The 72089-nt window shown below is 44.2% G+C and overlaps 1 protein-coding gene and 2 long non-coding RNA genes across 3 annotated transcripts; 1 reads left to right on the forward strand and 2 right to left on the reverse strand.

The window, feature by feature from the left end:
• Positions 1-8214: 8214 nt before the first annotated feature.
• LOC129381109 (uncharacterized) lies at positions 8215-10162 on the reverse strand. The gene is made up of 2 exons (XR_008609341.2): positions 9798-10162; positions 8215-9207 (listed from the first exon to the last, which is right to left on the reverse strand). It is a non-coding gene; the product is annotated as an uncharacterized lncRNA (long non-coding RNA).
• Positions 10163-18983: 8821 nt separating this feature from the next.
• LOC126548360 (nose resistant to fluoxetine protein 6-like) lies at positions 18984-46539 on the reverse strand. Its single transcript, XM_072288748.1, has 10 exons — positions 46259-46539; positions 42335-42426; positions 40892-41068; positions 40315-40408; positions 37815-37901; positions 36699-36864; positions 34455-34537; positions 30679-30801; positions 20532-20652; positions 18984-19001 (listed from the first exon to the last, which is right to left on the reverse strand). The coding sequence occupies exons 1-10, from the start codon at positions 46537-46539 to the stop codon at positions 18984-18986; spliced, it is 1242 nt and encodes a 413-aa protein (XP_072144849.1).
• Positions 46540-51304: 4765 nt separating this feature from the next.
• LOC129381110 (uncharacterized) lies at positions 51305-54962 on the forward strand. Its single transcript, XR_008609342.1, has 2 exons — positions 51305-51413; positions 53686-54962. It is a non-coding gene; the product is annotated as an uncharacterized lncRNA (long non-coding RNA).
• Positions 54963-72089: the final 17127 nt, after the last annotated feature.

The raw sequence follows: 72089 nt of genomic DNA on the forward strand, positions 1-72089 counted from the left end.
ACTCCCCGTACAGCGATTCCCATTCAAGGCGCTTGCCCTCTCTCAAAAGAGATCGGAGATTGACGTGGCAGAGGATTTCTGTGCCAGATTATCCGGCCAACTCACAGCTACCAACATTCCATCGCCTTCGAGTAACTGTCCGCCACCACGTGATCACCGGATGGATCTACCATTCTCAATCCACGAACTTAAGGCAGCATTAGCTTTGTGTAGCCGCACATCAGCGCCAGGACCTGACGGAATTTCCTACCGAGCTCTGTGTCACCTGGGGGAGCGAGCGAGAGGAGTTCTCCTTGAGGTGTACAACGAATCTTGGAGAGATGGCACACTACCAACAACCTGGAAGACAAGTCGCCTTGTTCCACTGCTGAAGCCTGGCAACTCGCCGTTGGAACTCTCATCATATCGCCCGATCGCGTTGGCGAGCTGTGTGGGCAAAGTAATGGAGACGATGGTCCTAGGACGCCTGGAGTGGTACTTGGAGTACCACAACACCTACCCAGATGCCATGGCGGGCTTCCGACGTGGTCGATCATCGATCGATAACGTCGTCGACCTGGTCACCTACATTCAACATGAGAAATGCCGTAAGCGTCTCTGCGCTTCCTTATTCCTCGACGTTAAAGGGGCGTATGACAACGTTACGCATGAAGCCATCCTCTCTGCTCTCGCAGAGGTAGGAGTGGGTGGTCGGATGTTTAAATGGATACGGAGTTATTTATCCATGCGGTCCTTTTTTGTAAGCACCGAAGAAGGCCATACTTGTCTACATTATAGCTACCGCGGCGTCCCCCAGGGCGGTGTACTTAGCCCTGTGTTATTTAATCTAACACTAATTGCTCTCCTTGAGCACGTGCCAACTACAGTCAGGCTATCAATGTACGCGGATGACATCTGCATATGGACGTCTGCAGTAACACGCCTACAGTTGCGAGCGAGAATTCAGAGAGCCGCCACACAAACTGTTCTCTACCTTCGTAATCGAGGCCTGGAAATTTCCTCAGAGAAATGCGCACTAGTGCCATTTACGCGCAAACCCATGGCCAACTACAATGTAATGATAAATGGCCAAATAATACGACGGGTCCGATCGTACAAGTTCCTAGGTGTCATAATCGACAGGGACTTGTCATGGAGCCCACACGTATCATACGTGAAAAAACGGTTGACAGGCATCTGTCACCTCTTCAAGTTTTTCGCTGGCAAGACCTGGGGAATGTCGCCAAGTGCGATGTTGCAACTGTACAGAGTGCTTTTCCTAGGATTTCTGCGATACAGCTTGCCAGCAATAAACAACACAGGTAAAACAAATCTACGCACAATACAAAGTCTTCAGGGTCAAGTGCTCCGGATCTGTCTAGGCCTGCCTCAGAGTGCTTCAACAGACGCTACGATAGCAATCGCTGGAGATCACCTTGTCAGGACCCACATTGAAATTGAAGTACTCAGGACCCATATAAGGCATCTGACCAGGACTCCTCGTCACCACTTGGCCTCCCTAACAGCGGACAGACCACACACATCTTTCAGCCGGATGATAACCGCGCATGATGAATCATTGCCAGCTTGTTTCACCCCGGCTGCGAGACCTTCGATTCCTCCATGGTGCCTCGCTCAGCCAAAAATCAACCTCACAATACCCGGGATCTCGAAAAAAGCTGATCTATCATCGCCAGCCCTTAGACAGCTCACACTACTACATTTGTACGAGAATTACCGTGATTCTACGCATATTTACACTGATGGATCTGTCCTTCCAAGTAGCTCCGCGGCGGCAATCGTCATACCAGCGAAAGCTACAACAATCAAATTTAAGACGACCCACGCGACAACATCGACGGCAGCAGAGCTCGCAGCGCTCTTTACTGCCCTTCATCACATTGGTGATGAACCACCACATAAATGGACAATATTCTGCGATTCGAAGGCGGCACTGCAGTCTCTACTGTCACCTTTACGACGCGGACCACACGAACAACTAATATTCCATATTACAGAGACGTTGCAACATATAAGTGAAGCAGGCCATGAGATAACCTTTCAGTGGCTTCCAAGTCACTGCGGGATTATCGGCAATGAACGGGCGGATCACGCTGCCCGCTCAGCGCATACTGAGGAGCGCCTCGTCCCAATTCCTCATTCTAGAACTGACGCAGCACGGAAGCTCCGCCTACTTGCTCGGCAGTGCACCGCGTCGCAATGGAATGAGCCACATTTAAGAAACACGCGACTGTACTCACTTGATCCAACACTAAGTCTTCGAGCACCATCACAGCTTCGCCGTAGAGACGCCACGCTTTTATATCGACTTTGGTTGGGCGTTGCCTTTACTAAAGCCTATGCATTCCGCATAGGGATGACTGCCAGCCCAACCTGTGACCACTGCGGCCATCAAGAATCAATTGGCCATATTTTGTGTGCCTGCCCGCAGTACAGTACACAGAGGGCATGCCTTCGCCACGAACTTGACCAACTGGACGACCAAGCGCTATCCGAAAAAAGAATTCTACAACATCGAAAGGACCTACCGTCACAGAAGAAGGCCATGCAAGCGCTATTGCGCTTTTTTGCGATCTACCGGCCTGTGTGAACGACTTTAACTGGAACGCCTTTTGTGTGTGTGTGCCTCCATGTGTGCGTGTTTTTTTTCCTTTTTTTGCGTTTTCCTCTCTTTCATCTTTCTATCCCCCATCCCCCATCCCCAGTGTAGGGTAGCAAACCGGAGACTCATATCTGGTTAACCTCCCTGCCTTTCCTCTTCATTCTCTCTCTCTTTTTTGTTCCATAACAATTTACCTTCGCTTACACACATCATCAACATGAACCGTCTACCTCGCTCATTCTCTTTATTTCCTACAACGCCGAAAGAAATAGCCGCTGCTATAATTAACCTAAAAGTGACAAGCCCTGGAATTGATGAGGTCCACACTGCGAACATTACATTGATTGCGCACCCAGTTCCAGGTATACTTTCATTTGTCGTTAATTTCTTATTCAAGACTGGTTCATTTTCTTGTGAACTTAAGCATGACAAAGTCATCCCAGTTCTAAAAAAGGCGATAGCTCATTGTTATATAACAACAGACCAATTTGCATTCTGCCGTTCTTCGGGAAAGTTGTTGACAAACTGATTAAAATACGGCTAACGAAATACGTTCCCAAATTTAATATCCTCTGTTCATACTAGTTTGGTTTTCGCGATGGATATTCCACAGAGCTGGCACTCGTTCACCTAACTGACATACTGAAACAAATAATCCACGAAGGATTTCTCACGGCCTCAGTTTAGCGATCTAACGCAGGCATGTTATAATATAAATCATAACATCCTATTCGCTAAGCTCGAAGCAAATGGCTGTTGCGGTCCTGCCCTTTCACTACTAAAAAGCCGCTTAATAGCAGAGTTCATGTTGTTTCCATTTTGTTTCCAATTTGTTTCCATACTTACTCTCGACAGCGAACTACTAACATCGGTGTGACCCGGGCTTCAATCCTGGGGCCACTTCTGCCTTTGGCTTATATCAATGATATACCTAATTGCCTTTTTTCCACAAAATGCATTATGTACGCTGATGACACCCCTATATTGAGCTTTCATAAAGATATCTCATCACTCGCTAATAAACTAAATGCTCACTTTGAAAACATTCTAAGGTGGTGTAATGTGAGCATGTTATCTATTAATGCAACTAAGACTAAATTAGTTGTGTTCTATACACATCCATTCCACCTACCACTTTTGTACCCCACTGCCTCACTCCAAGTTCATGTTCATCTTTCCTCGGCAATCTATTTGATTGTAAGTATATATATCACAATCATATTGCTGACATAAAAAATAAGATAGCTTACGGTATACGCATCTTAATTAAAACACGCCCTTACTTCACATGTACTACATTACTCTCACTTTATCACTCTTTTGTCCACTCTCACATTACTTATGGTACAATATGATGGGGAAACACCGATAATACTCATATTGCGTCCATCTAGATGATTCTGAACCAACCCATCAGAATAATTTCTTGCAGTTCCCGCTTTTCTAATGTCAAATCCCTCCACACGAGAATACATCCTTACCATTTCTGGGCTCACGAAATAAAACCTAGGTATTTTTTTCTACAGATTTGTGAACAATGAGCTACCATCGATCACATTTTCACCATCTAACCTTGATGATTTATATTACCACCAGATTCGCGCTGAATAACGATTTTCTTTTACCAAGCGAATCCGCACTAACGACGGTAAACAGACTGTATGATTCGCTTCCATTTCAACATGGAGCACTCTTCCACTCACAATGAAAAACGCAAGATCGTTACACCAAATTTAAAAGAGAACTAAAACTGCATTTATTATTTACGAATTAACGAGATGATGCAGGAAACAAATGGGCTGGCAAAATTGTCGGGTTACAAATCCTTTGGTAGTGCCGAAGGGGAGACGAAGGCGCTAACGACGTTGGTAAAGCGAAATCACTCGGTCGTTCAACACGACATGGAAGTTAAGTCAATCGATCACATTCTTTTAGAACTCATACCCATGCGGAAAACGAAGGACAGCCTCTTTGTATTAAATATTTATAGCAGTCCAAAGTGCAGACACCATAAATTTCGATCGCTCTTTAAAAAAACCCTAGCCATAGCGGACAACCGAGCGGTAGTGATCGGAGGCGATTTTAACGCGCAACACGCGGCATGGGGTTACAAAATCGAAACTCAAAAAGGCAGGAACCTATGGCTAGACGCGCAACAGGAAGGCCTGACCCTCGTGACCGACCCATCGGTTCCCACGAGAATAGGTAGCAGCGTTTGCGCGGATACTACGCCAGATTTAACATTCACCAAGAACATGCGGTACGCGCAGTGGACAAATACGCAACACGACTTTGGGAGCGATCACAACATACTAGAAATAACGGTAAGGGCAGGACCGCGCAAGACAAAGGGTAGACCACTTAAGATTGTCGACTGGGACAAATTCAGGAAAATAAGGGAGGAGGCCGATGACACGACACAAGGTATTGAGGAATGGACCGAAAAACTAAAGGAATATGTGGCGGCAGCTACGAAAACGGTCCCGCCGGAGGCGCATTTAGAGAACGTAGACAGTAAGCTTCTACACATGTGGGAAGCTAAGGCAGGGTTGCAACGGAGATGGAAAAAACAAAAACACAACCGGACGCTTCGTAGAAAGATAGCCAAATTGAACAGGGACATAGAAAAGTACGCCCAACAGCTATGCAAACAACAGTGGGAGGAAAAATGCAACAACATGGACAGTCAGATAGGAATGGCAAAAACGTGGAACATCCTTCGACATTTGTTAGACCCGGACGGGACAAAGTCGGCACATAGGCAAAATATAAATCGGCTAATACAAACGTACCGAGGGACAGAGCAGGACTTCCTCAAGGAAATCAAGAAAAGATACATCTCGCAAGCGCTGCCCGTCATACACCCTGACTACACAGGGCAGGTAAATGACGAATTAGACAGCAAAATCGGCGAGTCAGAGGTCAGGGCAGCCCTGCAGAAACTCAATACCAAGTCGGCACCCGGACTAGACGGTGTAACTAATAAAACGCTAAGGAACTTGGACGATGAGTCTATAGCTAAGTTAACCGAATATATTAACGAATGCTGGGAGGCAGGGCAGATTCCGCAGCAATGGAAGACGGCACAAATCGTGTTAATACCTAAAACGGGCAAGCGACTGCAAATTGAGAACTTGAGACCCATATCTCTCACTTCTTGCGTGGGGAAACTCATGGAGCACGTGGTCCTAGCGAGGATAACCACCTACCTCGAAGACTGTGACGCGCTCCCGCCCACGATGATAGGATTCAGGAGAAACCTCTCAGCGCAGGACGCTCTGTTACAACTAAAACATCAGATCATAGACGATTCGGGCAGATCGACAAAGGCAATTCTCGGGTTGGACCTAAAAAAGGCCTTCGATAACGTAACACATGCAACGATACTAGATAGAGTAGGCGAACTAGGACTGGGAAAACGCACGTACGATTATGTACGTAATTTTTTAACTGGTAGAAAGGCAAAGAACACGATAGCGGACCTAGTTTCGGAGCATATCGAGATAGGCAGCGCAGGTACGCCACAGGGCTCGGTCTTATCACCGATGCTATTCAATCTGGCGCTAATCGGGCTGCCAGTCAAGCTGCAAGAAATCGAGGGTCTAAATCATACCTTATACGCAGACGATATCACCCTATGGGTGAGAAACGGAAGTGACGGGCAGATAGAACAAACGCTTCAAACAGCGGTCGAAACAATCGAAAAATATCTAGAGGGGACAGGGCTAACATGCTCGGCAGAGAAATCGGAGCTGTTACTGTACAGACCGACTCGCAGAGGTCGCAGATCAGGCAGCTACAGGGAAGAGCTCACCCATAGAGAGGAGATACAGTTAAAGACGGCCGATGGGAAACCCATACCCAAGGTCGATAGGATCAGGGTATTGGGGCTCCTCATTGAAGCCAAGGGCAACAATGGAGAAACCCTCAGAAGACTGGAGGGAACTGTAGCGCAAATCATGAGGCTAATCAGAAGGATAACAAATAAACATAGCGGGATGAAAGAGGAAAACACGATCAGGTTAATACAGGCCTTCGTAATAAGTAGAATAGTGTACGTAGCACCGTACTTAATATGGCAGGTCGCGGAAAAGATCAAACTAGAATGCCTCATTCGGAAAATATACAAACTTGCCATAGGACTACCGATCAGCACCAGCACGGACAAGTTGCTGCAATTCGGCCTACACAACACTATAGACGAGCTCATTGAAGCGCAACGTACGGCACAATATGAACGCCTCTCAAAGACTAGAGCAGGCAGACACATCCTAGAGAGATTAGACATAGGTTACCACACACAGCATGGTGTCAAGGTGGACATCCCGAGAGATACGAAGGAAAGATTGGTAATACCTCCCTTACCAAAGAACATGCACCCAGAACACAATAAGGACAGAAGAAAGAACAGAGCGAAGCAAATACAGAAGAAATTCGGCAGCGACAAGGACGCAGTGTTCGTAGACGCGGCTCGATACAGTCGCAGACGGGGGTTTACGGTAGCCGTAATCGATAGGGAGAAACGGTGCAAGACGTGCGCGACGATACGCACCACAAGTAACGAGATAGCTGAAGAAGTAGCCATAGCACTCGCAGCAGCTCAGACTAACGCAACCGTGATAGTCAGCGACTCTCAGACGGCAATAAGAAACTACGAATTCTTCTTGCAGGAGGCCAAAATTACAAAAGAAAGATATACATCACCTGGACACCCGCTCACACCCTCGCGGAGGACGGCAACAACGAGGCGGCACACGACGCGGCTCGAGGGCTTACGGACCGAGCCGCAGTCGCAAGTGACGCCCCGACACCCTCCGGACGTGACGGTGCGGTAAATGAGTGGGAGGACAGAATGACAACATATAATGACATTACGAAACATTATAGGTTACAGAGGCGCATATTCCCGTGACCTCACGCAAAATTGACAAAAAAGCAGTCTGTCGCATGGCGGCAGTTACAAACTAGGACGTATCCGAATCCTGCGCTCTCGCAGATCATATATCCGGATGTATATCCTACGGACAAATGCAAAACATGTGAATCGAGGGCCACTCTGGAGCATATATTATGGGAATGCCGAGGGGTAAATAACAATAAAGAAAACGCGGCCTCTAGCAGCAGCCTTCGCACGCGCTGGGAAGCCGCGCTGCTCAGCCCCGCCCTCGAAGATCAACTATGGGCCGTCCAGCGGGCCGAGGATGCCGCCAGGACCCAAGAACTCCTGGCCGTCACCTAGGCGGGGCCTTTGGCCCTCCCCACCAACTCGCAGGGCACACAATAAAGTTCTTTCCTCCTCCTCCTCCTAACGAGAAGGTTTACAGCATCGGTTTTTGTTCGTTTTGTGTGTTTGTTCTGGTAAATAAATTGGTGGTATTTATTCCCATACAACTTTTTTGGCTACCATGAGATATGGTAAACCTTGTTATTATTTGCCAGTGTGTATTTCGTTCTCTTAAAGTTCTTTTCTTGTTGCTTGTCTACTACCTTATTGCATTCTACTGCTTCTCTGAGATGTTAACTATCGTAACTGTTCTTGTACAGAAGTTCCCGTTACAGCCTTTGACTATGGAACCTTCTTCTGTTTATTAAATACTTCTAATAAATTATAATACTGAAACAAAGTGTGTTTATTTTAATCGCATTTGTAAAAAACATGACAACTTATAAGTCTTTGCAGAAATAGTCAAATTAGGAAATGTATTTCCAAGAAATACGGATATACGAGAAGGCCGATAAGGCGGCCTACTCTGAAATCCAGGAACAAGAAGGAACAATGTAGATAAATAAGGCGGCATGCACGAGGACGCATTTAGGCCAGTTTTCTTGCGCGGCGATGTCGTACGGCTCTCAAACAAGCTCTAGTAGAGTCTTCAATTTTAAGTGCGGAGCAAGTTTAAAGAAATTGGAAATAACAAAGGGATTTCTTCAAGCCTTCACCAACGCTTTCAAGAAAAAAAGTTCGAAGGGCACTAAGCGACTGTGAACTGTCGTCGCGCCTTATGGAAGGGCACCTGGTACTTACATATTACGCCTGACGCTTTATTACTTACTAGAGGGGCGTCCCTGTGAGCTTGAGTTTCTGGGACTTTATAGAGCAAGGAAAGTCGTACAGCAGCCCCAGTATGGGTCCGGAAAGAGACACGACTAGTTACTCGCACCCCCTCCCCTTTTGACAAGTACCTATCTGACGTCCTTCGGTTTCTCTATATTGCCTTATACTTTCCGACTACAAATGTTTTCGACTCTCTCGGCATTTCTGAGCTCAACTTGGTGTTCGAGGCGCGGGCTTCCCTCCTCGCCGTTCACAAGTGGTAACAGACGGTGTCCCCGTTGATGATGATGAGGACCTTGCTCTTCTCCGACGCTTCGCCTTGCGGCATGCCGGAATCGCAGCAGACGACGTCGGCGCCTTTCTGCGGACCGACGCGGCCACGTTCCGCGCCGCCCGACGAATTCACGCTCCCGATTTTGGTAGCATGGGATTTGTGGGAGAGCGCACCGAAGACCAGCTTGTCGATCCGCCCGACGGGAGCCTCGCATGCGATGAACAGCAGGTAGCTGAGCGAAAAGCACCACACCAGGGCCGAGAAGAAGAGCGTCACCTGCGCAGGAGAAGCACGATGTCGAATCGACGCTCAAGAGCAGGAAAACGACAGACGTCTGGCACGAATTCGCTCGCCTGTGTGGGCAGCCGTATTTGACGAAAATAACGTACAGCCGAGTTTCAGCGTTATTGCGGTGGCAAAATTTATTCCTACAACGAAGTGAACTATTGCTATCTAGCTATTTTAGCAGATGCGAGCTCTCGGAATATTACATAGTATTCTTTGTCTTTAAAATAGTAATAATAATAATAATAATAATAATAATAATTTTCTATCTTACAATATAAAATTTTCCTTAAATTTCCCGTCAGCTCAAGGTGTGTTTAGTGTATTTCTTACTTAGTTTAATAAACTTCCCGCCCATGTCGTATACACAAGTTCATTGATGCAAGTAGGCTAATAATGTTAAACTTAGAATGCACTGCCGACTGCACCATTGTTGCGGTGTGAGGTCGAGCTGCATGTACTACGCTGAAACCAGTTTACGACAGCTAGACCGTAGAGGAAGAGGCGATGAAAATAAAGGGGGGCGATAGGGTATCCGTTCGGGGAAACGCGAGCACGGGTGACGACGCTTGTTGTCTTACGATGAAGAAGTGAGAGAAGTAGATGCGCTCCCTGGAGATGTGGAAAGTGAGCAGGAAATACGGCGAGTGCACGAGGTAGACTCCGAATGACAGCCGGCTCAGGGGCGCGAAGGCACCCCAGGACAGGAACTCGTTCAGCCAGCCTGCACGTATGGTTATTTATGAAGATAATCTCTTTTAGTTTTTGTTTTGCTTTTTTACAAGAAATTATAAAGTTCGCATTTAGCGCGAGTAGAGGAAAGCGTTAAAAGGCCGTCATAGTTTGCGTCTACAGCGCAGTGACCTTCCTGGTGCAGCTCTATTATTCTGGCCTCAACTATAACGAGCGTGTGTAGCAGCTACTTGTGTGTTTTTTTTTTTTATTTCTATAGAATAGAATAAAAAGCAAGCATGCGCCCCCTGCTGTGTCCACATTTACACGCACTTCAAAACTAGCAGACATGTTAAAAAAGTAACATGTAACCCGCCATGGTTCCTTAGTGGCTATGGTGTTGGGCTGCTGAGCACGAGGTCGCGGGATCGAATCCCGGCCACGGCGGCCGCATTTCAATGGAGGCGAAATGCGAAAACACCCGTGTACTTAGATTTGGGTGCACGTTAGAGAACCCCAGGTGGTCGAAATTTTCGGAGTCCTCCACTACGGCGTCCCTCATAATCAGAAAGTGGTTTTGGCACGTAAAACTCCATAATTCGAAAAAAAAAAACATGCAGGTATTTTTGGTGATGTGTAAGGCGCATTTAGCAAGGGAAGTGTGGAAATGCTCCTTTGTCCCCTAAGAGCTTCCTTACTTGAATCTGTAGCCGCAGTTTGCCGCATCAAATTATTACGTTAATACGTTGCAGTGCAGCTGTCAAGACGGCAAGTTCCGTAATATACGTCTGTTTTTTTTTTTCACACCAACAGTAAACCATCAACATCCTAAGAACGTTATGGGTACACATAACAGCATTTGCATTCTTTCGTTAGGTTCTCATATCATCTAACTCAACTGGGCATAAAGCACAGCTTTTGGATTTATTGGCAGGTTGCTTTATGTACTTGTGGTACAACGAAAGCAGCCACATGAAAAAAAGAGCATCGTTTTGCAAATGTATTTTGCACATAGGCCATTATAAATGCTCTGTAAAATAAAAATAGTGAAATCTTGCGAGACGCAAATCTGCCGAAGCAGCTTCGATAGCTGTTGACACTCCAGGACCGCCTTTCCGAGGAATTGCCGCGGAGAATTAGCTGAAACAATGTGTCTTTGCACTCTAAAAATTTTTATACCCACAAGGGAGTATTGGGAGTATCCCGGCCACGGCGGCCGCATTTCGATGGGGGCGAAATGCGAAAACACCCGTGTACTTAGATTTAGGTGCACGGTAAAGAACCCCAGGTGGTCGAAATTTCCGGAGTCCTCCACTACGGCGTGCCTCATAATCAGAAAGTGGTTTTGGCACGTAAAACCCCATAATCTATCTATCTACCCATTAAACGGGAGGCTGTTAGCCATGGGACAACCGAACACCCTTTATGCGCCTATAAAGGTCGGAACATAAAGGTCTACCCTTCAGAGTGCAGTAACACGGTGTGAATTCGCATCAGCTTTTAGACATCAGTGAACAGCGGACATGTTTACAAGTACTTAAGTCTGCCTACACACGGCTTACTAGTATAACGAATGCTTTGATATTCAAAGACGAGGATGGGCGAGAAGGATAAGTAGATCCAAGGGGCTTGATATTTATTTCTTCAGTTGCAACCACATGAAGAAAACATACAATGAAGCTAGAGAAAGCAGAGGGGACATTGATTGTTATGCTTGGTTGAATTGTAGAAATAATAAGTAAAAAAAAAAATAAGGTGAACTGCTTACCGCAGGTGTGAACCGGACCGACACCTTCCGCTTCACGCGCGCGGTGTTTTACAGATTAGGCAGCCACGACGGCCATCCTCCCGCCCACTTTCTTGGGCATGTGTGTATGCGCAAACATTAGTGCGGGGAGTATTAGGCAGTGGTGCTAATTTGAGCTACTTAGTGAACACTCGTTCTCGCCCTATTTTCGAAAGTTGCACAAAACTCAGCAGAACAGTTTCCCAGTGCCCTCGCGTAGCTCGAAGCGGCATCTATATACAGGGTATTTCGGCGAACACTATCAATTTTCTATAGTATTGTCGGTGGCAGATAGAGCAATTCTAGTCCACGAGCTGGTCTACTCGAAGAGACAGACATTACTTGCAAAAGAATTGTAATGCATAATCAAGTTACTAGCAGAAAATTACTAATTAAGTTTTCACTCATTACATTATGGCGCAAGTTGCGATTTACACATTCTCGCGGGTGAGACTGCATTTCCACTTGGAAAGAATTGTGTGGATGACACCATTTACGGGATATGTGCCGTCAGACTTGCGGTAAAAAATGCCCTGTTGTTCCACTTACTTTCTTAAAAAACGTCATTTTATGCATTTAAACACAAAAGTAACTGGAACTTCAATGCATTTGTCCGCAAAGTTCCGGAATTATTATCCCGAAACTGCTGTCATCCTCAGAATTTGTTCCAGGTGGATCCGCCTTGCTAACTCACCGGCTAGAATTTGCGAATTGCAATATGTGCTATGCGGTTTTTATTAAAAAACTTATTTTTTTCTGTAAGTAATTTCCACCTCTTCGAGTATGCCAGCTCATCGACTAGAATTGGGCTCTCTGCCACAGGCAATTGTTAGAAAGTTTTCAATGTGTACGCTGAAAGCTCCGGTATTACATTTGATGAAAATAAGGGTCAAGTTATGGGTGATGTGGTGGCCAAGTTTAATGCCTGTAGATTATTTACAGCCTTCTCAATTAATTATTTATGCAAGTGTTCCAATGCGTAATACGCGTGCCTTACGAACCACGTAGAAAATTTGACCAATCTGGGAACCATAGCTATCAAGGAGTTTAAGGTTGCTGGAAGTCGAGGACACATTATGGCTGATATGCGTACAAAGCTTATTGTCCCTTAAGGCCTTCACATTTCATTACTTTAGCGAGAGCTCGGACGCGTTATACAGCTGCTATAGGCAATGATTAGCAGTGTCTTGAGAGAACTGAAGCTCGCAACGACTTCACATTTCGCAAAAAAAGTTGAGTACGCTATGTCTAAAGCAGTGACCAAATTTAAAGTGCGTAGGTGTATTACTTCCTTTGTCGTAAATGACCTATTGTACCGGGCGAAAGCATTCAATAATATATTGCGTCCACAGAGAGCGTAATGTGGCAGCGAGATTAAATTTGCAGGTAATGTCAGCCATGTCACGTGGAGACATAATATAAAAGGGGGTGGTTTAATTACAAGCATTGCGAAATATTCAAGCCTCCGCTCATAAGAAACAGAGCCCGTGTTCACAAAATGCTCTTACGCAAGGATTGCTTATAATAGCAATTACCAGCAAAAATGCTGATGGACACATTATTGTCGTAGGCGGCGGCCTACGGCAAATAGCCCTTACGAACGAAAACCTCCCTTCATTCGGCCCCATGCAGCTTTGGTCGAAATCGGGCTGCTATTCTGCAAGGACACACTAGTCTAGGGTGTTTTCTTTTCTTAGCAAAGCGTTTTGCATTTTCTGTACGCAAGAACCCTCTCGCTTCAATCTTGAGCGACCAGTCGCAACTCAAGCAGCTCCTGGTATGCTTGCCTCCTCTGGCCGTCGAGCAGGCAAACGTAATCCACGACACGCACAGCGACCAGAGAATGCGGTCGAAGAAGGCTGCGAACAGCTTCCCGGACTCTGAAGTTGGATTCCGCTGCTGGTACCAACCGATCTTCATGAACAGGCAGCACAAGCCGGCTGCCAGCGACACGCACCAGGCGATGACCTGTAATGCCTGCCGTGATGCCGGCGCAGAAAATTGAGAGAAAGGGCATTAACGAAAAGCGACCCGCAAGGGCAGAGTATGCAAGCCAAATATTGGGGTTTTTCAGTCTCGCAAACGATCCCTTCTCTTACACCATACCTTTCCCGGCGCACATGAGAAAAAAAAAAATCAAGATCGTTCGAGTCGTTTAGCTAAAACCACGCCACCGACGTCGTCTCTTTCGAGGTGCTACTGGCGCACACGTGATGAACAGGCAAGTGGCATGCGCAACTGCTTGCGCGCTCGTATAAGGAAACATTTCTGGACGCACTATTGACTTGAATACAGGCATTGCCAGCTACACACCACTGCGAGAACGAAGTCAAGGTTGTGGAAATGACGCACGGCAACTGCATCCGCTGTTTCAGCGCACGTCTATTCGCTGCAATCACTAAATGGCATTTCAGCGGTCGAGTTGCGGTAAGCTATATGTCGGGCCAAATACTTTCACGTCGGAGTACCTATTACTTTTATTCTAACTAACCTGGCTGACTTATTTGGTGTAATACCTTACTTTGGTCGTTTAATGGAACTTGCGTTTAATGGAACTTGGCACCGTGGAGACCATATTAAAGCGATCGTAAGCGCCTTGACCGCAACTTTGCGTTAAATTACCGTCGAGTAAGAACTCGCGGTCGCTATGCGGCGTCGCAACCATTATTGTGCGCGACCTTCATTTTTACTCAGGTCTTTCACTAATGGTCCTATTTTGCGGTCCCTTTCCAAGGAGCGGATGTGCTTTACGTTCATTGTGAAATTATTGCGTCGTTACAAAGAAAATCCTGCATGGGCATAATTTTTCTCGTGAATGGCACTGCAATATCGCCGTTATCAATATGACGCCGTCTGTACAACAAAACGAAAGCTGAAACAATTGCCGCCTCTTACTTGAATAACCACCTAGTGAACGAATATGCGGCGAATTATTGCGCAATTACATTCCATATCTGTTCAAGTAGGTTGTCCGAAGAGCGCACTTAGTTGTCGAGAGAAGAAACAGAAATTTGCCATTGCAAACCACGTAAACTCTAGCTTCCACCAAGAGGTCAAAATTTCTTCGTTTAGGGCCTCAACATCTAAGGGTTCAACGCTCGCATCCGACTGGGTCGTTGGGAGACTTTTACTGCGACCGCATTGTAGAGTTCAAAACTGAATACGCTGTTTCCTTGCGTCCTCTTACTCGGGCCGCCTCCTCATTTTTCCTTGTTATGGAAAACAAACTTTCTCGCAACACTACTGAGATTCGAACTAGCACACCTGCGTCAATGCGTATGCTGGACACTGTAACCTCTGCGCTATCGTGCAGTTATGAACCTGGGCAATTGTACGGGGTGCTGCGCTCCACAACGACTCCGAGAAGGGCGGCGTCTGTCCGTGCATTTCTGAAGCCGCAACTGAGAATAGCGTAGCCGACGAGGACGACGTTGTGTATGCCTCACGAAGAGGAAGGTGGCAGTGTACCCCGTGAGAGCGTGGCTTGTCGCTGTGAAGGAGCTCCGAGCCGGAGGTAAATCTACTGATTCATACTCACCTCAGATTCAGTGAGCCAGGGTCTATTCTGTTTCTAACTTGTTCATAGCAGTCATTTGAATGAGCCCCAATGCGCGAACTCGGTTTCAATGCACATTTTCTTTACCACTAGCCAGCATGACCTCTTCGCTTAGGTGAGGCGACAGGCAAATGAACCTACATCGACAGCTTGTCTTCCTAGCCCCCTGCACTGTACTCTGCTTGAGGTACATACGATCTCGAATGAAAGGAAGTCCTTTGCAATAAAGTTCTACTTATCGTGTTCTGGATGAAGTAGAAAAGTGATTAAATATATTTTACATTTACAAAATCCGCGTAACACAATATAAACCACGTGCTTAAAAGGACTCTTGAGCATTTTTTGAGAGGTCGCTGATTATCCTTCAGATTAATTTTAATGATTGTTTGATGGCGCATGCGCGTACTCCCTTGACCGAAAGTATGTATACGAACATGGAATTCAGCGATAAGGTTATTTTCTTCTCCGCCTATGAATGAGAGGAGGCGGCACTTGAAACTGAGGATGGTAGACCGACTTGGCATTGCAAAAATTCCCTGTGCACTCGTAAATTTAAGTTCCTGCGTCTCAAGTAGAAATAAATCCGGTTTTCTCGGCGGGTCTCGGGTTCGTATGCTTTCGCTCATGAGTGTATATGTGAAAAAAAAGAAGTAGATGAGAACAACATGAGCTATCCTCTCAGAAGCTGTTTGGCGGGGAAAGAAATGACCCATCTAAAGGTTGCGTTCACTCCGTCTACCTTGCCTCATCCGGCCAGCACACCAGCAGGACTCACCAGTCTATATCTCTGAATTACAATTAAACTAAGAATGATCCCCTCCCAACCTACACATTCAGTGTTGTTGAGGGAAACGTTCTTTTATTGCGCTTTTTTGGCGTCGCCGCTCTACGCAGCAAACGCTCTGTATCGAATATAGGGAAAATATCAGCAGAAAATATCAACGTCCACATCGGACCCTAACTGAACGCACACCAAGAGGACGTGTTAACTGCTGTTCTTAAGCAGGTAATAAGATGACAACGTATTAAGCACTGTTATCAGGTTCGTATTAGGACGAGGACGTATTAAGTCACTTCTGTGAAGTACATAATAAGGCTATAACGTATTATGTCCTGGTATTAAGTCTGTATTAACAAGACGTCGCATAAAATCCTCACGTTCACCATGTGCCGATAGCTTTTTGGCAGTTTCTGAACACCAACTTCCTCTGCAAGCGGTTCTCATACCCCAAAGCCCAGCGCCGACCAAAATTTGATGGACAAGTGGCGCTGCGTGGCCACAATGGCACGCTGTCAGCTCTGTCGTCGAGGATAATCAGCAGCACGCGTTTCCTGTAACATTCACGAGAGGCTTAAAACGCAAAAAAGGTGATGATGAGCTTCAAGCAAAGGTGCACTCACCCTTGCACAGTTTCTGGTAGAATATTCTTGAAGCATCTTTCGAGTGCGCAAAAGTTGCGTAAAAGTATTCGAGGCAACTGAAGACAAATGTTAAAAGTGTAATGCACGACTAACCAGTCACATCTGGTGGGTGTTCATAACAAATTTGATTCCACTAAGCAGTGCTTAGTGTTCACACCATCAGCGCAAGTATTAGCATGTGTTAAAGGAACCATTGGATAAGTATAAGATTTCGATGGGCATGGAATGCAAAAAAGTTCGCGCACCGTGCATTGTGTGCACTTTAGAGAACCCCAGCTGGTTAAAATTGCGGAGCTCCCCACTATGGCGTGCCTCATAATCAAATCGGGATTATGGCATGTAAAATTCCATAATTTAGTTTAGTTAAAAAGTGTGTGTGTTATATAAATGTCTTGAAAATGCTGCGTTTAATATGAGTCCCGAATTAGGCGAGTATTATCTACCGTTAATTTACAAATAGCACCTAGAACATAATCTTGAAAAGTCTACCATTGCAGCTTATTGAAATCTTCGTTAAATGTTAACTCCTCTTACACCATCTGTGTAATTGCTTCAATATTTCTTGCACCCCTCTATCAATGTTTGCTGCACAGCCGAGTTGCGCAACGCACATAGCCTAGCCTCCTTAAAAAGAAGAAAAAAAATACTGAACGGACAGTGTTTAGTTTGAGAGGGAAATCACACAAGGAAGCTCATCGATCCAAGGGCGTCACTCTTGAGTGCGTTGTTGCTCACATTTGGGCGTCCAGGCTTCTCGGAACAGCAACGCGAATCAAAGACCAAAGTCCCCACTTCTGTTTGGTATTTCCCGAGCGCTCAGTCACGGCTAAAAATACACCTGAGGATGGAGAAAGTTACGCCTGCCACATCGCAGTACAAGTATCTGGGAATACGAAAGGCTTGGGCACAAGGAACATCACCTGTCCCCCACATGGCTGCACCCTTTACCCAATTACAAGTGCGCCTGTATACGAAATACGATATACTACAGTTCTTTTTCCATTGTGTGAATAATTAATTGCTGTAAAAGTGTTGGCGGGCTGCGGCTCCTTCACAATACCAAGGCTTACGGCAAATTATGAAATCCAGAAAAAATATACGAAAGAACACGTCGAGAACACAGAACTAAGCAAACGCTAACCAACTGTCCGGCAAACGCAGTGAACAGACTACCGTCAACTGCCATCAAACGTATGCTACACTTTTTGTGCGCTGTTGATAGTTCACGAACTCAGCACCCTTCTTTGCCGGCAAAGTTTACATTAGTACAGTACACTGCACAGACAAAACACAGTTGATAAAACACGCCTATGTGTTTTCATGTTAAATATTTTAGCCTGAGTCATGGTGGTAGGCTTCACATTTGCGCGTTCTAGCGATTTCAGATTTCGAATGCACGAGGGATAGTCTCGCAGCCTCTTCATTGGGAATGAAATTACTTATCGTCGCATAAATGCAACAAAGTAGCACACGAACACAATCCACATCAAGGTGGCCCGAAGTCACAAAGCATAAAGAGGTAAATTCTTATTTAGCACGTCAGCCGGAAACCTGTAACGTGCGCAGAAAGCCGTCCTATTGTCCACGTTGCGCTGTTACACATAATAGTACGCATCTCTTAGCAAATATAATCTCCGCCGGCCTTTCCTTTCGGATGGTGCGCGTGGTGCGTGTGTGTTTGTGTGAGTGTGTGCGTGAGTGAGTGAGTGAGTGTGTGCGTGAGTGAGTGAGTGAGTGAGTGAGTGAGTGAGTGAGTGAGTGAGTGAGTGAGTGAGTGAGTGAGTGAGTGAGTGAGTGAGTGAGTGAGTGAGTGAAGGAGCGTGAGTGTGCGCGAATGTGTGTGTATTTTCACGCCAAGCATTGCCCCATCGTCCATGCTACAACGGCTCAAATCCTTGGAGTGCAAGGTGATGCACGACTCATACTCATTGCAAAGCGTGCGTCTCTCTGTGACTCTAACACTCAATAAATCTATCTACGCCGACACATTCTTTAACCTCTGTGATCAATTGTATGTACCGTAATTAAAATGCCCGTACTAAAAAAAAAAAAAGAAGACAAGGCACTGCCGTTATTTGGCCTTGTCACCAAACGTGACTTCTATTTATTCTTCGAGACCGCTTCACTGCAGGACGGACAATGCAGATTCCGAAACGGGAGCGTTGTAAAAGCCACCAACGTGTAAACATCAGGTTTAGTTAGCAGAGGCATTTGCACTGCTGTCTCGAACCTTTCCCATATCGTTGCGCATTGCCAAATGCATGGACTGTACTCCTGTCTTTTCTGACAGGGTCATATTGTCTAGTCAAATTCAGCAGCTAATCCCTGAGGTCAAGGAAGTTCTTCATACTAGAAGGCAAGGAAAAAAGTGCGTCAGTCAAGCTTCCATCGCACTTAGCTATGAATAATTGACATATCTTCCAAGCACATGTAGAAGACCACGAGCACAATTCTAATGATGCGCAGTCGCGTTCCTGTAGTTTTGTGGTTCTTTCGTGGCGTTTTCTCTTTCTTGTCCGCACATGTCCACTAACATCTTTCCGAAAATTATTGGTTGAGAGTCAGCACATGTTCTTCTTTCCACGCTTTCTTCCATATGCATCGAGTTGCCGTTCCATTACGTGGTGTGTTCATTACACGTAGATGTGAACATATGCAGGGAAGTACGGAGGCGAGGCTGCAAGGTCTTGAAAGAATAAATACGAATCTCCGGACAACGAAACACACCCGAAGTTTGCCAATTTGTTTAATATGTGCCAAGGGCAGTCTGAGACGACCAAATTTTATCGAGTGCATTGGAAGGCGAGCGATGCGATCAGGCACAGAAGTTTTGAATAGACCACAGGCTTGTCATTGCTCGGCGTCAGGACTTTTAACAATAAAGCGCTCACATTCGAGCCCTTCGGAGACTCATCGACGCGGTTCCAATGAGGACGCGCTGTACACCATTATTGTAATTAAAATCAACTGTAGGATAGCGTCTGTGGAAGACAAACAATTGAGGAAGGTTCATGTAGTTGTCTTACTGCGCGGCCTTTTATTGAAGCTATTCGCATTTTTTTTTCAGTGGCGCTCGTCAGAAGTACATCAGATTCTAACGCACTAATAAGGTAAGCATGATAGCAGCCATCCTCTCAGTGGCTGTAAGAGTTAACAGATATATGAGGTGAAAGGAGCAGTGAATTATGTTACATTTATTGGACAGAAAGAAGGCGTTGGCTATTTTATACCAGCACTAGCACTTCTTTATTTGTCTTATTAGAAATTCTTAGTACTCGACCGCAGCAATTAGCCCACTTGTATTCCTTGAGATGTATTATACTCTCTGAGGCGGACATACTTTCACGATAACTTAAAATGCCCACTTGACTGATTGAAAAAATTTAGGCCATTAAGCTTTTAAAATCGGGATTCGGAACGGTGCATTTTGCCGCAGGGCTGACGGCGCTTATGTCAACGCTATAGTGCTATAGATTTAAGATTGTTTTGAAGCGCACGTGCCTGAGAAGAAAACAGCTCAAAATTGTACATTGCCATCTTTACTCTAAAGTAATTGCTCCCAGGAAATAAGCAATAAAACATTGTCCAATTGGTCAACTGTGGATTCCAATTGATCCTGCAGGTAATATACGCTTCTGCGGTAACACGGTTCAACGATTGAATTGGGCTGTTGGTCACAGGTGATAACTTAAAAATGGTGTCAAGATATAATAACAAAAAAGATCATGTATATGTAATACAGAAAACTGCAATAGTCATCTACACCGTGATTTATGTGACGTCCAGAGCGTACTGAAATGCATTCCACTGGTCGCTACGGCTATCTGTTTACGCCGTGTCAATCCAATGTGCTGGATGCCTTGTTAGCAATAAACTTACCTTCGAAAGAGGCCGCTCCTTGTACTCGTTCATGAGAAAATATGTGATGCATCCAGAAAAATAGGCGACGGCGTGGTAGAAAGGCAGGACATAATAGTTGTTCATGGTATCCATTAGCATTCTGCAACGCAAAGTAAATATCGAGGCAGTTAATGAAAAACGCACACCTGTACGTCCCATTAATCCGACGAAAAAAACAGCGCTCGCAATCATCTGATGTAAATAGCTGAAAACTAGAACAAGAAACAAAGTGCGCAACAACGCGTATAGTCGATTGTAAAACGTCGATATACCTCTGGTTACAAAACAGCGGCTTCAGGCAACGGTCACATACGCGTAAGAATGCTGCACGAGGCAGCGTGTATTACTCGTACGGCATTGCACCTTATCCTGCAGCCTGCCAAACCCTTTCAGACCAAGGTTAGCGCGTTGCAGTTTCTGTGCTGCAGGCGAGAGCGACAGCAAATGCAACTGCCAATGTAAGGCGTCGTTAATATGCAATGTTATCAAGTAATTACTTTCGTTCTCTTTTTCTCGGCCGAGGTCGACTTCCCGAGCGTGATCTTACCTTGCACAATGCCACGTGGAAGGTAGGCTAATTAGGAAGGCCTTTTCTCTAGCCCTACCTTTTACTGCGTTCGTCAGCGCGCTAAAGGTGTCGCCTACACTCACATTAAAGATATCGAGGATAAGACAAGTTCAACGCCCGAAGAGACACGTGCTCAAGCCTCCAATCAAAAATCTTATACGGGTGTGTTAACTTCCCTCCTTTCAGTACAAGACTTGAAGTTATAAGTAACAAATACAGCCCCACAAAGATCTTAAATAAGGTATGGTGAGTTACTATACTGGAGGACAAAAGGTAAATTTCATATCCTGTGAAGGACGCTTACATTGGTTGAAGGTGTCCTTACTTACGGAAGTATAAGATAATACTAAACGTACCAATACATCAGTGACCGTTTAGCTCCTGGTGTTTTATTATTCGGTCTCCTTCACTTATGACGTAACGCTATAATATTTTTGCCCTGACATGTTTTTACTAATTTAAAGAGGGTCTTTCTTTTCCTTAGTTTAAAAGGACACTAAAGAGAAATGCTCAATCCGTGTAGACCGATAAGGTATTCTTTCAAACCTTTATTTCGTTTCATTTAGCCGTAATAGGTTAATTATAATGAAGTCAACGTAAAGGTGAAAGTTTTGTTTCTTTATTTAATTGCGTGCCGAAACACCAGCGGCGATACGTCAGTGGAACGTTACGGATTTCAAAGTATTTCTACTTGCGTATTTTGGCCGTTGTGGCTCAGTAAAAGTTGTTGAAACTCCGTCTTTGGCTGCTTTAGAATAAAATTTAGTCGATCTCTGCCGATAAAAAAAATAGTAGACACTAAAAATCTGCGACATCACTGGTGCGGGAATTTCAAGGCTACGTCGCTATCCGCCTTTCATTTTTTTTTCGTCTCTTCTTACCAAGCCTCCTCTCCAAGTAAGAACGCTTTTATTTCGGTATTGCGGAAGCGTAACGTACTTATTCAGCTCCAGGTATTTTTCCCTTTTGTGTTGCCGTGAGTGCGACAGGAGGTCCAGAAAGTGCTACAGGCAAGTCTGAAAGACGACTTTTAATTCAAACAATGTGCCCATGATTGCAATATTTCGGATTGACGAACTTCGAATACTAAAATGAAGGTACAGTACAAAAACAATAAGTACATTATATACAGACCATCCGTGCATATTAAATATAGTTAAGTGCTGTTGACTAGAACGCTACCTACACTCCCGCATAATATACGAAAGGCTACGGCAGAATAAATAGGCGCAAGAAACCCAGAAATGAAACGAAACACTCAGTTAAATTGGACAAAATGTTTTCGACGAGGGTAGCGATATAGGCTTGTTGGTCGGTCATCATTGAAAGTTATCTGTATAGAGCAACAAAACAAAGACTCAAGAAGAAACGAAGACGAAGACAAGCGCTAACTATCAACAAGGAAAACTTTACTTCCGGGATCGGTCATACTTATGACCTCCAAACAACCACGTGCACACTATGATATCAACCATGAGGATGCGCTTACGTACATCACGGTATGAAAACAATCTAAAACCAATACAACAGGAAAACAAAGAAAATCTAAATGACATATGGAAAATGCAGTTCAGCCTTTATGCCATGCGCAAATAATCCAACGATCTCGCGGACGATAACAGTGACGGTTTTCTGATGCATTGGTCAGCGGCCGAGAGGATCTGCTCCATTTCTATTATTAGTCTTACACATTCGCGCTTATCCCTATCTATAATAGTGGTATCCTCTAGAAGTGGGCGACATGGCCGACATCGACACGTTTTACAATGGAAATCAAGAAAACCGTCGGCTGATACAATGGGACACTTATTTTTGTGCTCTCTTAAGCGCTCATTGAATAACTTGTGGTACCTTATTTATACAAGGGTGCATGCAGTGATTACCTGGATGACGGTGGCGTACTGTACAACATGTTATTTAAACAAGAAGGCAATATGTAACTGGGTGTTAAAGGGCTATCAACAGGTGCAATTCGTCTTGCACATTATTTTTGACATGTGTATTTAAGATAGAATTTTGCGAAAAACGGCACATAAAAATTTCCAATCCTCTAGCTCCTCTATCTTAACGGTATTGAAAAGCACAGTGTTACGTTTTAATTTGCGGTCTTACTGAATGGCTCAAAAACATGACGCCCTCCCCCGTCTCTACACGAATAGCAGAAAACCATGTCTGAATAACATAACAATTTCCGATCAACATATAAAAACAACATTTACATTTAGCGATTGTGTACTATACACTTCAAGCTGCTTAATATGGCTCGAACGTTTTATTCTGCTTTCACATTTCCGCACCTCAGGGTTCCTTTTAGAACAACTGGACGTTTGTTAAGTGAAATTTTATCACCCATCATCTCTACGACGCATAAGACTGCGCGCGATGAACGAAAAGAATAATACTAAACCTATGCTGCCGCAAAGGATTAAAGAAGAAGCATTCGAAGGTTAACTATAACACGGTGACATAACAAGATGGGCGCTGCATAACCACCCTTCCAGAATGGGTTAAGCGACCGTGGCCGACACAGTGACTTCCCCCGCTACACTGCAACATTTCCTCCCACTTTCCGCTCGTCGTCCCGCATCTGAGCCGTTGCAGCAAAAACAAGTCGCTGGTCGTGAATGCGGCCGATGGTATCTGTGTTTGCTCGTGTCTGCTCGCGAAGCCAAGCGTGGATCGCGGTTGGGCAGCAACTGGGCCGACGACGATGTAATCCGCCGGTATTTCGCACGCACTGCGAAAAAGGATCGATGTGATAAGTGTGACGCCACCATGACGTATGCTTCGCGCTCAGCTGTGCTGCTCACGTGGATGTAAACGGGCCGCGCATGGACCAGAGCACGTAGCCAAGCCGTGCTCCCGTTTGTCGGCAACGTAAAGGTCAATGCTTCTTGCCACGCCTGCGTATACGTGCGAGCTACTTGTGGCCTGCTTGCGCAGGCCGTTAACGGATTAAAAATAATGACATCGAGGGTACAGATACAATCGTTTCCCCTGTGTTAGCAGCGAGTTTATCAACTTTACAGTGCGCGAAAAGTGCTACCGGCAGTTAACTGCGTGCTCGTACATCTTCGTACTTAGCTAAATTACGTTTGCCAGAATGCAATTTGGTTCTCTATACTTTGTGTCGGGGTTTTCAGCTGACAAGACATCAGACACTATTTCTTCTATTTTAACATTGTTTAGTAGCGTGACCTACAGTGACCGGCTCTACTACGTGTGACCTGTACTGTGTGTATTTCAGGTATGCCATCTTGCTCTTTCTTTCCTCTTTGCCCCCTTCCTTCCTATCTTACATTTATACATTTCTGTCTCCTCCTTTCTGAAGAGTAGGCAGGCGTTGTGTCCCTTCCGGTGGCAGTTGATAGCCTGTCCCTCGCCTTCCCTTTTCTGTTAAGTGTATATATATGTATTCTTTTTCAAAGAAATTACTACTAATAATAATCGTGGCCGCGAGCTGTGGGTTATAGGCTATTTGCGACGCTGTTGAAGAAAGCTCCATTATGATTATCATTTTGGCAGTTCAAGCTCAATTCACGGCTTCACGGTTCCATCGGCTTCTGAGTCCAGCTATATTGTAGATGAGGTGTTTGTGCTCTGAATTTGTGATATAGCTGATAAGTCATCATTTGTTTAATCATATCGACTGTTTAAGACGTCGGCGTAATATAAGAATTTAACCCCCGTATTCAGAAATCCACCCGGAATCGAAGCTAGCGCATGACTTGGTCAAGATAACGCATGACGTGAATGCTCCCAAACAAAGGCAACGAGCATCTTGGTCCCGTGCTTGGCAGGCGTTATCTTTACGAAGCCAAACGTCGATTTCAAGCTAAGGCACATTTATGAGTATGGAGGCAAGGCTTGAGCGCCTAAAGAATACGGGCTTGCTTGCCGACCACCTCAGTCTAAATGCCGTTGCTGTTCAGAAACCATCAGGCCAGCCGCCATTTGCTTTAGTAATTTAGCAATGACGGCTGCATGAATTGCATTTACCGCGCTTTCTATACGAGCGACTGTACTGATATGCGTCGGAGCTCTATGGTGCGGTAACAGCTGCGCTGGCTTCGCGGAAAAATATCACAAACGTATATTTTATTTTCTGTCTTGTCCGGCCTCAGGGATCCCATGCAGGGAAAAAAATTTGAAAAAACATTTCCAACTACGTCTCCGAGCCATAGCTCCAACTTGAAATCAGGTAAAGCAGCAAAGCGTCATAGCAGATGCTTGGAAACTAAAAATTGTAAAGGGTAACTGGTTATAACTTGTTCTGTCACTATCTACAAAGTGGGCTAAAACCAGATTACAGAAGGCCTCAGTTTCTTTAGTGCGGTACCTGGTCCATACCACGGAAGACCTGGCATCTAATATAGTTAACCCATAAGTGTGTTTGGGAGCTTCAACGCGAACAATTTAATGCGAAGTGGCACACGGGTTTATGATACCAAATATCTCCGAGCAGTATTCGTGCTCAGTCTAGTTCAGCACAGCATCCCGCACGTACGATATTAGTAACTATACTTATAATAAGATGCACGTACGCACACAGAGCGCTCTGTCTGTCTGTCTGTCTGTCTGTCTGTCTGTCTGTGTGTGCGTGTCTGTCTGTGTGTGCGTGTGTGTGTGTGTGTGTGTGTGTGTGCGTGTGTGTGTGTGCGCGCGTGTGTGTGTGCGCGTGCGCGCGCGTGTGCGTGTGCGCGCGCGTGTGTGTTTGTGCGTGTGTGTGCGTGTGCGTGTGCGTGTGCGTGTGTGTGTGTGTGTGTGTGTGTGTGTGTGTGTGTGTGTGTGTGTTTGTGTGTGTGTGTGTGTGTGTGCAGGGGCGTAGCCAGGGGGGGGTGGCTTGTGGGGCTTCCGCGCCTCCCCCCCGAATTTTTTTCGTGCTGTCATGCACCGCCGACCAAAACAACTCCCGGCGCCGGAAATCATTCTGGATTTTATGTTTTTCGCGCTCAAAAAGACATTTCGCCGCGAACATTGGGAACTCGGGCTGGATTTAGTGTAAACGACCATGCACCTGACGTCACATAACGCAACGAGCCCCAACCGAGCACGAAGTTTCGAGGGTGGTTTGATGGCGAGCGGGCTCGTCGCGGCACATCGCGGAGGCCGCAGAATCTACGGAGCGCATGCATCTTGATTCCGAATATTTATGGGTGTAAAGTTCTCATAAACTTTTGATGCGAAAGGTGCACTGACATTTCCAAAGTCGTGTTTTAGATTTTCAATTCCGAGACTTTGTGGGTTTAAAGTTGTTATAAACATTAGATGCCAAAGGTGCATTGACTTTTCTAAAGTCGTACATCGGAACATACAACGAGACAAGCCAAATCAACACACTATCAGACAAGTTGGCAAAGCACGCAGCGAGGTCCAATCAGACGAAGCGTTGTAGTAGTTCATTTGTTCCGTCATGTCAAAGAAAAGAATATCAACATATTTTTCAGCTGCGCCAAAACATCCACGTCAAGATACTAAAGCCAGCATAGGTAAATACGTTCTTATTTATTTTTATTTCTCACTTTGGCTTTTATTCGTGAGGACACATTGAGCCTCTTCAATTTTCTTGTTCTCGCTACCCGCGGGCTGGCAGAGCCAGCCAGAGCGCACGTGTTTTTCTCCTGTTTCCCCGACCACCGCGAGGCGCACTTCAGTGAGTGTTCCTTTTTCTCAGCCCGAGTGGATTTGACTTGGCAGAGTTTTGGACGCTCTATGGATAGCAGACAAGAAAAAAAACAACAATTGTCGCTCGCCACCATCACTGTGGGGACTCGATGGATTGAAACGCGCTCACTTGAGCGCAACCACTGTCTTGTCTAGCCGGCGTAGGATGCCGATCAGTATGCGTATGGTTCTTTGTGGACCAACCGTCTCACGTTTCTTTCGATATTCCTTCGGTAGCCACATTAGGTGTCCAAATGGAACCAAAAATAACAGCACATGAATTAGCTGCAGTGAATAGAAGTATGGCGGCAAAAGCGGCAGTGGAAGAGCGTGAAAGGTGACAGCGTGAAAGGAAATCGCGATTGTGGGAATAAAATGTTCCATTCAGCATATTGTAACCTACTTCAAGCATAAAGAGCTGTGCCTGTGGCAAACAAACAAAGATTACGGCTTCCTTGCTTTGCGTAAAGGTAGTTTTAAAATAAAAGCGGTCAGTGCCATTAACAAGAATATCGCCCCCGGAAAGTCCGGACATCACGCGTGAGGAACGACTTTCTTCGTTTCTGCGAAGACAACAACATAAGGAACCTGCAAGAAAGCATAGGAAAAAGCAAAAATGACTCGCTGGCTGTGTTTCTTAGTGCAAAAACGCACAAACCGGATAGCCCTTTAAGGACTAATGTTAGTGAACGCGGCACTTGGCAAATCGAGGTTAGCCGATTTTTGTTGAATTGCCTGAAGCAACCCAATGTCGATGATCCTTCTCTAGTCATTAACTCCGACTATATCATCAGTTTTTTTTTTCGTGTCAACCATAACATTCGTTTTGACTTTTCTGTGGATATAGAAGAATTAGTTTATTCCGCATCGCGAATTGTTTGTTACCATCAAAGCACGCATCGATGCACGTGGTGAACCGGTATTTTAAAATGCAACTGGTCTTAGCTCTGACAATTTTGTGGCCTTATTGGAAGGCTATTTTTATTCTTTTTGACAACCAACTCTACTTACAAAAGAAGGGCATCTGTATTGGTTCATGCCTAGCGCCTCTGCTATGTGACACATTTCTTTCTCAAATGTATATAACCCTTGACAACTGGTTTAATAACACGCATGTGATGAAAGTTTTGAGATGTGTAGACTAATTTTTAATCGTTCTGGATGAGTATTGTTCTTCAACTGGCAATGATGAAATAAGCACGGTTTTAAGCCTTCTTAAGCTTCACGGCAATGGCCTATCGTTTACCCGCGAGATTCCGGCTGACACAACGTGCTGCAGTTTTTAGATTTAAATATGACGTTTTTAGAATAACATGTTTGTGCTATACTCACCATGCACTAAAAAGGGGCTGTTACCGTACGATTCCGCCAACTCGAAAATTATAAAACGAGGGATGGCAACAACCTGCGTGGGGTCTGCGCTTAAAAAATCGTGTGATCATGGATCAGGTTAGTTTTGACGATCGGGTTGAGCGGCTTTTAAAAGCCGGCTACCCTCGCTCGTTGTTCACGTCAGTGGGGGAAACTTTGCTCCAGAAGCTGAAAGGCAACAAAAAGCCTGAGGAGGGCGATGAAGTCGAGCGTAACGCTTAAAAAAAAAGAAGGCACAGGTCGCCACGTATCTTCACCGGGTTAGCCACAACCTTAAGAAGGTGGCGAACAGGTATGGATTACCTTCGCCGCAAACAAGCTGGCCCATCTCTGCGCCCGAATCACGGGCGGCGCTACGAACGGGTGTACAGTACAGCACGTTAAACGTTACGTGCATGCTCTACTGGAGTAGTTTATCTAATTCCTCTCAGCTGTGGCAAGTGCTACATTGGGCAAACCGGGCGCCGTGTGAAAGACCGAATGAGAGAGCACGCAAATATTTTATAGAAGGATACAACTGCGCACTTGTCTGAGCATTGCAGGTCTTTTCCCGACTGTGAACCGCTGTTTTTTACTGTCAGGATCCTAGGCAGAAGCAAGAACAAAACCGCAGGTGAACTGTTAGAGGCCTACCATATCCAAACCACTGGTCTAGGTTGCGTGAGTCAAACCTCTGCTACGCTTTATGACTCGGAATTGAGATTGCTAAGCATTTTAAAATAAAAGTGATAACAATGCCTTCGGCTGGCTGGCATTCTTTGCGTGTTTTCTGCGTTTGCGAATGCGTATGTTTGTGTATATATAGGATGCTCTGTTCTCGGAATAAACAGTTGTATATCGCCCGTCTTTTCCTTCCTTTTATCTTCTCTCTGTTTTCTTTTTTCGAGCTTTTGCACTAAGAAGCATCCTATAAAGCATCATGATAGATGCTCAAAGTAGGCATCCCATTGTGGCCAACGTGCCAAAAAAAAAAAAGATATACAGTGTTGCGGTGCAGCGAATGGTCGCATGGTGAAAGTTTGATTTTGTTACTTCTTATTTTGCGGTAAGTAATGGATCACGGGACGCTTCAGTTGACGGGTGCTGGTGTTATATTATTGCCATAGCAATTATATAGACACTCCTGGCGCATTCCTGCCGTCACCGTCGCCGTCATGTTCTGTATAAAGTCGAAGGGCGATAACATCGTGACCGCGCAGCGCATACTGTAATGTGCGAATGAAAGTGACATGGAGGGGGGGGGGAGGCATCGGTGAGCCGACGATGGTGGCTCCGTCTTGTGTGCGCTAGGGATAAAAACGGGGACTAAGCGCGTCGCCTTTCCTCGCGCGCGATACATCAGGGGGAGTAGAGGGAGGGGGAGCTTAGGATCCTGTGATATGCGAATCTCTGATTGCCCAACATGTTTATTTGCTTTGTATGCCGAATTATACACAGTGACTTTTTCTTACATACGTAGACTTATTGCAGACTTATACGTATCTTTCAATATATTGTTGCGTGGTTTTGTGTATACATGGAGTGAACTTTGTTTTCAGCGGCACATTTTCGCCCTTTGTCAAGCTCTATCTTCGCATTGGTATATTTCATTGTATCTTCGCATTGCTAATGTACTCGTATATTTTGCGAAACTCCTGCTTTTTATATGTGCTCTCAGTTGCGACTAAATTTCGGCGCAATTACTTACAATACACGACCGGTGGCAGCTGCTCCTGCGCAATACATTGGAACAAAAGACAGCGTCATTGAGATTTTTCCTTGGCTGTTGCATATCTACAAAAATGTAAACAAGGTTCTTGAATGACAAACTTTAATAAAAATATTTGTCCTCAACTTGTTCATCTCATGACCTTTACATTTTTCATATCAGCGGCATGCACTGCTTTGCTGGTTTCGAACTGATGCAGTTCTTAAGTACGTGTGATATTTTCTTTACTTATTAACTTGACAAAAGACAAGGAGGCGTTGATATCAGTTATTTCGGGAACAATGTTTGGGACATATATACAAAAATATTTTTGTATGACAAAATAAATATTTTACTTGTCTTTACAATGCGTAGCGTTCAAGAATTCAGTTGCAGCATCTTTGGCAATGGCAATGCAGTTATTATTCATGTATTTGATCTTTCGACAAGTTCTATTAGGAGGAGGCCGAGCTGCAAGGTGAGCACCCCCCCCCCCCCCCGCCCCCGAACGAGATTTCTGGCTACGCCACTGTGCGTGTGCGTGTGTGTTTGCGTATGCGTGTGTGCGCGTGTGTGTGCGTGCGTGCATGTGTGTGTGTGTGCGTGTGTGTGCGTGTGCGTGTGCGTGTGCGTGTGCGTGTGTGTGTGTGTGTGTGTGTGTGTGTGTGTGTGTGTGTGTGTGTGTGTGTGTGTGTGTGTGTGTGTGTGTGTGTGTGCGCGCGCAATATAAGTATGCTTTAGCAACTCGCCCAATCTTCCACTGCTATAATGAGTAAGCAATGTCTATGAGATAATCTGAATGGTATATAAGATCGAGTCGGAGAGCGAAGCCTTACGGTACGGTCTCGGTCATGGCCACCATGAACGGATTCATGTGTGTGCCGGCCACTTGCCACGTAGCCAGTGAACAGCTCAGAAGGGAGAGGAGGACGAAGGCTCCGATGGCACATCTGTGGCGGCTGTAGGGAGGCAGCAATGAGAGCGACTGTCATTACGACACAATTCGAGAGAAGAGAACGCAGGGGCTTGTTTGAAACACTAATCCTGTCGACATGAAGATTGTGCAGCGTTCTCTCATGTTCTACACGTTCACGAGCCACACATCGTATAGGCGCAATTTTATTATCGCTACATTTCCTGCCGCTACTACTGCTAAACTATACCACTAACTACAGCAGCTAACAAGTTTAACTCTTCGCGAATACTACCACAGCTGCTAGAAGCATTGACATTATTAGTAGTGCGTAGTAAAATACTATTACTGGTAGTTAGTAAACGCTAGATACATTTATAGATACATTTAACAATCAATATCAATTGTGAACCCTGCGCTGAGTGGCAAACCAGTTTTTTTTTCTTTTTTTACAGGAAAGAAAGGAGGCACGGTAACTCCCAGGAATTTTGGACATTGCCCCTTCAGCTATCAGTCAAACTTCCCCCCATCGCACCAGCATAACTCAGTGAACAGCATTTAAAAAAATTTATTTCGGAAGTCGACCCGATTTTCAGCAACTTTCAGTTAGCGCGCGTCGAGCGGATTAATATGTGTATTTACGTCAATTAGTCGTAGTGGTAGGACAGCAGGACATTGGTCAAAATTAAAACGCTCCAATACGCAGCAGAAAAGTTACGAATAAGTGCCGTAAATACGCCTGATACGAGAAGGGCGTATCCTCTCAACAGTGCTATCTGAAAGTTGTGGATATTCGGGCGGGATTCTTGAAATATCACATTTTTAAATGCTGCCCATAGGGTGACGCTGGTCCATTGCGGTGAAGTTCGACGGATGGCCACTGGGACAATGTCCGAAATTCCTGGGTATGGGACAGGCGCCTTGCCTCTCCCTTTCATGAAACTTTCTTTTTTTTTTATTTTTACCGCTCAGCGCAATGTTCACAATGTATTAGCTGTGCTAATCAGCATCAACTCTGCAACATGTGCATGTGGAATGACCAAAAAATGGTTTATTTCAGAAAGAATCACTTGTGGCGTACCTTGTGGCGGGGAAAAGGTTATGAGTTAGTAAAAAGCAGGGGATGGCATTGACATTTCGGTGGCACGGCTCGCGTCGAGTGTGCGTCAGGCGAGATAAATTTTATTCAGTTCGGTTCAGCGCTTGGCTAAATTATTTATATTTTCTTTTCTACACAGCCTATATCTCAAAAAAGAACTTAGTCCTGAACGAAACCTTCCTTCTAAGTTTTGTATACCTACGTCCATGTTGCCCAGAGCACGCGCGAAGTTGCCATTGTTCGTGGTCGGCGAAAAGGATTCATTGAAAACTCCCGTGCGACACCGTTTGTGTCTGGGAGGTCGCAGTCTACCTTTAGGATATACTACATTCAGGAGAAGCAGTGCCAAAACATTTTATACTTCCTTGCGACGGCTGTAAAGTTATATTTGCTTTCAAAGGGCGCATTGTTTTCGTATGCGCGCTATCAATTTATTTGTTATATGTATCTATGGCCAAGGAGCACCCTGACAGTGTCCGGGGCTTTCAATAGCCAATATTTGTGCGGAGAAGCATGCGATTAGATTGATGTGTTTCCAAGCACTGCCAAGATGAAATGTTCTTCGACAAAGAAAGAAGACGGACAGATAATAGCGCTTCGAACAACTGATTTTAAGCGATAATGTCACGTCAAATATAAGTGTATGAAGTTAGGAAAATGCAATACCATGGGTGAACATAACCCCCAGCGAAGCTACACATGCATGAATCAGTTGTCAGAAGCGGCTTCGTCTGTCCTTCTCCTTCCTTGTAGAAAAAGCTTCATCCCACCCGTCATGATTGCTTAGTGGCTATAGGTTGGGCGGCTAAGCACGAGGTTGCAGGATCGAATCCCGGCCATGGCGGCCGCATTTTGATGGGGGCGAAATGCGGAAACACCCGTTTACTTAGCTTTACGTGCACCTTAAAGAACCCCAGGTGGTCAATATTTCCGGAGTCCCCTACTACGGCGTGCCTTATAATCAGATAAAGGTTTTGACACGTAAAACTCGATAATTAAAAAAAAATTTGTTCCATCCTGGTGGCGCTCAAAAATACATCAAATATGTTCCAACTAGCCCGTATTCAGTTTCTGTCGATGCAACTAGAGCTGCGTGAGACTTCGAAAAACCCGATGCGCCAAAATGCTGCCGCAACAGTCAACGAATATTTCGCATTCTTAGAAATGATATGTGCTCACCATAGTTTTATTTTCTTCAAACTCTGCTTGGTGGTCATTTAGACAGTCGCAGCGGCTACGAAACAAATGGCCGCAACAATTATCGCTTAAGCGATGTTGGCGGGAAATGGAAATGTGGAGGCCAGCCGACGGAGCGGCGCGCGTGGCGGCGTTTCCCAATGCCGGGTTGAGAAAGTTTTGATCAAGAGATTACACTGACAGGGTCAGGCGCCGAGATTTTTCGATGCAGACTGGCGTCCTTTCTTTTTTTTCGATTCGCTCCAGAAACTATCGGTCCAGAAAGATAGCGTCCGTTCAGGATTCCTCGCTCGTGTTTACGTGAAGCAGTCACTGACGCAAGTACTACAGTGTATGGTTACACACTTGGAAAACGAATAAAACGTTTCAGAGCTATTGTTCTTTTCTCGTCTTTCTCCTTCCACTAAAACGTTACATGCGCAAGATGCATTGACGCCTCTTCATAACATTCGTTTGATCCGAGTCGTGACCTTTCAGTGACATTCCTGGCCCTTGCGCCAAAAAAGAAAAAGAAATCCCATACATCATCACCCTTCACTGTCGCTATTTGTTCAAGGTCAGTCTCAGCCCCCTTTTTTGCCACCCGTATTGCTTTTATTACCTTCGTTTAGCCGTTGCTCAAGGGTGCTTTCTTTTCTGCTGTCAAGGGCTGACGATTAATGTTCTAGTGTGTACGTGTGGTTCTCAACACTTTGTCCGTAATCAATGACAGATAATTATCTCAAGAAACTAGGCTGCAAACTGGGTGTCCTTGGGTAAGCACCTCATTGACTTCATGTCACTTTCAGAAAGCCTTATATAGGAATTCGTTTTACATTTTTACAAAGAGACAAGCTTTGTTAACAGAAGAATATCCTCTACAAGCATCCCGAAATTTTCATCCTTGCAAAAAATAATGTTGACGGGTTTACTAATGACGTTCAGAGGAAGTATATCAGGCGCAATTTTAACTGCAGTAATAATAATACTTTATTTAAAAAATCCCTTCATGGTGGACAGGTAAGCAAAAGGAAAACATGGTACTGTGTGCTACGAAGTTGTATTTGTATAATCGTAAGCATTCTAAGCATTGCATTTGTATAATCGAGGAATCAAATGTGTAAGTTACTGTATCATGTGTCTTTTTTCAACAATTAGTTTTTTTCGTCAAATACTTGCAATGAACATTGGTTAGAAATGCATTCTCGTTTCTAACTGACATCTTCGTCCTATGCTGCTTAAGTTAGCTCCGCTGACTGAGAGGTCCAATGCCCCGGTCACATTTTCCGATTTATAACATAGAGAATGCCGATCTTTCAAATGATAGTGAAAATGCTACTCAGATCACGAGATAGTAGTGTGCATTATGTTTTTTTTTTTGCGAATTAATTTGTTTTCTTTTTTTCAGAACGATCGGTACTCACTTTTTTAACAGCAGGACGATCACCAGGGAAACAAGGAAAAGTTGGTAATCGGCAGACAGGTACCAGATATGTGGCAGCACAGACTGCAAAGTATCGAGCAAAATATGATGAGTTCCGTAAACGAATCCTTTATAAGAATAAAATTTGCGTCGTTACGCTTTCTTTATGATTTCAGGGGTTAGCTTTCCGTTTGAAAAAGTGCGCAGATGAATATTGATGCACTGAGCGATATTGCTGATTGATTTGTTATCTTGAGATTTGTTTCCCGTCTTGTACGGGGGTTCTTATCCACCACGTGTGCCACACGTGTGCCGCACGTGTTTTTCCAAAATCAGTATTTCTGGCAAGGATGAAAAAAGAAGCTACCGAACATTAGTCTCGCGAGTTCCTTTACAGTTCGTTTACTTGGTACCAGGGCGTCATAAAAAATTTATATCGTAATAAATTGTGTATGAAACCACAAAAATCCTTCGTTCCTGTGCCATTGTGTAGAAGCCATCGCTGAAACGTTTCCACTGAGCTACTTTTCGTTCGCAGGCAATTTCTAAGAAAATGTGTTTTTTTTTTTGCAACATTAAAAAGGCAAACGCACCAATTTTTTTGCTACTAATGTCAATTTAGTTCATGCTTCCGGAATTGCATGCGGGGTGTCGCAACTATCATGCACCGAGGTTTAAAGGTATGCTAATGCCACGTAGCTGGACAGAACCAAGGTAATGTTGTTTGCCGTCGCTTGGAGATACTCAGATAATTTTTTTTGCATTCTGCTTAACTACACAGTCTTAATTAATTAATCACATTCTCAAATATTATAATTAGATCAAAAGTGTCATTGAGAATATTCTAGAGCAACATGAAAAACTCCCGATTCAGTTTTCTGTTGCTGAATAGGTACTACGTAAAAATGTTTTTCCGAGCGGAATGAAAACCAGCGAACACACGCTAAGTGCCTCCAGAGGCCCGTCGCGCGGCAATTTTGCGTGTATTCTCGGGCTTCTTTCACGCTCGGAAAAGCACTTTTAGGTAGTACGTATCGAAGAACAGAAAGCTGTATTGCGAGGTTTTCATGTTGCTGTACAATTTTCTCATTGATTCTTTTCATCTAATTATAATGTTTAAAGAGTTGATTACTTAATCTAAGTATATCCAAGCGACGGCAAACAACATTACCTTGGTTCTGTCCAGCTACGTGGCATTTTGCATATTTTTAAATCTTGGTGTTTGATAGTTGAGACACCATGTGTACAAAAGTCAAGCTGCTCTTAGATCAAAACAATAGTGATATCCACCACAACAAACTGTAAATATGCTGACGACAGCAACAACGTCACATGAATCCTCCCGCCAGTCATGTCAGCCATTTCGCAGAGCCAGCTGCCTCTCGCGGCAAATTTTTTGGACAGTTATGGAATGCCCATATACGTGTTTCTGTCATGTGTACATAATGAGAATAAGCAGTCTATTGACAAATGGCCTTATTTGTTGGAAAGTTTTTTGTATGAACTTCATATGAACCTTTTTGAAGTTTGTGCATCACAAATATACGTGAAGTAGAGTCGTTAATGACTTCACTCTGTACATTTTATTAGGTAAACCGATAAGCATACGAGCACCAAATTTATTCACTAGTAATTTGGAGGCTGCTAAGTTAATATTGTATAAGCGGCAGAAGTGCCAACTAATTCAGCTTCGTTTGGCGGTTGCAAAAATTGGAACTTTTAGGCCACTTTGGTTAACGTGCAACGTCACACAGGGGACATCACAAAAATTAAGCTACATTATATTGTACTAATACTCCTTCTGCAGTTATAAAAAGAAATGTCAACAACTCCTCAAGAAAGAAACGCAAGCAGCGTTATAATACCTCGTATCTATCTTTCCCAACCCATCACCTGCCCACTGGCAGTGAATGCCGAATGCGATGCTAGTATTTTATTCGCCTTCCATCTTACCCAGTCTGTCATGCGTCGTCCAATGCCGAATCTGATATCTCCACTCTACCCTTCTGCAATCTACCCTTCTCCAATGACAAACGTCCTCAAGTTTGCCCAAATAACTAGCGAGCTTAGGTCAGCCTCAGTTGTTCCATAATGCATTGTCTTTGTTCTACGCATTTACTTGAGCGATACCGGTCTTGAAAGGCAAAATTCCAATTATGTCTTTACGGTCTTAGTATGCACGAAACGCAACAGAGTGTGGTTTGTGCACATGAAGGGATGTGGGGCAAGGACCAAGTGCACTCACGAAAGTGATTTCCCCGCGGAAATTCCGTATTTGAAGCAGCAAGTCCCACCAGTGGTTGTTGACTTCGTAGTAAAACTTGTCAAAGAAACTTTTTGCGTCCGGTCCAGACGTTATTGCGGGCAGCAGGTACATGCACATAATCATAAAGAAGACCGGTGTCGTTGACCTGAAATTCATTTGGGTTTGTAGGCATAAGCACGAGCGCGGCGTAACATGTCGACGCTCCTATCGCGTTCGACCGCCCACTGCATTGCAGCGCGAAAAGATGGGCGCTTGTCCCCGTCTAAGCCTTTTGTGGCTCCAACAAAGTATCTTACCATATACCCGCTCGCCCAGTTATCCATCCTGATACAAGTCATTCATCAGCACAAAACGTGCACTAACCAGAAAAAAAATTTTTGGGGGGCTGAACTTGCAGTAAAGACGATGACGCGTTGTCTTTTTTGCTCGGAAAAGGCAAGATGCGTTTCTAAGAAACGTCTTTTTCTATAACGGCCGCAACAGTTGCAGTTTTTTTTTTAGTTAAGTGAAGTTACAGCTTCCTTGGTGATGGTCAGCACAACAACGCTAGGTAGGGAGCAATAGTTTTTGTTTCAGTTTTGGCAGTAAATGCATGGCAGTGAGTAAGAAAATCCCGCTTTGATCCCGGTGACCACGGCCGGGACAGAATCTTGAGCTGTGCTAGCGCATGCGCCCTAGCCACTGAGCTACCAGGGTGGGTTTAGTCATCTTCTTACAGAGTAGGTCAGTGTAAGCGGCCATATTGCTCTACGCATATTGATGAGGGGGCAAAATGCAAAAAAAAGAAGAGAAAAATTCTCGAGTACTTAGATTTAGATGCATGTTAAATGACCCAAGGTGGTCAAAATTATTTCGGAGTCTATCACCACAGCAAGCCTGATAATCTAATCCTGGTTTCGGCACGTAAGACCTCAGAACTTATCTTTAAGACTTTTTTAAGGAACCGGGCTTGATGATTTAAGGAACTGCTACATTGATGCTCAAGAAGGGCATTAACAAAGCACCTTACTCGCACAAACTGCGGCCGTAGATTAGTTGCAACAGTAATTTGAGTACGCCGGAGAGAAATAGAAAAATAAATATTGAGCAGTTTACCTGATGAATCTGCGGATCGTAGCCAGAAGAAATATTATCCATCCACTTGCTCTTTGCTTGGCGATTGTGTAGCACATCAGAAAACCACTGAAATATATTGCAAGTCATAAATTGCAGTTCATCTCTGAAAAATAACTCTTGAATAGGCAGCCGTCGTAAAGGAGACGCTGCCGTGTCCTTGTGTTTTCAAATCAACGTGGCGCATAACCTTAGTCTATGGTGCAGGTCAGACAGTCCCCGAATACTGAGAAACGTATTGGGTCAAGCATGCGATGCTCGAAAATGTATGCTTAGAGGTACGCTAAACAGACAAATGACTTGATCTGCATTAGTAAAGCTTACCCTTTCTACGATACCAAAAACATTACTCTGATTGTGAGAATAGTTTTGGAAAGCCAGAAACAACGCGAGAAGAAACGATAAGTGGCAACGTCACCTTTAAGTTCCCGCACCACTTTGCCGTGACGTCATGCGTTTTCACGGCGTCTGCACGAACCTAGTTAATTTTTTATCGGTAAAAATGGAACACATTGTGTTATAAATAATCCAAAGACTGAACTTGGAGGATGTTTAATAAGCCACAACGATCCAACTAGAAAAAAGATCTGCTTTGAACTTTGTGACATTGTTTGGTTTCAGAGCGAGATGAAAACAAACATTGTTCTACGTTGGTCTTACTGTTCTCTCATAATCAACTCATTAACGCGACGTTAGAAAACTGAAAGAATATTTCATCAGTGTAAACCGACCTAGGGATTCTCTTTAGCGTCTCTTTAAAACCTTCAACAGCATCCGAGACAATCGTGCCAGACTGCCGTCCTTTGCTTCCGCTGCTGTAGGCCGTTTATTCAACGAGAGTAACGCGGTTTCTGCACGCGGTACAAAAGTTTGCCCAACTAATCTATTTTTATGCGAGGCATTATATACCCCATTGCATGAAAATCCGTCGTAGTCGGCGGCGTGACCGAATGATAGTACCAAAAATGGCCGAAGGCGCGAAGAGTTAAAACACGCCAGAAAATGCTCAGATTGACGCTAAATTTCTATGGGAGATTCCTTTAAAAAAGGGGGAAAATGTGTTTTAAAACAGAACGTCGTACATTTCGGTCTTGGTGGGAATCGAACCCGAGCCTCGAGGCGCGCTCGCGTCCCCAACGCCACGGCGGCTCCATGGTTTTGGTTGACTAAAGGTGTGCCCAAGGCCGATCCAAATAGGTCGCGAAGCTTCGGGCGACAAGCGGTTCAGTACAAATTGTCACCGACATCAGCAAGGGTGGTTATGGGAGCAGCGATTGAAGCTCGACTATGTTTGAAGGGAACAAACATTGGGAAAGAAAAAAAAAAAGCGTTTTTCAATTCAAGCGAGACACAGTTATATTCACTCATCGAAAAGGAACTTCCTGGTCAATTTTATATATTTGTGACGAGTTAAGAAAATACAAGTTTATTTAATTTTATTATTATTAATAAATACATTTCTTTTCAGCGCACATCGTTACTAGAGGCGTTGACGCCGCTATCACTCGCAATGCGATGCATACACCTCTTGAAATGTGCAGAAAGGCGAGCTCGTAAAGTTCACATGTTGAAATAAGCCCCCCTGACACGTTTTGCTTTTTTGCTTGTCGAAGTTTGTCTGAATTTAGTAACGCCGGTAGCTTCATCTCTTCTTAGCCTGCTCAGTCAACAGTGGTGAGTTACGACCGTCACATAATTGTTTAGTTGTTGTCGTGCGGCTGCGCTGGAGACGGGCTTGGCATCCGACGATACGATCGGCACTCTACACCTAAAGCTTTCGTCGGCCTCCAAAGAAAGTAGGTTCTGTGCAGGGGTGCGATTTCGACAACCGTACAGCTGGCCTTTTCCTGCATCGCTTTCCACGCTAAGAGCTCGAAACGCCCATCAAGTCGAATGGCGGGGCATTTGAATATACAGCTCTAAAGGCAGGCCAACAAAACAAATTTGGCGCCTTCGTAAACAAAATGACGTCACTTCTCTTTTTAACGGATATGGCGTCACATTATTTTTCTTCCGCCGGTATTGTTCCCTCCACATACAGATGGCGCTAAGCACCATGAACCATGGATGAACCGCCATGTTCTTAACGTATGGGCTGCTATGGAAGCTTCGCTACCAGGTAAATTTACCTTGGTGTGCCTCGTGCGTGCGTCATGGGGCGCGTGATGGTGCAGCCAATGAGGAGGAAGTGGCGCCGTGATATTATTGGATAAAATGAATGGATAAAAAATACATTAATGTCCCATTGAATGCCACTGAGCGGTCGTTCGAGTTATGAACTCATCACGGGCGAGCGAGCGCGCTGAAACACTTGGCCTCTTTTGATTTGGCTTCGCCGAGGCGCAGTCAGAATGCAAGTGACAGCTTGCGCAAACAAAGAAGGCACGAGAAAAAAAAAAAAAACGTATCGAGAGATTATAATGATTTCGCATTCCCACACGTAAGTAGTCGTAAGTGTTTCTATAGAATTGTTTGCACCCACCTCAGAAAGAAGAACGTGTCAACGCTGAGGTAGCCCCCGGTCACGATCATGTTTTCCCATCTCTCGAAATACCCAATGTTGTTGGCCATGCCGGCTGCGGTCAAAACAGGAGGACAAGAAAGGAGCAGTGTTTTGCTAAACACGTGACCCTCTTGACGGAAATAAGGAACACTACGGTTGAAAGGCAAGAAGGAAAGACACAGAGCGAGGCCATGTCGTCTAGCTATTCTTAGTCTTTTATGCCTAATTCATTTACTGTGACATGCAGATGATGAAGCCCAGTGTGGAGTGACTGCTCAATCCTTTCAACTAGCACTCTGTTACAACTCGGTTAGAACGTTTCATTCAGGGCTTTGGTTTCGGAAAATCAGCCCGAAATTGAAATTTTTAGTGTTTTACAATCCCGGAAGCTCTCAAAAAACCTAAAAAATTAGTTTTAAAATATTGTTGTGCACTGTAGAACGTGTTTCAGTGGTTAGTCCGACTTACCGCCACAGCACCAAATTCCTACTAAGCGCTTTATAGGTATCCATGAAAGCTTCAAGGCCAAAATAATAAGTAGGCTACGATAACTCACACAGTGTGTCCGAAATGGTGCCGTACGAGTGCCCCAGCATGATCCAGACCAAGCTGAGTAACCTCATGCCATGGAGAAAGCGGAGGCCGTAGACATCCGAGTTCGTCTTTGTGGTCCTTGTTATGAAGCCGGTGTTTGCCGCAGCAGAAAATGCGATGAGGTATGTAGTAAGAATGCCTATGGCGAAGAGAAGACTCTTTATGCGATTGCATACGCTTGCGCTGTGGCTATGCCAATACCAAAATTAGGATACATCAGATAAACCCTCGTTTCAACGTAACTGCCTTAATCAAAATATGCTTTTACTCCAAAGTTCTCGTGGTCCAGAATGCAGTGCATGCATTTCAGACAGAATTTCGCGAAGTACGGTGGCGTTGGGCTCCTATTTGAACGTACATATGAGGCGCAACATCCACACGGGACCGCTAAATGCAGCATACGCCATTACCTTTTTGTTTTTCTTTGTACCAACTTGGCGAGGCTAGGAGCGCCGCGAAGGCCACTCCGCTACGTGGCGGAAGCATATTAGAACCTACTCTATCACCTGTTCATAAGCGGCAGACGAGGTAGTTGTTCACATATACCTCCAGCAGAATGTCACCACTGCCATGTTGCCACTATGGAACGCTGCTTTATTTTAATATATGTTCTACGAGCTCCCGCGCTGCTGCGATGCTCGTTTCGCGTTACTATAGCTCTCTTAAGAGGTCTACAACTTCTGCAGAAAGGCTGCTTATCACAAAGTACATTTGCTGTCCCAATTACTGTTAAAACGAGGTTTTACTGTACTGATGAAAACTTTTTGTCTTCGCCCCTCAAGTAAAGCATGTATTATCGTTTAGCGCATCCGGTACTTGCACTTTTATAAACATTTACTTAGTTAGTAGTCAAACTTTCCTTTGATTTCTCGATTAGCATTAGCCAAGGACGCCACCTTTCCGACAAAACAAAGGGCACCCCTATAATGCAAAGCTGTTCCATGTGACTTTATTCCAATCTTCTGACATCCAATTTAAGCAAGCGCAGACGCAAGTTACGTTACCCACAAAGAGAGAGAGAGAAAAAGAGAGAAAGAAAGAATTCACAGAAAGGCAGGTAGGTTAAGCAGATGTAGTTCCGGTTGGCTACCCTGCACCGTGGTTAAGGGGAGAGGGGAGAGATGTTTCAACAGCCCAATCGAGCGCTCTCCTCGTTTATGTCACCAACTATGGTCGACGTACCAGCTAGCTCGAATACAGAACCTAGTTCCATCAAGCCTTGCGTGCTCTTTAAAGGCGGTAACTGTTCCGTAGCGCTTGAGCTATGAGTGTTCCCTTTTCTTTTTTCTGCTTTCGAAGAGTTGTTCGATGCCCGCATGTTTCAGATATTCTTTTCTGGCTTAGTTTGACACAAAATACTCACTATTTAGGAATTCTCTCAAAACTTGTAAAGCGATAAACTTACCAATTTTGTCGTTTCTTCGTGCCTTGCGCGCGAGGTATAGGTCAGCAGTGGTGCCCATCACAACAATGGCGCCCAGTATTGTCAGGAACACGCTGAAGCAAATGTCCCAGCCATTAAAGGTCATGGAGAACTCGCGATAGGTACAGGTTGGTGACAAAGCTACTTGTACATAACTTGAAAGCAGCCAGCAAAAGGAGCTATTTGTTTAATAGGAAAGAGTGACTTTTCCGACTTTTTAATAGCTTTATTCACTCACTTCACACCAACCTTATTTTGCTTGACAGTTACTCCTTTGTCTCCGTTTCCCACTTTACCTATGCAGACGTTCGTTTGTTCCTTTCATGTTGTTTTATTCTAGGGTTCTCGTAAATTATATGACGCTCAACTTTGGTAGTGTCTGCGATACTTCCTACGTACCTCAGTTCTTCGAGCACTTAGAAACCCGAGCTTCAAGCATCATCTTGTTGCCAAATAATTAGGTTTACATGTTGCCTTCCTTAAACAGGACTTGAAATCAGAAAATAAAGCGTACATGTCCCATGGGCTGTGCCCTTTTACCGTCATCTCTGATTCCAAAAGCATTACTTTCACATAGAAAGGGATAACGGGAAAATATTGCGCTAGTGGGAAAAAAAAAGGAAGAAAAAGATGAGCCTTCGTAAAAATATAGCATGAAGCGTTGCTTTGTTGTTGAAGCTGACTGAGAAGGAGAAGTTGATCCATTCGACAAAAGAAGGGAAACGGAGAGCAACCGCAATCAATAGTGAAAAGTGAAAGCAATACTAGGGAAAACAGCACAACTATATATTTAAAGTTGATTTAAGGACACGTGAACATCTCAATGAACGGTTTTGGTCATTCAGAATTTCGCGCATACTCATATGCGTTCCAGCGATATAGACTAACCATTCAAAGGAGAATGACAGAAAGGAATCAAACAATAGGCACAGACAATCCAAACAAAGTGACAACAATTGTGAACTCGAATTTCTTTGATTAAGGCCCTTACGTTTGACATCTGTCCGCTTACTATGCTGAATATTTGTGTTTTCCTTTTTAATTAAATACGCGTACCCATCTTCGTAAAGTGGCTCACAGGTTCGTAAGAGCATTTTTCTGAATCGCTCTTTGAACGAACTTATTTGTTAATTAAGCCCTTGAGATCAAATTAGCGAATATATTTGTTCGTAATAAGACACCATGACCAAGCTACCATTGCTAGTTTTATGTTTGCTATCGGTCTGCACCCGTTATTAGCCACGAAAATTAAATTATGGGCTTTGACGAGCCAAAGCAGCACACGAGGCCTCTTACTTGGGACTCCGGATTTGTTTTTGACCCCTGAGGTTTTTTGTCGTGCTCTATAATCACGGCACGACAGAGCTTACGCATTCAGCGCTTATATCCATACCGAATTGCATGGCCATTGGGCAACCACTGCGGGTGTTCGAAGAACCATTGCCTGAGTACGGAATTGAGTGAGTACGGGCCCTTAGATTAGACAATATCGCTTGACTGCCCAAATTCATCATTGCTGTTTTGTGAAATTCGGTAGCTTGTCCAGCGGCATGGTGAAACGAAGTTACTTGCATGGTAAACGATTTTGCATATAGTTTGACAAATAGCAGCGTTATACTACCTTTTGAAGTATTTAAATCAGGTTTAAGTATCGGTATTTCGTACCTGTAAGTAGCCGAGGCAATCGTTTTTTTTTCTTTTGCCAAGCAACTGCATACGGAGGCATTCGTCACCGAACTATCACGGTGGACCACTATTACGGTCGATGTAGTACCCTTACCAAAATGACTTTAGGCTGTCTATAGAAAATCTATACACTTTTTATAGAAGGCCTTTCCTTTCGATATACTTGTACTTTTGTTGATACAGTCTATAGACCCTCTATAGACGAAAGTCGATAAAGCTTCTATTTCTTTTTGTCTATTGCCAGTCTATAGACGGTCTATAGAAAAAAGTCGATATGGTGTTTGTTTCTTTTTTGTCTACTTCCCCTCTATAGACACCTATAGAGGAAAGTCGATAGCCTCTATTTATTTTTGCCTATTATTTGTCTATAGACTTTCTATAGATGAAAGTCGATCAGGTTTCTATTTCTTTTTGTGTACTTGCAGTCTATGGAGGGTCTATAGAAAAAAGTAAATAAGGTGTTTGTTTCTTTTTTGTCTGCTTCCACTCAATAGACTACCTATAGATGATGATGATGAAAAACTTTTATTTGCTCTATTTTGCAGTGATTTTTGCGGCTTCAGATGGAGTCTTCCATCTTCTCTCCAGGGTCGGTTCCCCTAGTCCAGGGCTCCGCTGAGGGTAGCTGCCCTGCGTGCACGCCTTACTAGTCCATGTTGGACTTTGAGGATGTCGCTGGATAGCATCCTCTCCCACTGTTCCGCACTCAGGTTTTTTATTATGGCTAGCCCATCTGTTTTCTGGCAAGCCCATGTGGTATGGTATAGGGTTGGTTTGTCTCCACACCATGGGCACTTGCTCTCGTACTGCGTGGGGTAGATCTTGCTTAGCATGTTTAGGCACGGGAATGTTCCCGTTTGTAGCTGTCGCCATGCTACGGCGTCTTCTCTATTTAGTTGTTTGTGAGGGGGCGGGTATTTTCGTCTGATGCCTCTGTAGTAGTTTAGTATCTCTGAATAGCTTTGGGCTACCGGCTCGGGTTCCTCAGCGGGGTCGGGATTGTGGGATGCTCGGTTTGTTGCGTGCCCTCGAGCTATCCTATCCGCTTCCTGATTTCCCGTAATGTCGGTATGTCCCGGCACCCAAACTATCGTGTGTTTGGCCTGGTTGTTGACGGTTTTGCCACTTGAGCGGAGGATGCGGAGCGCGCTGTGGCTGATTCTGCCGTTTAGGTAGTTGCGGCATGCTGCTTGGGACTCTGTGAGTATGGTTAAGGACCTGTTGGATCGGTAGCCCTCCGCTGCCGCTAGAGCCACGGCTGCCTCTTCAGCCTCAACTACCGTACAGTTACGAATTGAAGCGCTGATGATTTCTTTTAGGTCCGAGTTGATCACCGTTGCGACTTTGCTTTTCTTGTGGTTTCTGTCCTGAGTGTAGGTAGCGGCGTCTACGTACACTGTGTCGTGTCTAGTTGCCAGTGTTCTTTGTACATACTCTGCTCTTGCTTGTCTTCGTGCCATGTGTAGGTTCGGGTCCATATTGCTGGGTATCGGTGCTACTTTGATGGTGTTTCTGTATTCGTCCGGTATCGTCTCCGTGCTTTGTGTCTCCTTTATGGTAGCTTCACCGCCGTATCTGCTCAGGAGTCTTCTGCCCGTTGCCGATAGCTTTAGTCTTTGCATTTGCGCGATTATCTGCGCTTCTTGGAGCTCCTCGAGACTGTTGTGTAGCCCCAGGGCCAGGAGTTTGTCGGTCGATGTTGACTGCGGTAGGTGGAGCGCCGTCTTGAGGGCTTTCCTCATAATTGCGTCCGCATGTTGCATATCGTGCTTCGTACAGTGGTAGTACGGGAGGCTGTACGTCACTCTACTGACCACCAGGCTTCTGACCAGTTTGAGTGTGTCTGCTTCCTTCATGCCGTGTCTTTTCCGCGAGACCCGCGTTATCATGCGGGCCACTTGGTTGGCTGCAGTTTTAAGTAGTGTTAGGGTGTGGGTACATCGTTGGTTCGATTGTATCCACATTCCTAATATCCTGATGAGCGTCTTCTCCGGGATTGGCTGTCCCTCTAGGTGGATGTTCAACTTCATGTTTACTTCCTCTGGGACGGTGCGATTCTTCTTGCCTCGCCATACTCTTAGGAGCTCGGACTTCTCCGTTGAGCAGGCTAGACCTCTTGCCTTGACATATTCCTCTACGCATGTCGCAGCTTCTTGTAATATTTCTTCCTTTTCCCTGAGTGAGCCTTTGGTGACCCATACAGTGATATCGTCGGCGTACATGGCGTGGCGTACGCCGTCGATTTGGTCTAGTTGTTGGGCCAGTCCAATCATGGCAACATTGAACAGGATGGGTGAGATGACCGATCCCTGCGGTGTTCCTTTCTTTGGGGTGTTGAACTTTTCGGATCTCAGCTCGCCTAGGCCGATTGTTGCTGTTCTGTTGGACCAAAATGCCTTGACGTAGCTCTGTATTTTCATGCCGCAATTTAGGTTGTCTAGTCCTGTCAGGATGGCTTCCTGGCTTATGTTGTCAAAGGCGCCTTTGATGTCCAGTGCCATGATGATGTGCTCTCCGTTGAGAGAGCACCTATAGAGAAAAGTCGCGACAGTCTCTATTTATTGTTGTGCATTCTTGATCTTTAGACTGTTTATAGACGAGAGTCGATAAGGTGTATATTGCTTGTCTATTCCCAGCCTACGTAGTTCTTCACAAACACGCGCATGCACACATTCGCGTAATTAACACTAATTATATAAATAGGAGGGACGCAAAAAATTATCTGAGTATCTCCAAGCGACGGCAAACAACATTACCTTGGTTCTCTCCAGCTACGCACCATTTGTATATTTTAATTTCTGGCTCAAATTAAGTGAAACACCCCGTATACTTCTTCGCATTTCGAATTATTTTCCCAGTTTCCTATATCACCGTCGGTGAGGCCCATAGGGTGGGACGTCACCAAAGATCATGTTAACTTGTGCGAACAGCCCGTATACGAATTGTGGTTAGGCGTGACATGAAGTAGAAAACAGCCGATACTGTAAAATTTTTATGGCTTGAGGTTTACATGCCGTCTATAGATTGACAATAGACAAAACTCGCTAATCTCGGCCCAACCTGTGTACGCTGTAACCAAGCGCAGGTACCTTGTGGATAATACGGAGCTGCGTTTGATGTAAACCACTGAAGTTGTATACTGCTGAGAATGCTGTAGAGCCTATTTGTAGACTTAAGAGGAGGAAGCTTTAGCTCGGGCCCAACTCCGACGCGGCCTATTCAAATACATGTAAAACGCAAAAACGTTTTGCTGAGATAACCACTGGACCGATTTTGATGAAATTTGTTGTATTTGAGAAAGACAGTTAAATACTAGTGACTGTTGGAAGCGGAATTTCGATTTAGGACCTGAGTTTTGTTAAAAGAATTTTCAATAATTCGGAAGTTTGAAAAAAATGGAAGCACGAGGTTTAAAAATTCATAGCCCTGCATCAAAAACAGATATCGCGGTTTTGTGAACGCCATCCATTAGATCACTCAAAGCGGACAAATTCAATATGTTGTTTTACATCTTACGTGAATTTGTTACGTCGGTTACAAGGGTTCTGCAAAAGTTGTATTTCCCTATTACTAAATTTTATTTATATTCATGTGTAGCATATCAATTTTGTCCGCTTTAGATGTACTATTAGATACAATTCACAGAATTGTATTATCATTTTTCGTTGTTCAGCTACAGAGTTGTACACTTGATAGTTTCGTATTTAGAAAATTTTAGATTTTTGCCAATTTTTAATAAGAAATTCACGACCTAACTCGAAATGTCGAAACAAACAGTCACTACATTTTAAGTTTTTCTTTTAAATGCAACAAACCTCGTCAAATTTGGTGCAGTGGTTGCCGAGAAAAACGAATTCTCCTTTTACATGTATTTAGATAGGAGCACCCGAGCTAATGCTTCCTCTTAAGTATGCACATAGTGGGTAGCTCCGCATTTCTTGACCACATGATATGAACTACGTAGTCGCTCTCGGCAATCTTAAGACAGTCTTCACAGTTGTCATAGCATCACTTTTTGCGACAGTAGAATAAAGAAAGCAAAACGCCGATCCAATCATGATAATAGATGTTATGAACGCCAACTTTAGCTACAAGTGAATTCCAAACAGGCATCAAGGTAACAACACAGGGACTCGTTAAAATAATTAATAAAATGTATATACGCTGTTGAGCAAGTGATACCCTCTTCTGAAGATATTTACAGTATAGGGACAATAGTGCGCTATCCGCAGGAAGTCCCTTCCTTGACAAGCAATCCTATTCAAGCAATCCATCCCTTCCCTTACCATCAAAAAAGAACGGAAAGAATTTGGTGCCTTAAGACTTACATAATTCCTTTTTGTGCGTTGCTCAATGGTACCGGTATACTGGTGACGCAGTTGTTGACCTCGACCTTCATACCCGCAGGCTTCACTGTAGTATCAGCGTGATGACATACGTGCAAGAAAACGAAACACATGGACATGACGAATGTTTGTTTCCGAGAGAAAGAGAGGGCAGATTACATTGATCTGCACTGTGAATTGAGAGTAAAAAAAATGGCCAGGCTTAGCTTGGTTAAGCCAAGAATGCGTTGCATATTGTGTTGGGGCCTAACTTTTCCTCCGGCTGTCGTGACGTCACGTCACGTGGTTGCGCTAAAGGTCAATGGTGGCTGCCCGGCCGCGCCCAAGGGCTGAACTGAGTGATTGCAATATGCAACGCATAAAACTCTAGTGTATGGGTATGAGCCACTATGGTGGCTGCCCGGCCGCGCCCAAGGGCTGAACTGAGTGATTGTAATATGCAACGCATAAAAGGAAGTATATGTTTGACAGCACCAACAGCAATCTGTAATAACAGGCGGTATGCGCTGCAACATTAGATGCGCGTCGTTTCAATGTTCTCATGGACGAGAAATTTAACGTCCACTTGCTGAGGTGGATCACGAATTATTTCGACGACAGAACGCACGGGCCGCTTTTGTTTCGCAGCCAAAGTCAAGCACACTGTATTGTAAGAACCGAAGTATATGTTGAAGTTTTTTTTTTTTTTTTCAGAATACCGGGGCAAATACATGAACCCCGTCTTATATACCGGTAATGTATTACCAGTTTATAGAGTTCTTTTTTTTTATTGTTCTAGAATTAAAGTCTGGGGGGGGGGGGGGGGGTCTACCTACATTCCGCTTTTCTTGGGGTGCTTTTGCTGGAGAGCCGTGGTTGCAGCATGAATAATTTGTCTGTACTCAGCTTTGCCTGTTCTAGCATGGTTGCACCAGGTCACTGAAGGGACAGCCTGAATAGCGCATGCTTGCGCGTCTCCTGCTTGAAGCCCACGACAAAAACCACAGTGCGCCTGAGGTCAGACGTGAGCTGCACCTAGCTAGCATAGAGTCTGGGCTACATACTGCGCATGTAGTCTATTTGAGACGGACGAGGTCGCTGTATGGAAAAGCCTGCCTAATGCATGCGCAGGTTGCGCAGTGATGGTTCCCGAATTTCTGCCCTATCTCGCTCCAGAGTCCACTCTAGAACCACAATCGCAAGTGCGGATCGGTTTTTTTTTTTTGTTAGGAATGTTCCACGACGTTTACCGCGTTACCAGTAAAGTATCTAACACACTGACCGGTAAGCTTTACGTTGCAGCAAAAAAAGAAAAAAGAAAGTGGTGTACCATGAAAATTGGCTGTCTGTCCTTTCGAGTGCTCTGAAGGCCCGCCTGCAACTTAATGGTATATCATGCTCTACGGTGCTTTTGATTGTGAATTTTTTATTAATTTCGTACGCTAAACAACACATATTTTATCATATGACTGTCGTGCCGCCGGACACATACCCAGAGAATGTTTATTCCTGTCGTCATTGCAATCACTTAATACTACACATTGGTGCAGTATCTTCGTAAGCAATAACGCCCGTTTAAAATAGTGATATTCAATTTTGAAAGCAAAGTGGCAACTGCGCCGTAGCCGACGATAAAGCCTGCTGTAGTGTGACTAAAAGTCAAGTTCGCAGAGCAATATTTAGTCTTGTAAGGAAATTATGAGGTTTTACGTGCCAAAACCACTTTCTGATTATGAGGCACGCCGTAGTGGAGGACTCCGGAAATTTCGACCACCTGGGGTTCTTTAACGTGCACCTAAATCTAAGTACACGGGTGTTTTCGCATTTCGCCCCCATCGAAATGCGGCCGCCGTGGCCGGGATTCGATCCCGCGACCTCGTGCTCAGCAGCCCAACACCATAGCCACTGAGCAACCACGGCGGGTGTCTTGTAAGGAATAAGTTAGGAAGATGAACGATTCACCCCTGTGGATAAGTAGATTATATTTGCCGGTGATGAACAGATCATCTTGTGTGGTGTATCTTTGTGTCTGGGTAAAGTTCGAATGTCAGGAATATTGTCTAGTGAGGTGCTACTTTGTCAGCTGAAGCTCACTGTCCACAAAGAAATTAATGGTTGTGGTAGCCTCATTAGTCTCTTGAAAGAAGAATCGCACATACATTCGGCTTCCTTTTCTCTTAGTTCATAATTTATACTGTAGTAAATCGGGGCCTGTGAGGGACCTCATAAATGTTTCGTGCTTTTTTGCATAAAGTACATCTGCGCGTTGTACAAAAGAGATTGTTTTATGTATTGTGCGTACTGTTAAATCTCAGGTGCACACATGTACAGTGTTCATCGATCCTAAGCCCGAAATTCGGAGAGCATAGCAGCCGGCGCTTTTCGTGCCCATGGTCGGTGATTGTCACACCGATCTAATGCAGTATACTATATAGGGTTTTTTTAGCTACACCAAATTTAAAGAAAAATTGGCTGTACACTCTAAAAACTAGGAAGGGTATCGCAGGAGTGAAGCGGCCGGTTCACTCTTCAAAGCGTCGTTTTACTCTCGCAAAATGTCGAGGAGAGTGAAATGCATTGTTCACTCTGTCACCAAGGAGAGAGTGAAATGTGCTTTTCACTCTCCCCTTCAGATAGAGAGAGTGAAAAGACTCTTGCGACAATAGAAAAGAGAGACTCTTGCGGCAATAGAAAACAAAACGTAGCGTAATCTTCTGCTTCAACTGTAGGTGGCTGGCCCCGAACATGGCAATGTATCATTCATGCACGCTGAGGAAAGAACACATCGTTTTGCTTCTAAGAGAACAGGCCGCCGCAGTTCAAAGGAACGCGTAGCGAGCGCTCTACTTTTTCACTCGGAGTGGCTCCACCGCGCGCGCGCGCGCTCAAGATCGCGGAACAACACAGCACCAGAGAAGGGTGACCGTCCGCCGAGCAGCACAGCAGCAGCAAAGGCCAGCCAAGGGACATCGTATGTCAGCTATCTCGCGTCGCCACGAAAACACGACAGTCGTTCGTCATGCCTTGGATATAACAGCAAATCCTCCACGGTAAGTGAATTCTAACTTAGGTGCACATTGTCCGTATATGTCATGCTATCGCCAGGAAGTCGTCGCTGCGCTTAGCCGACGCGATTGACAAAGGACTAGGCATACGCGCTGTGTCTCTCGATGTCAATCGAAAAAGCCAGTCGTCGCGATAACTGCATGTGATTTTATCACTTTGTCGTTGTCCGTAAGAGCTTTAAAGATCGCAAACGCTGCCAGAACTATGGTATGTTCAATAAGACGCCAGGCGAGATGACGCTTAAAATGGTTCGCTCACCAGCCTGTGATTCCGAGCCTATGCGGAGCGTGATTAGCGTGCGTTTTGTGTGTTTGAATTTATTCAGTTTGGCAGTATACTGTGTACGGAACGCTGTTGAACTAAGGAATCACATAACAGAAGGCGTCATTTTGCTGGCAGCATGCTTTTTTTTATAAATAAACCGCGCGCTTGACGGTGTCTTGAGCAGCGGGAATCTGCGACCACTGAAGTTACGTGCAGCACCAGTGCTAGTTAGAAACTTTGCCGCAGGCATTCAGCTGCATGCTGCAAGAGGTCAGTTGGGCGCGTTATCTTGAACTTACTGAAAACGCATGAGGAATCCATGTTTTATGCTGAAAAAAGTATAAACCCCATATAAGCGATCTTGCGCGCGGCAGCTACAAGCGACGCGATGGAGATGGCTGTCGCGTTCGCTCGTCGCCTACAAGTCGTACTCCGTGCGAGCGACGATTTTGAGCGACGCCTCCCCGGTGTTGTCGGCATGAGGGCTGCAGTCACGCGTGACGCGTGCTTTAGTAATTTACGTTGATGTATTTTACTATAAAAAGTAGCATAAAATATTTCCGGAGGTCTTGCAGTACGTTCTTATCCTTGCACGTATAAAAATTGAATCATTTGCTCGTTCCGCGCGACAATCGGTAGTATTTGAGCGATGTATGTACATCCAGTTCCGGCTTCGCGCTATTGGCTAGTCGCTCATAGCACTTCTGGGCGACGAGCGACGATTTCTAGATTTCCAGAACCGAGCCATCTGTTCAAGCGACGGCCCGTTTTGTCGCTCGAAGCCGTCGCTCGTCGCCGTCGCGCACTAAATCGCTCTCACAGTGTTTATCCCTAAGACAACTGTTTTTGCTCATGTTGAAATGGTGTGATTATAGGTCTGGTTTTGTCTCCTGTTGCGGTTTTCGTGCACGGTGCGAAACTGAAAGGATGCTTATGTCTACGAACTCTGTGAATTGTCGAGCAGCTAGTTACGCATCGGCATCGAATATAACGGCTGCTCTGTGAAATTACAATTGCAGGGGCGCTTTGCATACGCTTATTGTTTTGGACATGCCTGTGCCTTTGCTAATATGAGTTGGCGTGTCAGAGTTATGTCATATGAACAGCTAAATCAGCCTTCCTCTGGGGGTTACAAGCGTAATGTGTGCATTTTGCTATAGCGTGGCAGATCAAGATGTGTTTATCGCTTGAATATTTTTAGTAGAGAAATAAAATATCAAAATGAAATGTTGCTTTAATTCCGTGTTACCAGTCTGTCGTACACAGAACAATAGGTTGGTGTAATAAACTAATAACTGCGGTTTAACTGCAACTTTTACATGCCTACAAGAATCTAAAATGCTAGATTTCAAACTGCAGCAGTAGTCGGGTCTGTCAAAAATGAACTCCACTGCGCACCTCATGCATGAAAATAAGTTCATGCCTTTTAGTAAGCTTAGATGCAGGCCGCAGTGAACTTGTTAGTATTGAAATGTGGTAAGCTTGCCATAACAAGCCTTGTTGCCCTTTTTTATAGGCACATCCATATATCCATTGAGCTGAAGGACAATATTTTCATCCCTACTGAGCATCATGTTTGCAGCTATAATCCTCAAATTATGGCTTCAGCAGTGGCACAACCAGGGATGGTGCGGGGGGGGGGGGGGGCGGGCACACTGGGCACGTGCTTAGGATGTGTCACAAGTGGTGTTTGCGATACACCAGACTCATGACAGACCTATGACGTCTGAAAATGACCAATATTCTATTCATTAGCAGGAGTATTCTAACATTCATGAAAAACAAGGATGAACTGTGGTTTATTTGTTTTTTTGCTTAAATCTAAAAATTGAAGTTAGTTTAGCAGTCGACTGTTGCAGTCATTTGGATGTTTTGCATGCATTTCACTAGGAAGACTAAGAGCTAAGACTTTTTTATTGCCATGGCCTTGACTGTCTTGATGTTGTTTTGCACCATGCCCTTGTGTTGACTTTTGCATACGATATTTTTCAGGCACCCGCTTTATATAACGCAAGAAGGCAGCTGCAAGGACACGAGGATGTGAAAGAGCCAGTGCAGCGCGACTTCACGTAGTGCAGAGGAGCCAATGCCAAAAAATCAAAATACATTGGCATGTTATTTGGACAAGAAAACTAGTATGTGGGTATATTGGGTGTACCATTTGACCAAATGTCAACAAAATCAAGATACAGTATGTTACACGAAGATGAAAATTCTCACGTGCTCCAGGCAGTCATCTTAACATGGTATATTTATGTAATGTCTCTGATTGGAAATTCAAATCAAGTATGCTCTCTGGAGACAAACACATAGCAGCAAGTGTCATTGAAAAGTTAAAAATGTGTTTTAAGAAAGCTGATTAGTTCTGAGAAGTGACTGCGTTTTGTCTTGCCTCTCAACAGATATATCCATGTGATAAAAAAATAGTGGTACAATGAAATTGCATATTTGCTTAGCGACATGATACATACTTGCAATGAGCACGGTGCCTGTGTTTACTATAAAAAGCAACAGCCCATGGTTGGTTAGGTTAGGCCCACTACAACATGCAGGCATGGGTGATTGGCGCTTTTTTTATTTCTGTGTCGTGAGGTTTATTGACGTGCATATAGGTGCAGTGGCACGCAGTATGGCAAGTACAAAAAAGAGGGGGGGGGGCAGATATATGTAGCTCACTGTACACGACACAGGGCAAAGGAAATCCGTGTTCAGCAACTATGTTAAATGCCATGTACGTAAATTTTACAACGCTACTCGTTCGAAGTGCGCACAGGTGCATATTGAAGAAAAGTTTCCAGGGTAGATAATTCGTAATTTACACTAATTTTGCTCTAACCACGAGACAAATAATTTGAATATACTGCACGGAAAAACCTAGAGCGAATTAAATTGTGTGTCAGCTTCGTGTGTATACATATAGTCTTTCCTATGCATTAGGTTTTTTGCGTAATGCATTAACAGTTTACAGCCTATCTTATGATGTGTACTCTGTTTACATTACAGTTGTTTATTAGTTTACTCGTTTGTTTTGCGACTGATGAAATGCCGGCATATATATATTTTCAACATTTGACATAACCCTGTATGTTTTGCAGGGACAACCCAGGACGTGCATTTCTCAGCACCCAGTCAACTGCCAAAAGTGACTCAAACACAGGCCACCAGTAAGTGGACATCAGTTGCAATTTCACATTATGCAGTTGGCGGCTGCCTTGTACGGAGGCTTTTTTTTTTTTTAATGAGATGGTGATGTCATTTTAAAGTACATTTTGACCACAAAGGTGCGATCATGTCTCACAGAGGCATATATGGTTGCTATTCTCTGCGAGGGACGTGTTCTCGTGTTCGTGAAGCATTTGTGTTTGGCAGTATTGTCGCCCAATGAGTCGGATATAAACACTAACTTGCCACTGCCGGCAAGTAGTTGCGAGAAACGCATTATGACGCTGTAAAGTTATTTCATTAATTCGAAGGAAAGTTTTGCAGCAGGAAAAAAGGTTGCTATTCCAGGTAAACATGTCTTTTTCTCACAGGTTATTTAGCCAAACTGTGGATGCATGAAATTCGTGACTTATGAATAGATTTTAATTTATTCTTTAGTAATGCTTCTAAAAGAGACTAGAAATAGCATGTGACTACCTCTGCAATCAGCAGACCATACATTTACAGTCATAAGTGGCAGTTCCATGCAGTCTCGCACTTTATATAGCCTTTCCTTTCAGCAACATTGGAACTAGTGGCTACGTTTTCAGAAGGAGAAGTGCACTTGACACTGTATATGTATGTGTGAATTCGGTTTTCTTTGTATGTCTCGGCTCACTGACAAACAGTGCAAAAATCTGTTGTACCATGAGCCTGACGACGCCTTCTGCTGCTAGAAATGTGGCACTTCGTATTTTATAGTACTGCATGACATTTAAATCAAAGCTACCACATAAAATGATCAAGAAAACTAACCGCTGTTATAGCTGTTTTCCTCAAAGAACGCTTGTCCTTTATGGGCTGTGTTAATCTGAGCTCTCCACCGATGTATCAGTAGTATTATCCCTTAGTGAGTGAGAGATTGGGGGCAATTAATCGTGTTAGTGTTTAAGTGGTGTCCTAATTATGTGCATTTGTTCCAACAAAGTTGTCTAGATTACTTTATTGTGTAGTGTAAAGCTTATGAAACCATCAGCAACTACCGAGTTGCTAACACGCATATGGATTTGTCACTATACAGGTGGAACTCGGCTGTACCACTGCAGTGCTGCGGAAATTGCCTTCACCAGCGGCTTTGCAACAGCTGTTTCGCAGCATGTCGGTATGTGTTAATTTGTAATTATGTTGGGATGGGCTAGTATTATGGACCACTGCTACTCTGTATTGTGACAGATTCATATGATAAGGGATGTAATGGGCACAGCGAAAACCTTTGAATTTTTTACTATGGTACATAAACAGGCTCTCCTTTTCGTCACTGGAGCAGGAGAGAAGGGCATGCAGGCACTCCTGAATGTACATATATTTCAAAACATGAGAGAGACATACACACACACACACACACAATTAAACTAAAGGCAGGGACGTTCCATCTTTCATCTTGAATTGAATTGTGCAGCGCAAAAATACAACACAGACCACAGAGAAGCACACATGTTAACAGGTTTGATACACACGTTAGTTCAACAGATTTGATACTTCAAGTGTGCTATTTTACACAAGGGGGAAGGGAAAGGGGAGAAAATCTGAAAAAAAAGTGGAGTGGAAAAAAAGGAATCGTGCCAAAAATCATGAGAAGCATCGCGCAGCCAGGATCACCAGCAGGACATCTAAAAAGCACTCTGATAAAATTACATACAGGACAACCTTACGTATAGTTTGTTTCAATCAACTCAGATCACATGCAGCCATTACTGCAATCAAGTTGTTTCCTTATGTCATATGAGGGAATGATGTGGGCCCAAAAAACTGTTTAGAGCTGAAGGATTATGTTCCATTCTAGCCTCATTGCCTGCTTTTTTGTCATATTGTTATCAGCTGCTTATGTTAGGGACAAAAAGTAAGAGTACGAACCGTTTCCCGATTCGGCATTCCACACAACATGTCTTTGTGACTATATGTACATGCAGATGATCCATAGTTGAAAAATATTCAGTACAGTAGAATCTCATTACAAGATGCACTTGGTTGTAAGAGACATCTGAAAATGGTTTGGTTGGTTTTCCAATGTTTGCCACGTTAACAATACTGTATACAAGAGACACCTTTGTTACTAAGGATGACTTTTTAAGTATTCACTACTTCGAAGGGACACAACCCAGACACATTCACTTTGTGCATCTTGTGTGCTCCGAAGGGCGTAAAGATCACGCAATCCTTACACAAGTCAATCGCGCATGTCTCTTTTAGCATGAACCAGAAAAGGAGGGCAACGAGGACAGTGCAGGGCAGAAAGTGTCGGCAGTTGAAGCTGACGAGCGTCTAAGCGCACCTCAAAGGTACTGCGAGCAACAAGGCTTGCAAAGTGAAGTGTTTAACTTCCAGAAGTTGGGAAGGAAGCTAACACAATCTACAGTCACTAAAAAGCTGTGAATGTCTTCTTTAAAGGGCCCCTAAACCACCGAGGTTGAAATTTAGTTGCGGTGTTGCAGTTCTACACAATAAGGCAATGAACAGGTAGCCACGAGAATTTTTCGAAACGGTGCAGTAATAGTGGAGCTACGTGTGTTTGATTATCGAAAAGTAGTCCCCATTCATTTTACTCTTTCATCTGGTACACGCCATATGGACAGTATCGTCTTTTCCTTGCCTAGTACACCTCCAAATGTTACGGGACAGGACAACACCAACGAGCTCTGTTGCTGCCGCGCTGGCCCATCGTCCTGCGAGGGGTGGCGCTAATACAACGGAACTGTATGGTGACTCGTGTTGAAGAGCCTCATAGGGAGACCCTTCTGTTGGCGTTTCTGTTCTTTGCCCCCATTGGCTGCCCACAATGGCATCGCGCGCAACGCGACGAGGAAGAAGGAGTGTGTGTATTTGCTTGCAGGCCTTGCCGGCAGTCGTACACTTTCGTTCGACCAATCGGCAGCACCGGAAACTGGTGACATCATCAGAGACAGCCTGGTGACGTCAGGACAAACTGGGGGGTGCAGGATAGGTCCAGAGAGGCGCACGGGGTCATTTTCTTCATATTGTGGTGCTCCGGCAGTGCTACGCACTCTGGCATTTGGCTTCGTCGATCGTGACGGCATTCTGATTTCGATACGCGTGTTTACTTGAAATGTTCAAAAAATGTCGAGAAGTGGTTTAGGGGCCCTTTAAGCCACCCTGAGCATTTATTCCTTCAGATATATCAAAACATACTTTAGTGATGATGCATAATAAAGTGATCTAGTCTGGCTCCTCAGTGTCTCAAAATTTTTGGTTTCGAGAGACATGTTTCCCGTGCCTCTTGAATATCTTCTGATGAGGCTTTACTGTAATATACACAAACAATTGTGTAACTCCTCCTGCAAGTATTATTCATTAAGCCCGGTCACTTATGTGCAAAGCTTGTGGTTAAGTCTTGATGTCCGTACTTTTTAGAGCTATGTTTATTAATTCATGCTGTTCTTATTGGTTCTTCGATGCAGGAGACAATGCCTACGAAATTATTGGCCCTGATCATGAGAGCCCTCAAGGGGCAAACAACATCTCTGTTGCAGAAGTGAGCCCGATACCACTTGGAAGTTACCATGACAGATGACACGGCAGCAATAGATACAGAGACTGCCATGTCTACTGCAGCTGCAACAGTGTACGAGGCAAGCAGCAGCGCGTCAGCATCAGCAGCAGTGTCAGAAGGAACCACACCAGGCCTGGTAGAGCAACATGTGTGCTATCACTGACTTTTTTGTAGTGGATACAACTCATTTGCTCAACATACAAAAGCTTTTCACCACGACTGTGAGCCAGTGTTATTGTGCAGCAAGTGCAAGACTAAGTTAGGTGTTATAACACAGTACAAGCATCACTTTAATATATGCAAATGCAAACATATTACAGTTGTTGCCTCCCCAGCCAGCCCACATAGTGACAACAATGTGGAACACATGGTGGGACACACCTCTCCCCCATTACAAGATAGTAGAGACTGTCAGTGTTGTTGCTAGATTGACTGGTCTTTGTAGGCAACTAGAAGGACAACACAGGTGTCATAAGATTGTTGTTGATGTTGTTGTTGAAGAGGTAAAAAAGAAGTTTGATGCAGCTGAAGTGCCAACTGATATTGAGCAAATCAAAAGCAACCACCTGAGAAAGCAACACTATCGAAATTTGGGTATCTATGTGCCGCCAACTCTGGTAAGAATGGCATAGGACAGAAGTGTGATGAAAATCACACAGACACTGCTGTTACATCACTGGCCACAGTGAGCAGCGACTTGTAGGGCAAGAGAGTCAACTGAAACTAACATTATGATATAGTGTCATGCTCCCATGTGACCACTTTTCAAGTTATTTTGCAAGATACAGCTCAACCTCCAGAAACGAGACTGCAACTTGTCTGTAAAAAAGCTTTAACAAAAAATTATTCATAACACTATTAACATAGCAGTATCTTTTTTATTTGTGTCGGTTCGAGGTTCCCGGCTGTCCATTAATGCAAAAATTGAGGAAAAAAAGAACATGTGTCGTACTTACACCTTTTTAACAAGTACGAGGGGGACAGAACTTTTCTAGTCATGCATCTTCATCATACTATCAAGTTTTTAAATGCCTTTTATAATTATTATTACCAGTTATATCTGAGTGCATTGTATGCATGTAGCAGGTGTAAAATCAGGTCAGTTGGATCAGATGCCTTATCTGCAAGCGAGCCCTATATTCAAGAAATTTGAATTAAAATAGTTACGTTAGAGACGCAGTCTTTCAGCACTTTATTGCCTGTGATTTAAGCATTGCTCAATACTTTTGTGGGTGGCAATTTCAACCGGCACAGCACTGCGCTTTGCCACAGTCACATTTGTCTTCAAAGCGGTGTTTACCATTTGTGTTGATCTGTTTGTGTATGCATAGAGCAAGTTTTTAATTTATATTTTTCTGCATTCTTGTGCTTGCACTAAGCTTGTATAAGGCAGTTACAAAATGTGCGTCACTATAACGAACTGTTCTGTTGAGCTTACACTTGCAAATAATCGTGTTCAGATGGCCGCACTTCTATGCGGGTGCACTGCTAGCTTTGTGTATGTTCTCATGTTTGTATAAAGCTTATATAGCTAGTTAGAAAATGTATGTCACTAAGCATTGTGATATTCTTTAAAGAACTGCTTGGTTGGTTTTACACTTGTGAATTAGTATTGAGGCGGTGGTATTCCCATGTATGCCCACTGCTAGCTTTCTGTGTCCTCACGTGTTTGTATTAAGTTTCTACAAGGGAGTTACAGCATGTACGTCACTAAGCGCTGTGATATTTTTTAAAGAACTGCTTTGTTGGTTTTACACCTGTGAGTAATAGTACTCGGGTGGCACTAGTCATGTGTAGGTACACAGGGACCATTTGTATACATTATGCTCATGTAAAGCAGTTACAAAGTGTATGTCACTAATTACTGTGATATTTGTTGAATTGCTGCGATGGTTTTACACATGTGAATAATAGTGGTCAGGACACAGTACTTGCGGTGTATAGTTGAATTGATACACTGCCAAGACATGGGCTGTATACGTACCAAGTGAAATGTATGTCATTATATTGTTGTCATTATTACTGTTTGGATTTTATTAAACTGTAATAAAATTGTTTCTTGTATCTATTGAGGTATGGCAATTTGTTATGCAACCAAACTGAGGACCTGCACTTGTGCATACAAATAAACAGCTAATTTAAGAGTATACGGCTCATATTCTGCTAAACCAGTTTAACAAATATTGTACTATAATGCTGGAAAAATGACAGAGCTGACTCGGATGTACAGAAAAGGTTCTGCACTGGCTGAAGGACTGCCCCACACTGGAGTTCGTAATGTTGCGTTTATTGGAGTAGAACAGAAAGTGCACTTCTATTAAAAATGCGACAGTCGGTGCAGAAACATAAGGCAGACGAGCAGATGTGGCACATTTTTTTCAGGGCCCTCCATGCCTACTACTGCATTTCTAGTCTTCCTGTGCTCTGCGTATAAGCCCCTGTTCAGCCAAGGTTTTTACTCCATGACAGTTGTTCTACTGGGTTCGTAGCAATATTGAAGAAAAAAATTCAATGGTTTTAAAGGACTTTCGAGGCCCCGACACAGTAACTTCAAGGACCTCGTGCGATGTGTGTAGTAGTTTGGACAGGCAATAACTTGTTCAAGAACACCGTTAACTTTAATGCAAACAAAAGAAAACAAAACAAATCGCATTTCAGTGATTTCAAACATTTGAAAGACTGCTAATTTGCCTTTCACCGCCCGCCACTAAACGCACACAAGGAAGCATTTCAAGAAAGCGCTCAGTTTTTCTGCAATAGCACAATTAACTACTTGGACCTGCAACATTTGCAGTTTTTGAATACTGTTTGGTTTGACAGTGTATGTGATGTCATCTGTTGCCTCAGCTTTTTTCACCATCATATAAGCAATAGTCATTTCTAATTTCTTTTTATTGTGTCTGTCGCTCTCAATTTACTCTTCACGGCTTCTCTTCGAATGCCTCAACTGTTGAGCTTCCTGCTTCTGTGTCTCCAAGCACATTTGTCGCCGGTTCCATGTGCATAAAACTGGTATCTGCAGCTCCTTTGTAATTTCAACTTTAAGGATGTCACTTTCCTTCTATTACCTCCAGAGACAATTTTCTGTGACATGCGAAAGAGTGTCACAGAAGGGAAAAAAAGCGCTTGGCAATGTCTGCTAAGTCTAGCCAAGTGTACAAGTTTAAGGACTTTCCAGTACTTCTAAAAATTCAAGGGTTTTCAATGCCTTGAAAATGGCATTTTAGAAATAAAGGATTTTCAAGGATCGCTACAAACCCTGGATTCTAGCACCTAAATAATTTTACAAGCTTATTTTGGCATGGAGTTAGGAAATTCATGCTTTCTAGCTAACGCTGCGCTATGTCTGTACAGTGAAGCCACGAGAGCGCAACTATTTTGGAGTAAAGAAAGATACTGAAAGCTTTTAATACCACTTTTCTTTTTTTCTATGGAGCTTCGTATTGCCTAGTTAAGTTTACGAATGTGCCTGGTTTTGGCGGGCGTTTCTTCGACATTTTCTGGAAGAAGCAGATGTCTAGCCCCCGTATTCAGAAATGTATCTTAATACAAAGCTCATGCTTGACTTGATATAAACGACGCCTGGTGCGAACGTCCCCCAAGACGCTCACTGCGTTTCTTTTGGTGCGTTCACGACTTGCGTCGTTTAGATCAAGTCAAGCATGGGCTTCAAGTTATGATGCATTTCTGCATATGGGGGTAAGCGTGCACAATTCCGGGCAACGCACTGTGCCATTGACACTGAGAGAAAACGGGGAAAACAGAGTTAACCACTTATGCTCCGAAACTTTCGCGTACCTGTGGTGTGCGTGTATCGTGGAAGAAGAAACAGCGCAAACACAAGGACGAAAAAAAGCATCAACCACACCAGCGCTTCGTGGTGTGGCATGTTTTTGCGTCGTCCTTGTGTTGCGCTGTTTCTTCTAAAATGCTCAACCAACTAGCCGGCAAGTCCATCCTGTGCATATATAAATTGAACACATGCATGAGTGTAGATGGTCTTCGAAGCTTTTAGAACGAGCACTGCCACAGGATACGAGCAGTGCACGCGTAACAAGTGGACACATTAGTCATTTAAACATGCGTGCCAATGCATTTGACGCGGCTATCGGCATAAGCAGTCTCCAAATGCTGGAATGCATGCGCTTCAAAACGCTAACGATCCGCTGCTAATGCAGGACAACAGCTCACAGCGGACTGAACCAAACTCTAAATTAATGCACTTGAAAAGAACGCCTACACGGCAGCGTGAGGCACGTCGAAATGCCTGGTACTGGCGTCGCAGTTGCTCACCAGTATACGCGCGAATTAAATTCACATACGTGGATGGTTGGCGCAATACTTTGTATCCGCGTATTTTGGAGAACATGGACTGGAGAAGCACTCGATCATGAGCTGAACGGCACATTTGTTATTTTCCTGCGGTGACGACAAGCCGTGAATAGTTCTCACGTTGTCGTCTACGTTGTCTTCCTTCGTTAGTCGTAGCAAGGAATGGAAATGATGCAAACGCACACGTATTCCAGTACACAACAGCACAGCACACTGCAGAGAAACCCCACCCACCACAGCCGATTCATCAAATACGTTTGGTATATATATAAGCTCTAAAAGAACACGACTGGGCGTGGCGGCGCTGTGGTGTAATGGTTATGATGTGTGTTTTGAATTGTACAAATGCGAGTGTACGCGGGTTCGAATTCACATGATGTATAGAGCATTGTGATTCTTGATAAGTATGTGATTCCCTTGACAATTGTATTCTAATTAGATTGTGTGACTCCTGATTGTGAAATTTGCGAAGATATTTGCAGAATAAGTCTTAATTCGCTTTTTTTTCTCCTGAGTGGCGTTCGTGACGCATACGCATAGGCCGCTTCAGAGCAGTCACGCCTCACGGTAGGCAGCAAATAGCCAGGAAAAAATGACCTTAAAATCCTGCATAACTTTGCTCACGCCTATTCTAAAGGCCGCTTGGAATCGGGCCAGTGTCTCTGAGGAGCCGCCTAGGGAACAGCATATCAGCGGCCCTAATTTGATCTGATTTCCTGCCTGCATGCGTGACCAGGACTTGGCTAAGAGGGTATTGGGAAGAGTACTAGCACTCTGTTCTGAAGGAGTACAATCACTCTGTTTGGGGGAGTAGAAGTACTCGGTCTGGCGGTGTACTATTAACCCTGCGGGGAGAGTATTAGCACTCTGCGGAAGAGTACTAGCACTCCCTGTGGGAAGAGTATTATCACTCTGCGGAAGAGTACTAGCAATCCCTTGCGGTGGAGTAACAAAACTCTGTCAGGAGGAGTTGACCTACTCTCTCTCAAAGAGGGTCGATCTACTCTCGAAAAGAGAGTGAAATATGGGACAAGCAGCTACTCCCTCAAAGAGAGTGCCCGGCACTCCCTTAGTTTTTAGAGTGTAGCAGATAGCGCAATTCTAACCCCTGATCTAAATTATTCAATTGGGCGACCGTTAGTGCTACGAGAAATTAGAATTTACCTTTTTGATTATTTTCTGTACGGCGCATGTTTCAAGCTACGAATTATAGACGGCGAGTTCGCAAGGCGTATCCACATGGAACGAATTCTCAGGACTGCACCAGTTTCGAGATTTAAATTTTCATACTGTCCGACGAAATGCATTGTGGTTCCGACAAAGCGTCACTGATCACGCAGATCAAGGCCTTTGTCCGCTCAGAAGCAGCGTGACAGCTGTGCCTGGAATCCATTCACTCAGGTGCCTGCCACTCCCTTGCCATCCACTCTGCGCAACGTCATCCAAGGGGAAGTCCCTGACTCAGTGCAGGTTGCTCCCCAGCAGCCGCTTGTGGCCGCTACGCTCACTTAAACTGCGGTCGCTGCCAGACCATCTAAGAGCCGATACCACCTTTTCAGCAGCCCGTGCGGTGTTATAATTGTACTATCTGCCACAGGCAACCTTTAGAATGTTTAGAACTTTTGTCCACAGCTAACAAACAAAAAAAAAGAAACACCCTACATATACAGTGGAAGCGAGGGCCTTTGTGATGCAGTGTGACTGAATTTGGCACCCCAGCGTGTAAGCTGTCATCCAGCGCTCACCGATATCGCAAAACGCACCGACCACCAAGCGGTCCGAGTATCGCGTTTCAACCGCTGAGCACTGTACACTTCCAGAATAAAAAGAAGAGATATTTAGCCAATTACGTCTACAATGCCATTCTACCCTGATGCTTTTTGAGTGCGCTGGGCCGTTTATACAAAAGAGGGTGACTGGTGAGCATGTTCGATTTGTTTTGCGAGCACGAACGTGAAACTGCGTGCCATGCGCGAAGTCGATTTGATCAGCACGTCGATGCCAACAGAACATTGTGGGAAAATGTAGTTAACGCTCGAGCGTGACAGACCAGCCAACATGCCTCTTAAATGGCCAGTCACGAATGTCCTTCTCGGACGGATACCAAATAGCCGCAGCGATCATTAGCGAATCGCGTGACTAAACCACTGCATCTTGGGTATTTTTGCCGTTTTGCCGGAACCTAATTCCCTCATCAAGAGCGCACACGCGTGACTAAGTGTTTTTCTCACCTTGCTATCTGTTTCCAACAGCTTTAATGGTCGAAAACGGCGTAAAGGGACTCAAGTACAAAAACGCAACATCAACTTCTTTTTTTATGGGGTTTTACGTGCCAAAACCACTCTCTGATTATGAGGCACGCCGTAGTGGAGGACTCCGGAAATTTTGACCACCTGGGGTTCTTTAACGTGCACCTAAATCTAAGTACACGGGTGTTTTCGCATTTCGCCTCCATCGAAATGCGGGCGCCGTGGCCGGGATTCGATCCCGCGACCCCGTGCTCAGCAGCCCAACACCATAGCCACTGAGCAACCACGGCAGGTAATATCAACTTCAGAAGCGTCGACTGTCAGCCCAAACGTTTAAAACTAATTCTTTATTACCTCGCTACGTGAAAAGTTTGGTCACAGATACATAACCGCCTATCCCCAAATCACAGCTACGAAAAGAAAAATAAACGGTCAGAACAAGTCTATAACAACATAACGAAACACTGACGAAGCAACCGAGTGTAAAACGGAGAAAATAGAGAAAAAAGTATTACAGGAGTACGCGAAGAATGCAATTATAGAAATGTGATGCATTATAAGAAGAGTACCTCAACCATACGGTGCTTTTCGCCGGTTGTCTTGAGCGTACTTGTAACCGCGTCGCCTGAGTTAGTTACTAAGTGAAGAATTTTTTTTATCAAATCAATGTATCAGTGCATTGCGTGGCATATTGTCTGCCGCCACAACCGAATTTTCTCAGCCGATAACGAACGGGTAATTAAGTTAAAACGCGTAGTTAAGCTAGGTGATTCTTGTGTATTGTATTCAGTAGTCTCTCTCTATATATATTTTTCGTTCTGTCTTATTATATTTTTTACATGCTGAGTGATTCCCGTTTTCTGTTGCACTAGATTAACACATTTCAGTTGTCCCAGGTTGTCTATGCCACATTGCATATATACTTTTTTGTTTGCACGCGAGATTAGGTGCTATGGAAACCGTTAAACTGTTTTGTGCCGTTTCTATTACTGGTAATATTTTTGTGTATTTCTGAGTGCTGTATTAAGTGTTTACAAGGGTGTTTGACCTCTGTCAGGCTTTTTGCCTTTAGTCTCAAGTTCATCTTGATTTCATAAGGAAATAATGAAACGAAATGAAAAATGAAATGAAGTGCCTTCCGTGCAGGCGGTATGTACCATGAACTGGCGTCGCGAGAACGCACAATACTCTCGAAGCTATTGTGTAGGACGGCATCTACCTTGTGTGTGTCATAACACGGGAGTTTTTCTGCATGTCTAAATATATGGAGGGGACATTCGTGCACACCTGTAACTTTGGAAAATGCGTTTGTGTTTCGTGCGATGATGCATTTGGTCCAAGGTGTTTTCAGGCGGTGAATTATAAAGCGAATGTGTGCATAGTCGCGTTGTGTCATTCCTGTTTTGTGAGTTTTCCAGCCTGAAAAAAATAAGGACGCAAATTCTGCCTCTGAAAAGATCCAGATTCAACGTTTCCTATTATTTTCTATTACTTCATAAGTGAACACTTGGCACTTAGAAGAGTAATTGTAGAGATAAATAATTGAACGTGATCAACAAAAAAATTAATGGCACCTGTTCCACTTCTCTGCGAACTATATGTACTTAGGTTGCTCCGCATAGCATTGCAAATCTTTTTTTAAAGCTTGAAGCACAATAGCATACAGGCTGTATATCGCAGCCTTTGTTAAAACATAGTCACGTTTTACAGTCCTTTAATTTCCCCTGTCTTCCCTTTTCCTCTTATCCGGCGCACAGCAGGAAGACGGAGACGTGCTATTGCGGCTGATCTTTCTAGGTTTATAAAGAAGTTGCTTCAGAATTTATAATTAAAGTGTTGTTAAGGTAAGATGATGCACTGTAACAGCACGTTTTAACGTAGTCAGTGAAGTGCTAGAAGAAAGAGAATGTAAAGAAAAAAGAGGGTAAACAAAAAGGCTAGAAAGAGGATGTTGACCCTTCATACTGAAAAAAGCCAGTAAGAACCTTAAGTTAGTGAAGAAGATTCCTCTTTCATACTTTCTCCAACGTTTCGACAGAACAAGACACTCTTACTGAAAAAACAATGAATCGGCTAACCACAGCCGCAATTTCTTCACTGCATGGCATGTCAGAATGTGCGTTCTTTTCATGGACCGATATCCTTTCTTCGCGTGGCATGGATAAATAGTTATGCAGATCCAATGCGCATGTTGCAATGCATGTGAAGTGAAGCTTCAGTGAGGCGGGTAAGTAAGTTATTAACAATGAATGGTGATGCGTACAATTATGTTTACTTTCCTCCCACGCAACGCGTAACTTCATGCAATGTTCATGTTTGTCCACTACAAAAGTCCTACCTTTAATATCGTGGAATTTTTTTACGTTTATGAACGACACCACTCGCAAGCTACGCCGAAATGCAAGCAACAAATCAAGCTGACGCGCAGTGTGAGACATCTGTTCAGCGATGTCGCGAGAACGAAGGCAATGTATGCGGCATGTAAGATGCTTTGATACGCAGTTGGCGCCTGAGAGAACGCTCTCCAGGACATGATTTATTTTGTGATCAAGTGTAATTTTCTTCTGAAATATTAAACGTTATCAACTAGCCTCGTTTAGTCAGGCTGAGCTGTCACCGAGATCATGGTGGAGTCGCCACCAGCCTTCCATTCATGCCGTTGTTTTCTGTGCCGACAATTCTGCTATAGGTTGGATCCCACATCGCTTGAGCAACTCTACCAGCGCAGCTTGATCTCGGCAGGTTTCATTTCGCCACTGACGCAATGGTTCTGCGTAATCACTTTTTTCTGAGAATATACAGAGGGAAGCTGCTATGCTTTACTAGAAGAAAATGGTTTCCCTGTGTTGCAGCATGGTTTCGTCGTATTTACCTGTGTCGACGAGCGCTTGAAGTTCTGTCTCGTTGCAGGTGTTGAGCACACATATACCAATCCGAACAGCGGACAGTGTCTCGTCCGTGAAGTAATCTTTGAACTGGGCTAGCTGCAAGGAAAACGACGTACATTTTGTTGCAGAGCAACCAAACGTTAATCGAAGCACATAAAGTGGCCATGCGAGTTTGCAAATTATTTCGTTTCGCCGGTAAATTCCATCGCTTTTCCATAAAGCACGTAGGCTTCTATAATTTCTTTCACAATTTTGCGTGTATTTGCAAGTTTCATGCCATGTCGGCATGAAACTTGCACACTTACGCAATATATAACTGCGCGGTGACGTTCGGAGACCGGTGACGTTTCTGCCGGTGAACTTTGTAAAATGTACCCCCTTTTTGCCGTAGGAGGAAAGAGCGTGTTAATTAAATTTTATTTGCTTATAACGTCCTTTAATAAAGAAATGTAAGCCAAACAGCAGACGCAGCACAATTGTTCCCGTTAGTTAATGCTTGAAATACGATAAAATGCAAGAATACTGCAACCGCCTTTTCATCAATGTGCAGGGTCGTGCACAATACAGGGAAACAGGTTATCGGTATTGAAGCTCCAGCTACTGCACTTTCGCGTAAAATCCGGGAGGCTAACGTCTTAGGGACAGATATCAGTGTTGAACGCCATGTCGTCCACTGTGGGTCGGCAAAGTAGAAGATATGCTTAAGCCGCACGGCTTTTAATAGTAAATATAGCATATTCTCCATGACAGTTGTCTATGTACAAGACTCACCGCTACACTTTAATTGGGGTAAAAATATCTGCGCGGCGCATTTATAAAATCTCATAAGCCATATATCCGCAACCTGCAATGATGACACCATAGTAATAACGGAACGCGAATAATTTACGGAAACCACTTGTTTTTTTCTTCTTCTATTGCAGTCGTTTTTCTTTAAATGGTGAAGAAATCTGTGTTCGTATATTTCGGCGGGGTTTTTCGCGGGAAATGCGTAGTTGTTGTTGCTCTGGATGGTACGCTGTAGCAAATATGTTAGTTGGTTCTTTGGAGAATTGTAGAAAAATGCCTCAAAAATTGGTTTCTGCATAACCGTCACACTCGAACAACGAATCTGTCATCCCTATGTGCAATTTGTTAGTGGAAAAATCCGAACATTGTCCAACCCTAGCCACCTACTCATCTCTACCGCTCGCGTACCAATATTCACGAGAACAAAGCCGTAAATAAATAATATTAATAAAAACGCCAATGTAGAGTGCCCCTGTAGAGCATCACAGAGACACTGCAGCTAGTTAGAGACTCAAGGGCATTACAGCGAAGTTTTGTCCCTGTATGTAGGGTGCGCAGATAACATTATCCAAGCTGTTATAAGAAAACAATTGGTGGGAAAAAAACGCGGTGTAAAATACAGCAATACAACCTACAGTATTCGGTCGTCAGGCCAGTGACGTGGGAACACTAGGATTTTTACTTGTGTCTTGCACCGCTTTTTTTTTCTTTAAGGAGCTTGGCAAACGTTAGCAGGGAAACACGGTACATGCTCCCGAAGGGAGCGTGTACTATATATACAGGGCACACGCTGCAGGGCACACACATAGAGAGGACACTCCAGCGAATGATAAAGTAGCGCCGCCGATCGAATAGAATACCAACTATGTCAGCTGTAGCCACAGGTGCACAGCACTAGATGGAGCCTAGTTCACGTTGGCGGTAGGTGGCCTACATCCTACATACGCGCGGTACACCCGTCGTCCGGCGCGCGCGCATGCAGAAGCCTCGCAGGCGATTTATTTGGCAGAGGGTAGGTTGAGGGGAAAGTCATTCAAGCTGGGCTCGTAATTTTTTCAACGTCCCAGTAGTACATTTTCCATTATCCTTTGCTTGCCTTACACCTCACCGAGTGGCCTGTTTCAGCGATAACGGTGGCACGGATTTATCCGAGAAAATGAGCAACGACGAAAAGAAATGAAAGCGAAATGGATGGAGAATACGAGCTCAGGTTGGAATCAGATGAGAGTGGCAATATAGGCTCGTTGGTCGGTCATCATGGAAAGGTATCTGGATAGCGCAGCAAAACAGGGACACAAGAAGAAACGAAGGCAAACGCTTGTCTTCGCCTTCGTTTCTTCTTTTGTCCTTGTTTTGCTGCACTACCCAGATACTTTTCCATGAAATCAGACATTCGATTGATGTTTCCTTTGAGTAAAGAAGCTGCTAGCGCAGAATGCACTGGTAAAATATAACGAACCCAAAACACAAATGGCAGTGCGGTAAGCCCGTAATTTACAAGCTCAAGTATCCACGTTGTAACCTTCTTTTGACCCGCATCCTAAATAAACCTATATACTTACTTCTCTGTACTAATGCGGCTGGAGATGGGATATGCCAGCGCCATCATTTGGGACCCCGTCAGGAGGGCCGGGAGGGCCGGGAGAGTTACCACAAGCAAAACACGAGACTTGAAGAAAGTGACAACGCGAACCGCTTCGTGTTGTCCCTTTCTTCAAGTCTCGTGTTTTGCTTGCGGTAACTTCCCAAAATCATGAATTACCAACTGGCCTACACCCACGCTCTGCTATTTTAGAGACCCAACTTGCTGGAATCTTTCCAAAATCGTACTGCGGGGTCTGCCTATTCCGATTACTCATATATTTCAAGTGTCAAGCAGCACTACTAGTGCAGGCCCTATCTTTTCGATTGCATCGAATGCCGCCATGAAATTCCCAGGCTTTCCATAAATTCTATTCCCTGTCATGTCCATAGTAGTCAGCTCCTGCACGCCAATTTTGCTTCGCATCATTCGCATAAAGGCGTTCATACGCCACGGTACGCGGCCTTCCAGCCATCTCCAGGCGATTAAAAAAAAAGCCATAGAACAACCTAGAAGCCGACTCTCTGCTCTGCGTCCACCGGGGAATAGTTTCAAACTGTTTTCGAGGACATAAGAAAATATTGTTATGTCCCATCCGTGCTTTCATCATCTGCTCAGGAATGTGTACGCTATTGGTCGCAAATTAAAAAGTAAAACAAGTTTCTCGTAGGCCTTGCAAGTAGTGCTTCTACATTTTTTTTAAAACAACCTCTATGCTGGACTGCTGCAATTTTGGCTTTTGTACTTAACATCAACATTTGAATTTTGCAGCTTTGGTTCTGTATTATTTCTGCACTTGTGTCTTCAGTAGTTCTAATTCTTGTTTATTCTTATTATATTGCTCACTTCCCACAGGACTAATTTTTTTAAAAATTGCTGATTACTTTCATTTACCGCTAATCATGATCATTGACTTTTGCGTTTTCTGTAGTTCGATGCCGATTCGTGTGTCTTTTCGACTTTTACCACTTATGGAGATAATAAACGTATAAATTATTATTGCGAGAAAGATATTCTACAAATACCCACAATGCCGTGTTATCGTTACTACATTACACGAATTATAACATACCGAGAGTTTCGTAAAGTTACACAAGTGTTTTTTATTTTGTTATGAATATTAAAGTCCCGCATAAAATACTGAAAAATGACGGAACGTAACTCACTCGTGAGAGTCAAATTATAGCACAGTTCACTGCCATCCACTAGCTGGAATTCACAAAGACGCGAAAGTGATCATATCCTGTTATATTTTGTATTTTTATATTACACTTTAAATCGTGAAACTTTAACGTGCGTCATGAGTGTTCTGCGACCGCTATAAATTCTCAGCTATCGGTACGTCGAATAATCGTATCCTCTACGTAACAGTAATGTTCATTATTGCGCTGCAAACTCTTTCGTTAATCTATTTTGACTGGTACACAAGCAGACCATCAGTATTTTACCGCATACAAGTAATGCGCATACTGGTAATACTGGCATACTAGTAGTTCGTGGCTGAACTACCGGTTGTGATACATTGACCTGTTAGGGTACCATGTGAGACACTATCCCTAGTCCTCGCGATGATTGAAATGTGGTACCGCCCCTAAGGTTCGCTCAAGTAAGAACTGCGCGTACGATAAATATTGCGCTTTCGCGCGCACTGAGGCATTCCTCAGGATTAGAGACCATGATAACGCTAACATTCAATCTCGGAACTGAACTCATTGCTCCTGTGAGAGGGTTTGAGGCGCAGGCAAGGTGGAAGTACAGCTTTTTGCAGATATAAAGCTTCAGAACCGAGTTTATTCCTCATTTCTTCTTCTTTTTCTTTTTCCAGCAATCTCCCCGATGGAGAAGCA

The sequence above is a fragment of the Dermacentor andersoni genome, chromosome 1 (genome assembly GCF_023375885.2).
Source record: "Dermacentor andersoni chromosome 1, qqDerAnde1_hic_scaffold, whole genome shotgun sequence".
Taxonomy (NCBI): domain Eukaryota; kingdom Metazoa; phylum Arthropoda; class Arachnida; order Ixodida; family Ixodidae; genus Dermacentor; species Dermacentor andersoni.

Bases quoted from the DNA above. Each gene is read 5' to 3' on its own strand.
- LOC126548360 (XM_072288748.1), bottom strand. From the start codon at position 46,539: ATGGCACTGGACATCAAAGGCGCCTTTGACAACATAAGCCAGGAAGCC. The intron at 42,427-46,258 runs GTACGCCGACGA...CATTTGCTTCAG, and splicing joins GACGGCGTACGCCACGCCAT to CGTGTTCCTGACAATACTGG. The intron at 30,802-34,454 runs GTGAGTACCGAT...GCCTCCCTACAG, and splicing joins ATCGTCCTGCTGTTAAAAAA to CCGCCACAGATGTGCCATCG.